Below are 72,089 nucleotides of genomic sequence, written 5' to 3' on the forward strand. Positions count from 1 at the left end.
CCTTGCAAAGAAATCTCCCCGACCAATTTCTGTAAGATTTCGATTGAAATAATCACAAATTAATCTTTGTTCTCATCTGGGCATGCTTAATTTCTGATTTTGATGTCTGTGGTATATACACAGGACACTGAGGTTCGACAAAGGAAACAAAATTGTTACTCAGACATTGAACTGTATGTTCGATCTCCCCCTTTTTAGTTCTTCAAAAAACGAAGCAATGATTTTTGTTTTTCTTTATCACAATTTTCGCCTCCGTTTGTCTATATTGATGTAGTATTCATAGTTTACCTAAACAATAAAGTACTAATCACTCTCAAATATGTTGAACTCTAAAGTCAATAGCCACTAAGTTGACCTTCAATTGCAGAATTTCGTTTCCTTTCTTTAACAGTTTTCAAACTAGATTTATTAATCAATTTATCATCATAAAACATGTATGCTTACTCTTCAATACTATTGATACTGATTTGTTGGTTTACTTTTGTGGGGTGGAAAGTGGATATTGGGGCAAGCAATGCAAATCTTCAATGGTAGCAAAGGAGAATTGTGCTTTAAAATGCCTGTCACCAGCTTGCTATGAGCTTATTTATGAGAGTGATCCGGTAAGAAACTACCATACTCTGTATATTTGTTACACATGACATGGCATGACAGGTTATACTGCATTTGACTGTAACTACTGTGTGGTCAGTGGTCCCACCCAAAAAGATGGGAAAGGGACGAAAAAGACGTGAATGCCCTCCTTATCGTCAAAATAAAAAATAGCCCTATAAAGTTTATCCGGTGTAACAATAGGAGCCTCATAATATATTTTGACTTGGATTGATATGCTTATTCATTTATTTTGTGGATGTTTTTATCAGCTGGAAGAAGGGGAGAAAGATTATGTGAGGAGCCAAGAGTACAAGTACTGTATGCACAGGTTAGTCTCTTGCTTGAAGACTTAATATATAGTATTGTACTTTGAAAAATATACCCAATTATAGCTATATTGAAACGAAAATAATTGGGTAGATTGAAAGTACATTGCTACATCTTATTTGATAGATAGAATCAAATGATTTCATAATTTGAATCTATTTGTTTTCAGATTGTCTTTGGGAGAGAGCTTGGATGGTGTTAGAGGTTCTTTTGATTAAACAAGGCATTGAAGACTAAAATGTGTTGTGCTTTAAACTAGTATTTAAGAAGGTTTGCTTTTTTGAAGGGTTAAAACTTTTTTTTTTTGTGTGTGTGTAAAGTACTTGTAATTATTGAAGTTGTTTGATTCCGGGAAATGGTCCTGTGCATTGTCATGCTGTACCTGTTGCTACAGCAATTGTACGTTTTAAGGTGATTCTTAAGAATGTTGTGCACCCATATAAAGGTGTACAAAGTAGTAGAAGATTTGGGTATAGTGTTTACAGGTAATCATAAGTTCTTATGCTCTGTTTTCAGAGTTTATAGAGTAAAGAAAAAAAAAGATAATGAGTTATTTTTAGACCTTAATATAAGTTGTATATAGTTGTAACTTGTAACACCCAAAAAGTAAAAGATGGACAGAAATTGAAAACCAATTAGGAAACTGAGGCTAAATGGTAAAAATAAATTAAAATTTCAAAAGAAGAGTGGTGAATGTCAAGTCTCTCAGAGTTTAGGGACCTGTTTTGAACATTACATTTTGCAACAGAAACAACTCTCTTTGAACGCACAAAACACTTCAAATTAAAGAAAATGGTTAATGTCATAAAATTGCCTTTATATCGATCTTTGTTCTTTTAATCACTCATCTTTAATTTGTATTTAATAGAGCAACAAACCATTTTTGGTATTGCTGTTAAACAGATTTCAATCTGGTAAATTGAGTTCGATTCCTACGTGGCAAGATTTGTACATTTTGTGTCCACATTGGATGCCATGTAGGATTGGATACCAGTTTGGATGTTTGAAATCTAGTTCGATAGCTTAATAGAAACACTACAAATATTTTGTTACCCTAATGAATGCAATTACAACATGAGTGATTAAAAGAACAAATTATAGTTATTAGAGACCGGTATATGACATTAACCCTTTCAAAAAAGTTTAGATCACTTGCTTTTCGATTGGTAAAATAATCAAAGTAAAAATGTGTTCAATTATTGAGTTGATCATAGTTGTAATTTGAATAGAAAATCGTAAATATCCGAATTTGAAATTGGGGCAAAATAGTTGATGAAATATGGGAGTTTTATGACATAATGTTAGAACCATGTATGCATATGCAATCACTCAATAATTTTTAAGTAGTTTGTGTTCATAATATATGTATATAAAGTATAAAGTATAAACAAACACCATGATGCTCACTTTGTGCGTGTATACACAAATATCTCATGAAAAGACACAATAGGGTCTTCGAAAGATAGAAGTTGTAACAATTTTGGTAACTTAAATATAGCATGATAATATTAGAGTGACATTGATTTATTATTATTATTATTATTATTATTATTATTATTTAAACAACTCCCTCTATTCTTTAATATATTGAATCCAATTGTGATGATAACAATTTTGTTTTAGAAGAAAGTTTAGAAAAATATTAAATTATGTTATTTGAAACAATATTTTTCAAATAATTATTAAATGCATGTTGTCTAAACAAATATACCTGCTCTACTAAATAGCACATAATAATCTATGAGTAGATTTTATTAGTGTGTTTATAAATGAATCAATTTATTTATAGCGGTTCAACCGTGCAAAGTTATAAGATTAACTAAAAGACATACAAAATATATTTCTAATATGTATATCTAAAATTATTTTATCTATAAAATTATATTATTGTTGTAATAACATAACCTTTGTAATCATATATAACACTACTAATACAAACCTACAAAAGATACAAATTTTTTCAAATATTCCAAACCATATAGAATTCATATGTTTAAACATAACCCGGTTCAATATGTTTTTCAATCTAGTTCATTTATTTTGTGGATTAATTGAGGTTGAAGGTTTAAATCTTACTTGACAGATATTGAAGTACGGTAGTGAGTACATGTGTAAGACTTACACACGTTCTAAAAATGTTGACTCCTAACCAATCATGAAACCCTATGCAAAATATGGAATGAGTCTATTTCAATTTGAAGATCATAAATATATTTTTGTTTCATAATCAATGAGAGACATGACCAAACCAAGCCACTGCTCTTGGTTGGACCCAACAAGGCCAAAGGTCGTACCTAACAACACATATGGTTGAATAAGCAAGGTCAAGCCAAGCAACGTAGAATCCATAAAGGTCGAGCTAAGCATGGGTAGATCCAAGCTAGGCCAAACCCGATAAGGCTTAGAAAAAACAAGGTTGACCTCAAGCTTGATCGGACCTAAGCTCATTCGGATCCAAGCTAGGCTAAACCAACCAAAGTCAAGCAAGTAAGGCCGAACCTAAGCCAAGTTAAACAAAACAAGGCTGATCCCAAGCTAGCTGGACCTAAAGTAATTCAAAACCATCAAGGTCGAGCAAAGCAAACACGAACCCAAGCTAGGTCAAACCCAACAAGGTTTAGCGAAACGAGGCTGACCCGAGCTATATAGCCCAAGCCCATCAAGGTTGATCAAAGTAAGGCCGAAGCTAGGTTACACCTAACAAGGCTTAAGCTAGGTTTAACGAAACAAGGTTGACCCTAAGCTGGACCGAACCTAAGTTAGGTCGGACCCAAGCTAGGCGAAACCTATATAAGATCGAGCAAAGCAAGGCTGAATCTAAGTTAGTATGAATGCAAAACTATACCAAAGCCAAAAAATGGATTGAAGCCCATGCTGGCATGTCGAACCCATTCCCCTTCCAAAATTCATTAGCGTCGATTCGCGTTGGTCGATCTTCATGTTTTAGAATCGTATTACAATACAAATGTACGTTTTGCCACACCCTTGTTTATAAATACATATGAGAAGATGTCAAACAAAGTTTTTTTGTTTGTTTTTTTTTTGAAAAAAACAAAAAATCTAATATACTCCTAAACTACTTTTAATTCTACATTTGTTTCGGACGATACTTGAACCCTCATTATACCTCTATGATTCTCAATTATTCTCCCTCACAAATATCGACTTTACCATCAAAGAGTATAATTTGGTTTATGACTGAAATACAACTAACCGGTTTGTTTTAGATGTGATCGATGCTAAGATCAAACTTCCCCCCATAATTTTAGATACATCTACAAAACTATCTATTCATCAATAATGAACCTAGTTTTAGACACATAAATTAATGAAAAGTTGAATCGTTTATGTTCTGTCTTGTAGATAGCATTTTGAGTTTTTGACCATTTTGATATTTATTAATAAGGTAATGTACACCAATTTTTGTTGTCACATGATTTTGTATAAATTTCTTTACTAATAGTTTTATAAGATAAATAAAAAATTATCTTTTAACTAATTTGTAGCTTACAAAAAATATATATTTAAGCCATTGTTTAAATAGTTATCTTATAATTTTATATTTTTTTTTTCAGATAAATTTTCTGTTACATTCATTGTTCATTTAATTATCATCGTACAATGAGTGAGATGGCAAACGGGCAACAAACCACCGCTAAGCCTTTTTGTATGGTAAAACTAATTCTTTTAAAGACTAAATCCGAAGATCTATGGGATATAACATTACTATGCATGATCCGTTGTACTTTATTAAGAAGCTCTACCGTATCCGGCGCGAGGAAACCAAACGTATCAAATGCAAATGGTATGAACACGTGTTGATTTTCCATGCACGATTTCTCATGTTAATTTGGTGACTTTGCCTGTAGCTGCTTTTAAAGCAGCCTGTCCCGCCGTGAAACCCCCAGCCCTCAAGCCCACGAGAGGGGATACCCCCTGTAAGGTCCACACATACGTGTTTCCCTCCGACTCATCCAAACATCAAAATGTCAGCCGGTCTGGGGGTAGACCTTCCGTCTGTCGGGCCAGTCAAGAAATTAACATGTGTCTCTTTCTTAGCGGAAACCCCAACACGCATGAATATGTCAAACAAAACATCCCTAACCATATCGTGCCTGTATTTGAACCCCGGGAGTTCTTTACAGCGAACTGCATGCTGTCCAAAAGAGTCCAAACATGCCTTGCGATACACCAGACATATCTCGTCAGCTGGGAATATGGGAATCATGAGTCAACATTTGAGGATAGTACGATACTCCACAGGAGACATATGTTGGTAAAGCCCATCTATAGGGATAGCTAGAAGAAAATCTTAAGCATGTGGTGCACGTAAGCACTGGAAAACCGCTTTCTGCCGAGCCGTCATATCGAGATGCACTTCCATATCTTGGACAATTTTATGAAAAAGGGCACTCGCCAGTAGTAAAACTGTTAAGATCAAAATCTGGAGGCAACAAAAGCATATGAGGTAGTTTGTTACAAAATCTGGAAGCTTGTTACAAAGAGATGCCAAAGCACAATCATAATCAGAATTCATACCATATATGCCGCTATCTCGTAAGATATGGTCTTGCAATACCCAAGATTGGACCCTTGAGGCAACAAAAACATATGAGGTAGCCTCTACTGCCGAGTATAAACCCAAACCTCCAAACCTAATGGGTAAGGAAGCAATTCGTCACTGTATGTCGTCAAAGAAAGGGCCACCACAAACCACAATGTCCTCAATCGCCCCGTGCAACCCATTGTCAAATAATATTGCCGCCTCTTCCATGTGAACGGGTTGGCACGTCCTCAGCCCAAAGAAAAGCTTAGCAATACCCATACAAGACCGAAGTAGAAGGAGCTCACTTTGGGGTCAGACAATTGTGAAAGAAGGCGAATCAAATTCACAGCGTTTTCGACTCTCTTTATGGCTAATCTGCGAATGAAACTAACATCTCTACTAACAGCTCCCCCAAGAAGTTTCACCCCCAAATGCGGCCTCCCGATGCCAACCGAGAATAGCCCCTCACGTAACTTCCTACCATCACACGAGGGCCAAAAGAACTCGGTTTTCTTGATATTCAGCTGAAGGCCCAATTTTGGTTATTAAAATAATGATTTTGATTATTAAGATTCCATTTATATGTTATATATATATATATATATATATATATATATATATATATATATATATATGGAAAAGTTCAATAGAGAACTATAATTATTGGTTCTTCAAGGAACCAAATCTTTTTTTCAATTTCTAGAGCTTATTCTTTATCGAAAAAAAAAATCTAAAAATATCTAAATTTATATATTAACATTGTGAATGTGAAAAATATTTTTCGGATTCACCGTGCGAATCCGGATTCACATTGTGAATTTTCAAAGATTCACATTGTGAATTTGACGTAAAAAAAAAAATCGAATTTGATATCATTGGAAAAAAGATAAAAAGTTATGAATTTCTGTATTTTTAGTTTTTTTTTTTGATAAAAAATAAGTTCTAAAAATTGAAAAGAAAGATTGGTTCCTTGGTTCGTTGGTCAATTATGGTTTTTATTGAACCTCACCACATATATATATATATATATATATATATATATATATATATATATATATAATTAAAAACATGTTTTTCATATATTCAGTAAAATTTATAAATGTACAGAAATAAAAAATTCTTCTGATTTTGTAATCCGTTTTTCCGAAGAATATATAAAGAAGCGGTCGATTGACAAACAAAACACACACGGTAAAACCTTTGTCTTTCCGACTCCGGCAAGCTCAAAACCCTCCATTGGATTAATTATAGAGGGACAAGAGAGATTTGTAGAATCTAGAAAGCTTTCATTTGGAGATGCATGAAGTGGAATTAGAGCCACGGGTGAAACCCCTAACTTACAAAGTAAAGGGCATTTCCAGAGAATCGCCGTCGCAGAAAGCTTCTCATGTTCTTGACATTGACCTCCGTAATCATTGGTCCACAGCTACCAATACTAAAGAATGGATTTTGCTTGAACTCGATGTACAGTTTCTCTGCTTTATTTCTTCTTTTATTCTAATTGTTTGAGCTGCTTATGGGTTCAATTTAAGGTTTTGTTTTGTTGCGCGCCACTTAATGATAGGGCACTGTTATATTCGCATGGTTTAGGGTATGAGGAAGTGCAATCGTGAAATTTGATGATCTTTTAAGTAGACATATGCTGTTGTTCCCCAATTACATTCGAGTTTTGACTCTTGTTATTGTTAATAAGTGTGCTACTGCAATCCTGCTTTATTAAAATGGAAACTGGGAGATCCATGGCGAATTGTAGTGCCAAAGTTGAGGGGGACCTGTCTATATTTGGAACAAACAGAAAGGAAACAACATCTGTTCTTACTTAGGCTGTAGTTATGTAGTAAAAGTAAATACTAAATAGAATATCATATGACTTTTCTTGTGAGTTTGACCTGTGGTGATATGTTAAATCCATATTGGTTAGAAGGATTATTGATAGTGTAACCATAATTGTAATCCACCTCTCATAGGTTTTAAAGACACTGTTTTAGTGATTATTGAATTTCTTAATAAGGTTCATTAATTATTAATTTACTTAATAAACCTAATACAATTGAATTCACATAACGTGTTGAAGAAACTTAAAAGTTAGCTTGCTTATAAATTATAATACATGCTGTTTTATTGTGAAAACATTAAACTAAGCAAAAAGGAGCTTCTTTCTTGTTAATTTCATTGTCATCATCTTCAATAAACATCTGTTATAAGTTATAAGTTATAACCATACCATGTTTATAGATTATACTTTATTAAATCATGTTTTTTAAATGTAGGAGCCTTGCCTGTTGTCACACATAAGGATATACAATAAATCCGTATTGGAATGGGAAATTTCAGTTGGCTTGCGATATAAGGTAAGACTTTTTTTTTTTTTTTTTTTTTTCATTCTAGTTTAATTTCCTATTTTTCTTTTCTCTTTCACATTTTTTTTTTACAGCCAGAGACTTTTATAAAAGTTAGGCCACGGTGTGAAGCACCCCGCCGTGATATGATGTACCCCATGAACTACACTGCATGTAGATATGTGAGGATATCTTGTTTAAGGGGAAATCCCATAGCTATTTTCTTCATTCAGGTAATATTTTATTTTAAAAATGATTTAGAAACAAATTTTTTTTTTTTTTTTTTTTTTGTTAAACATCTTCTTTCTTTGCAGCTGATTGGTGTTCCTGTTACTGGTCTAGAACCCGAATTTCAACCAGTTATTAATCACCTATTGCCACAAATCATTTCTCATAAACAAGATGCAGAAGACATTCATCTTCAGGTGGAAATATAAATTGATTGTGTATCTATTTATCAGTATAATTTTTTTTAATCTAACTTTAATAATTTATAGCTGCTTCAAGATTTGACAAACCGGTTGGTGACATTTCTTCCCCAACTTGAGGTATGTTTTTTATAATTCATTTTGAAGTTTGTGTTTTATTTTTTAAAATACTTAGTTACTATTGTGTGCAGGCAGATCTTAACAGTTTTCCAGAGGCTCCAGAATCTACTCTAAGGTTTCTTGCTATGCTTGCGGGACCCTTTTACCCAATTCTTCATGTACTAAATGAGAGGTCAGTATAGGCTTGTAATTTTTATTGTTTCCAACTTTTTAATGGCCTCATTAAGTGGTTTAGTTTTAATGTATGGGAAGTAAGTGAATGTTACTATTTAAAAATGGTTGTAACGCTGTTCCACAATCAATAATTAAGGTGGGTTATGAACTTTCCATTAGAAGACAATTGTACATCAACAAATATAGAAGCATATGTAGCGATGTCTTTGCTATTAGAGGAAAGTTGTAGATGAATAGTAGGGACAATGCCACTAGATAGTAACCAAGTTTCACACTTGTTTCATACTCATTTATTTGGTATGTATTCATTAGCAAATTGTGTGAGTGTATATATATATATATATATATATATATATATATATATATATATATAATTGATAATGAAATTAACCTGAATCTCTAAATCTTTTTCCATTTAGTCTTGGAAAATGTTTTCATTTCTCTAAAAATTCAACATTTATAACTACAACTTGACTTAGAAGATAGAACTAGTTTTTTTTTTAAGCTATTGATCAATTTTTTAAATAAACAAAAATTAAAATTTGTATTGATTACAATCAAAATTTATTAACCTTAGTTAAGAATAAACAGATATACACTATAAGGTTTGAGAACTTACAACACGAAATTGTAATTTGTTAGACAATGCAAAATTAAAAAAATATTACTCTTTTTGTATAAATTAAAAACATATTATGTTCTTTTATAAATAAAAAAAAGTATTTTGATAAAAAAAAGTGCATTTGAGATTCGAAGAAAATGGATTTCACTTTCACACTGGATGTTTGGATGTATTAGGCGCATTAAATAACTTCAATCCAAAAATTTAATCCAGTTTATACAATGCCGTTGGGAGAAGACATTTATACTTATAATATAAAGAACATCAAACAATATCAACATTGCTACAATAAAATATATAAAATGTGATAATTTAAACTTCCATAGTAATAATTTTAATCCACATTCACATTCATTCTAACATTACAGGGAAACTGCCAAATCAGCAGGCAACAACACATTGGACACCGAAGCATCTAAAAACAGTCTTCCATCACCAGCTTTAACAGTTTCCTCTAATTTTGAGGTAGTTTCCCGAAATTGCCCCTACATGTAGAAACTAGAAACTAGAAACTAGAAAGTTCTCTCTTTCAGATGACTAATATTTTCAATGTTCCTTTTTTACCCTCAGCCAAGGAGATCACGTAACACAACATCCACTTCCCCTCACACTTCCACTTCCACAGTTTTCCGATCAGATGCAATCCTTTTATTGCTAAGAAAGGCTTACAAAGATTCTCATCTAGGAGCTGTTTGCAGAATGGTAATAAATTTATATATGGTAAAAATGACAAAAATACCCTTGGATCTTACTTATACAATGGTAATAAAAACATTCTTCTATATCTCAGGCTTCTAAAGTTTTACTGAAGCTTGAAGTGGAACATCCCACCACAATGCAACAAGTGTCTATCCCTTCATCTGATTCCGATGCCATGTCAGCAATTATTGAAAAAGCCACAAGCTCTGAATCACTTACTCAAACCACAGATTATTCAGACTTATTTGGAGAGGAGTTTCGGGTAGTAACTGATGATCACTGGGACTTTAAATATCTTCAACTGCTAGACATTAAGGCAGTTGAAGAAGGAATTCTACATGTTCTTTTCGCTTGTGCATCCCAAGTAAGTTACTTTTTTTTTTTTAGAAAATAAAAAATTTACTAAAACATATTATTATTACTATTTTTGATAAGTTTATTTATGTTACAGCCTCTCCTTTGCAGCAAATTGGCTGGAAACAGTTCTGAATTCTGGCCCACGTTGCCACTCATACAAGCTTTATTGCCAGGTTGTTACTAGAAATTTATCTGTAAATATTTCCAAATAACATTTTAATTTTCACTTATCATCTGATTTATTTATTTATTTTTATATTTTTAATATTTTCTTACTTGTTTCAGCACTTCGTCCTAATTTTAACAGTTGGGGTCAAGTTGATGACAGTTTCACTGCATGGAGACAACCCTTTGTGCAACATGCTCTCTCTCAGGTTTTCCTTTTTTTAATGATTTAAATCATGTCAAAATTGGAATATTTATTTCATTTAATTTAATTGCAGATTGTGGTGACATCAACTTCTCCAATGTATCGTCCACTGCTTCACGGATGTGCTGGCTACTTGTCATCCTTTTCACCATCACATGTCTGTTTTTTTTTATATAATTATTTATTTATTTTTGTTTTCACTTACTTTACCATATCACTTTATATTGTATAATTTGTATTATTATATTATCCTAACCTATGGTTTGCAGGCCAAGGCTGCATGTGTCCTCATTGACCTCTGTACTGGTGTACTTGGACCATGGTTAGGTCAAGTAACCGCAAAGGTCATGCAAGATAAAATATCAAGTTACCTCATATTCATATTACATTATTTTTAAATTTATTTCAACTAGAAAGCTCACGTCCTTTTCATGAAAAAAATTCCAGGTGGATTTAGCTGTGGAGCTTGTTGAGGACCTTTTAGGTGTAATCCATGTAAGTCTACTGCATATAGTGGATTTTTCTCTCTGGAGGCCCGTGGTTTTTCTCCGGTTTTGGAGTTTTCCACGTATATTTAATTTTCTTTGTTGGGAATCCTTTGAGGCCATTTTCCAAACACATGATCTGAAATATCTGATTGGTTTTTAGGGTGGTCGTCATGCAATAGGCGACTCACGTGCTGCTCTCAAGTACATTGTTTTGACATTATCTGGGCATATGGACAGTGTAATGGCAAAATATAAGGTATGTTATATCTAGTTTGTGTAGATTTTCAACTTACTTTTAATTATATATACAATTTGTTCTTTTTCAGGATGTTAAGCATCAGATTCTCTTTCTTTTGGAAATTCTAGAGCCTTTCCTTGATCCAGCTCTAACCCCAGTAAAGACCACAATACCCTTTGGAGATGTATCTCCAGTTTTTCATGATAATCAAGAACAGAATTGCAATGTGGCATTAAATGTGATCCGTACAGCTGTCACAAAATCAGCCATTCTCCCATCATTGGAATCCGAATGGAGGCGAGGTTCAGTTGCTCCTATGTAAGATCCAATCCAATCCAATCCAATCCAATCCACCTTTTATTTGTTAATTATCATACTCACAAAATCATCATCTTTCATTATTTCTCTTGCAGTGTACTTCTCTCAATTTTGGAACCTCACATGCAATTACCACCCAACATTGACCTCGGAAAATCTCCCACATCTCTAACCATGGACCCTCAACCACCAGATGTTTCCTCTCAAGATGATGTTGATGGAAAGACAGACACTTCTGATACAGCTAAGCAGGATACTTTTGATGATGTCAGCGTTCTTTTTGCTCCACCTGAACTCAAGGACATGGTGCTTACACATGTTTCTGATGCCAATTCAGAAGAGAAACATTTGATCGATAAAAAAATAACCATGAAAAAGGATGAAAGTTTTAGTGCTATTGAGTACTCTAAATTGCATACAGAGTGTCTACATCTTATGAGTTACAGTGATTGTGAGTTATGGGCCTCTGAATTTAAACGTGTGGCTTTTGATTTACATTCACAGAGTGAGATTACTTCTGAAAGCCATAATGCTTCTATAGATGCTCTGTTATTGGCTGCAGAGTGCTATGTAAATCCCTTCTTTTTGATGTCTTTCAAAGACAACATCATAAAGACTCATCATAACTATAACTTCACAGAAATCAGAAGAATTTTGGAGAAAAATGAAAGTAATTTGGAAGCTATAGCGCGTATTGAAAAAAAGCGTGACAAAATCGTTCTTGAAGTTCTTCTAGAAGCTGCTGAATTAGATCACAAGTATCAGAAAATAATCTCTGATGAAAACGATGATGTCATGCAGTTTTCTCTAACAGATACATCATCCATGGATGCCATCACTTTGGTTCGACAAAATCAAGAATTATTATGCAAGTTTTTGATAAATTCTTTGCTTAAAGAACAACACTCGATGCGTGAAATTCTTTTACAAAGTTTGGTGTTTCTTTTACACTCAGCAACTAAACTTTATTGTCCCCCTGAACGTATCATTGAAATCATATTAAAATCTTGTGAGTATTTAAATGATCTTCTTGTATCTTATTGTCATCAAGGCACATTAGAATTGGAATTGAATAAGGTACATGAGGTAGAACGCCACTGGATGCTTCTTCAAAGATTGGTTGTAGCTTCAAGTGGAGGTGATGAAGGGGGGCGATTTAGTAATTTGGTTCCTTCTTCAACTTGGGTGAACAAAATATCTTCCTTCTCTTCTTCTTCATCTCCTTTAGTTCGATTTATCGGATGGATGGCTGTTTCACGTAATGCAAAACAATATCAAAAGGAAAGACTCGTTCTTGCTTCTGAGTTGACTCAGTTAACAACTTTGTTGTCTATTTTCACCGATGAACTTGCGGTTATCGATGATGTTTCTGGTCAACAAATTGACCAGTCTTTTCGTGTTATCTACCCTGAAATTAGTCAATTTTTTCCAAATTTGAAGAAACAATTTAAAGCGTTTGGGGAGATTATATTGGAGGCTGTTGGATTTCAACTGAGGGTTCTTCCTTCTAGTGTTGTACCAGATTTGTTGTGTTGGTTTTCTGAGTTATGTTCATGGCCTTTACTGAAAGAAGATGATGACATCATACCTTCTAGAAGATTTAAGGGGTTCCTTGCAAAAAATGCAAAAGCAATCATTTTGTATGTTCTTGAAGCCATTGTAAGTGAACACATGGAAGCAATGGTTCCTGAAATACCTAGAGTTGTACAAGTGCTTCAGTCCTTGTGTAAAACCTCGTATGCTGATGTGGCGTTTCTTGATTCGGTTTTGTGTTTGTTAAAGCCAATCATCTCTTATTCCTTAAAGAAGGCATCGAAGGAGGAAGGTGGTTCATGTGTTGAGTTTGAATCTTTGTGCTTTGATGAGCTTTTTAGTAACATAAGAAATCAAGTTACTCCTGATGAACAATATAGCAGGGCTCCAACAATTCTTGTTTTGGCCTCTGTTTTTCTTGATTTATCAGTAAAAAGGAAACAGGAGATATTACAATCGCTTGTGTTTTGGGCTGATTTTGCTACATTTGAGTCGACAAATTCTTTCCATGACTATCTTTCTGCATTTCAAACAGTTATGGAAAGCTGCAAAAGTTTGCTAGTTAAGAGACTACAAGTATTAGGTGTCATTCCTCTCAAAATGAATGGTGAATCATGTGATGATAAGGATAAATCTGAATCACATTCAAGTTTCCTGTTAGACGCATACAAAGTGTTTGATGAAATGCCAAGTGACATTAATCAGTTGTCTGTTGAAGAAACAACAGAATTCTCCAAAACCCTAGAAACTCTTCTCTCCAAACTTAATCCCACCATCGAGCTATGCTGGAAACTCCATCATCAACCTGCTAAAAAACTCTCTGCCACGTCAGCAGAATGCTTTGTGTACTCAAAATGTCTATCATCCATGTTAGAAAAAGATTCAACCTTTTCATGGAACAACAGTCTTGAAAAACTTGCTGAAATGATTCTTGTGCTACAAAAAAACAGTTGTTGGGAGATTGCATCTGAAATTCTTGATTGCATACTTGAGACACCTTGTTTTTATGATTCAGATAAAGTAATTTCTCTTATTTGTTCAGCAATAAAGATGTTTTCATGCAATGCACCAAAAGTTTCATGGAGGTTACAAACAGATAAATGGTTGTCATCATTACTTTCTAGTGGGGCCCACAATCTTCACTCCAGTGAAGCTTCTTTAATTGATCTGTTTTCTTCAATGATGAGTCACGTTGAACCAGAACAACGTTTCATAGCACTGAAACACTTGGGAAGTCTGGTGGGCCAGGAATCCGAGAGTGAAATGACGATACTGCCCTCTGATGAGTCAGTTTTATCTTCTATTGTTTCAAGTACATGGGATGGAATTGTTGTTCTAGCTTCATCTGATGTGTCACCTGTTTTGAGGACACGTGCGATGGCTATTTTGGTAAAATGTGTTCCGTGTGCTGAGAGACTACAGTTACAATCTGTTCTTGGTGCAGCTGATAGTTTTCTCCCGTGTTTGGTCAACCTTGGTCAACAGACATGTGAAGGACCTTTTATGCAACTTTCATTAGCTCTTATTGGGAACATCTGTCTCTATTCTCCTGTTGAAGATGTTCATCTGATTCCTCAAAGTATTTGGAGAAATATTGAAACTTTGGGTCTTTCAGAAGCTGGTATATTTTTATTTTCTTTATTGGAAAGATATAAATAATTATCTATAAATATCATTGATTTTTCTATAAGTGTTTATGTAGGAAAGCGTGAAGATATTGTTCGAATTGCTTGTGAAGCTTTGTGTAAGCTTAAAAGTGAAGGGGATGAAGCCAAAGGGGTAAGTGTTTCCAAGATTATATATACCAAAAAAAAATCTTTTTGTTATATTTTTAATTAAAAAAAGTGCATTTGTATATTAATGCCTTATTCTAACATGTAAAATTTTGCATATCAAGATTCTCAAGGGAGTTCTGACTTCAGATTTTTCAAAAAAAGGAGACTCTGATTTTGAAAGTACGCGTGAGACACTTCTTCAGGTAAGCAACACCTTTTCATTGACTATAATACCCTTTGAAAAACGCATATCAAGATTAACTATATTTGATCTATAATTTATGTGACAGGTCCTTGCAAATTTGACTTCTGTACAATCATACTTTGATTTCTTTTCGAAAAAAACCGATGAAAAACTTATGGTAAGTTCTAACATTACAATATTTGCATCGTTTTAGAAAAAAAAATAAAAAATAATAAGAGGTATTGAATGACGTGTGGCAGGAAATTGAAGAGGCTGAAATTGAAATGGATCTAATACAGAAAGAGCAGTCTGTTGAGGAGTCATCTAATGATGTCACAGATTGGAGAAAGCTTCCTTTTCTAGCCAGTAACATTCTTTTTTTTTTTTTTTTTTTTGAATTTATGAATTTATAATTAATCTCCATGTGATGATATTTCTCATGCCACTTTGTTTAAATCCAGATTATGAGAAGGAAGATAAACGTCTTCAAAAAATTAAGGATCACATTCAGTCTCTGTATGCACTCTTCTCTAAAACTATTATTTTCTTTTCTATTTCATTTTTCTCTTTAATCCTAATCAATAATCTTCCACATCACTATAAATCTTCGAGGAGATAATTTATTTATTTATTTATTTATTAATATTGAATAGGGAAAAGGCTAAGCTTAAAGAAGAAATTGTAGCACGCAGACAGAAGAAATTGGTGATAAGACGTGCACGCCAAAAGTACTTAGAGGAGACAGCTTTCCATGAAGCAGAGCTCCTTCAGGAACTTGATAGGTTTCATCTCTTCTTCATTTTTCATTATAGCATCCTACTTTCATCTCTTCTTATCATATATGAATATGATAAACAAATGGATGAAAGTAGGTTGCTATTTCTCCCATTTAGCCCATTTCATTTATGAAGAATCTTAAATTTGTGATAGGGAAAAGGCAGCCGAAACAGAAAAGGAGATTGAGAGACAAAAGTTGCTTGCAATTGAACGTGCAAAAACTAGGGAACTTCAACACAATCTTGATATGGAGAAAGAAAAGAAAACACAAGTAACATCATATCAATATATTTCCACAAACCACCCCTGGGTTATTGTAGTTTAACACGTTTACCCCTTGTTATCTTGTAGAGAGAACTCCAACGGGAGCTAGAACAGGCAGAATCCCGATCACAATCACGAAGGGAATATTCCTCTGGTCCTAGTAGGTATGTAATATGTTATTATGTATTTTATATTTTGTTTTTTTTATTTTTTAAATATGTATTTATATAATATTAATTCTATAAATAAAAACATTAATCAGTTTCTAATTGATCCTATATGCAGTCGGCCTCGAGAGAGATATCGTGAAAGGGATAATGGAAGATCAACAAATGAAGGCAACTTGAGAACAAGTGGCGGAAGCGGTGGTAGTGGTGGTGGTTTGCCGCCTGATTTCACGAATCCGACCATTGTCCTGTCAGGGGGGCGGCAATTTTCGGGCCAACCGCCGACTTTGCTACAACTGCGTGACCGCCAAGATGATGGTGGCAGTAGCTATGAAGAAAACTTTGATGGGAGCAGGGATTCGGGAGATACAGGGAGTGTTGGTGAAGCGGATGTAATGATGGCATTGGAGGGGCAATCTGGTAATTTTGGGTCTGGTCAACGGAATGCTTCAAGGGGAAACAAGTCAAGGCAGGTGATGGAGCGGAGAGAACGAGACGGTAGGCGTGAAGGGAAATGGGAGAGAAGACATTAGCATTAGCATATTTAATATTTAGTGGTTAGGGGCATAATAGTCTTTTTCTTCTTTTCTTTTGCTATTGTTATTGTAAGTTTTTTTATTTCTATAATTTGTAAGGCCTCTTAATGTACTTACTAATGCAACTTTTTTTTTTTTTTTTTTTTTTTTTTTTTTTTTTAATATTTAATTCAGAAATAACAATTTAATAAAGTCTGGAAAGCCAAGTTTTCTTTTTAAGTTCCGATTTTTTACATTTTTTATCATTTTTTTTAAATGATAAAAAAAGAAAAAAAATTTGGCTTGTTAATCGATTCAAATATTGCAAAATGTACTTGTCATTTTACAAAATTGTCCCTGTCTTTTAAAAAAGTATGTGAATAAAACCAACCAATAATTAATAGGATTTCAACAAACATGGAAAACTCTCCGTTTCAAATGGTTGTCCACAAACAAAAAACATACAGGTAGCATTATTTATCATTAACTTTATATAATAAAATGATAGCTTTGTTCTTATTTGCATTTAATATTCCATTAAATGCTTAGTTGATTAAGTAATAATGAGAGGATATTTTAGTAAAAATGTTATTTATTTTTAGAAGTGGATTATTATTTTAGGACAAATCAAAAAAGAAAGATGGACTATAATTTTGGGACGGAAGGAGTATTATAAAAAATATATTTGTTTTTATATAATAAGATTATGGATATACATGGATTTTTGTGCATTTACTCCCAAAAAGCAATTTTGAATTCAATTGTGCCGGTTGTAATAAATGAAAATAATATTTTATAAATTATATTTTCAATTAATTTTTTATTTTTAATGCAATATTACAATGTACAATGAATACTTTTCAAATAAATTCGAGAAATTCAACTATAAATACCCATTTGCATTTTAAGATAGGCAACATAGTTCTAAAGTCATGAGATTGGTTGTTCAACAATTTAAATATTACATAAAGACTTTCTTTGGTCGATTGTCAAAATTGGTTGAATTTGCAAACATCATGGTCGGGGTAGGGATCAACAAGCAAGAGCTAGACTGCATGATGCTTCTGCTTTTGTTATTTGTGATGACATCTTTAATGCTATTATGTATTTACAAGTTTGCGTTGCAGATATTGATATCACTGATGATGATAACTGTTGTTGTGATATGGGTTGAAGACGTTATGGTGCATCCACTAGTCTTACTTCTGTTGATAATTGTTAGTGTGATATGTCATATTTTGATAATGTCGTCCAAAACACAAAAAGTGAAAAAGATGACATATTCCAAAATTAAGATTAATTATTCATGAATATAATTTAGAGTGTTTTCTTTGAGTCATGAACGATCTATATCAAAGTTTATTTCCCTTTTGGTAAAATATATAGAAAAAATCAAATAGTTGAAAATATATAATTCTCTATGTTTATGTCCTTTTATGGTTGTTAATGTGGTTTACCCAAAATTGATAACTTTAATTAGGTTTAATTTTACATAATAGTCAACAACTTTTGTTAAGGAAAACAAGTATTTTAAAATAAAATTGTTCTACTGATTTGAACCTTCAATCTAGAGGGAGGCGTCTCATCATACCGTTAGAACGGTTCTACTTTGTGTAAATTCACCGTCCTTGTATAATAATTCGACCTACCAATGTCCGAGTGTCACAAACTTTGTATTTAGGATAAATCCAAACTAATGACATTTCAAATTTGTGCAAAAATGACAAATCCTTCGAACTAGAAATGTGTATGGAGAACTCAAAGACTAAGAAGAACAAAAAATAGGTATATAATTATTATATATATAATAACAATACCAAAAAAAACCAAACAAAGATAACGAGATAATGGTTTTTATAAGTTAAGAACAATTATTAGTCATCAAGAATCAACAATTCTAAATTCATCAAGGGGCCCTCCAGGATGTGCCTCGCTTATTAGAAACTGGGTATGAAACATTGTTGGTTCGATTATTAATATAATCTATGGATTTATTAAGGATCTGTAAAGTATAATTATTTATGGATACTTTTTGATTAATGAGTTGTGTACGAACGTCATGAACATAGCGGATTTGGCAGATAAGGAGTAATTTCTTGAAAAAATTGTCGTTCTGGAAAAACTGCTCACAATTTTTTTTAGGTTTCAAGGTGATGCCTCTTAACCTATGTCACTTTTCGTGTTTGGGATCAAACTCACCTTATACAAGGGTCCATTATGCACTACCTAGCTTGCACTAGGTTATAGTTTTAGTCCATTTCGGTACTTGAATAACTAGTATTAAATCATAATCTCATTTGACATTAGTATAAATTCCATTTACATTAAGAGTTCATGTGACAATAAAATCACAAACACCACCTTTTGATATTTTTATAAGGTTCCCCAACTTCACGAGTTCAAAAATTAAATAAATGCCCATATATGACGTTTAGAAGTTCAAAAGGTAACCAAACTTTTGAAATTGAGAAATTTAGGATCTGGGAGAGTACTCGGTACTTTGAAATTGAGCAATTTAGGATTTGGTACCATCGACACCGGTGCACATATCGAAAATCGGTACAATACCCGGTATTGTTACCTGTAAAGTTAATTTGGTTTGGTACTTTGTATCATTTTTTCACCTATTTTGGTACTCGATATTATTGGGTCAGTACCAGTTATGTACCACGCTCATCCCTACTTATAGTCCAAAGATCTACTTAGGTTATGGGGTCCCCTAAGCTTGCAATGAATGTTGCCCACTGATCCCTACCATTCGACATGTTCGGAACAAGTGTACACACAGTACCACATGACTTGTATCATATTATAGGCCAGATTCCCTTTAAAACTAGTATAAATTTCAATAACGTAAAATGACCCGATGACATTAAAATCACCAACAATGAACATAATGATATGGTTAACAAGGTGGATTAGCATTTTATATTTTAGGATTATCATTTTGTCTAATTATATTATTATCTTTTTAAAAACAAGGTGTTTGACTTGAGATACTATTTATTATGAGTATTTATTATCTAACGGTTTCTGTGTACCTAATTCAACAATTTATTATAGAGCAGTAACGACAAAGATAACAAAGAAATAATGAGGGCCGATATACAATTAATAAAAATAAAAATAATAATAATTTGATGTGGTTGCTATTATTGATGGGTTTTCTAGATTACAAAACAAAAAATTTCGTAGCAAAATAAAATTATTTTTGGGTACATGCAACCTAGAGATCTATGACATTTTCTCATTATAGCAGCATACTATGAAACTAAAGATCTAATTGTCACACCCCCAAACCGGAACGGCGGAAACGTCTGAGGGCGGATGGAGTGACTTCATGTGCAATATCATAACAATTGAATATAAATGAAACATAGCAACACAAACATCATACATTGAGATTACAAGTTTACATTGTTTACAAACCGTGTTTGCTCAAAAGTTAAGTACAAATAACTGAATTGTAGAAAACATGATGCAGCGATGCCGACCCTCAAAATGTTTTGGATACCTGTTTACTGATTTCCTGAGAATACAAGTGATTTTGAAAAGTGTCAACAATTAAGTTGGTGAGTTCATAAACATTTATGTATGAAAAGGATTTGTAACTGTTTCGTGTAAAATGACTTTGTATACTTCCAGAAAGTCCGATATTTTCTTTAAAAACAAGTTGTAAGTCTTATACCCAAGACTAAAATGTATGTATTTCCTTGTAAAATGATAACGCATGTTTCCAGAAAATCCAATATTTTCTTAAATGTGATCTGTAGTCTTAAAACTCCAAGACAAAAATGTAAGTAATGCTGTACTGAAAAATAGTATATAGTTTTTATCTTTTTGTGAAACTGATGAAGTGTAAGTTACCCCGTAAACCAAACGGTTTGTTAATCCCTATGTGAGTTATTATAACCATACTAATACGCCGAGTAGCCTGTACGACGTTCTTCAGGCGTCGGAGCTGGTATACATTTGTCACCTTAGACTTGCCGGTCTAACTGTAGTGAACAACTGAAGTGCGGGGTTGTCAATCCCATATAGATCTATACACAACAATCTCGCTCTCCCTCAAGGAGACTCTGGTTATAATACAAGACTTAAGGTGTACACTAGGTAGGTACGGTGAAGCAAAATGTCTCACAAGAGCATCAAAGGATTTACGCGAACTATGACTCATTTTTCTTGTAAAATAAAATAATTATACCTTTGAATAATGATATGTTCCTTCTGAAATGATCGTATGGTTTTGTGACTTCCAAACTATACCAATTATAGTTTATCTTGTTCGTTTGTTGAGACTGTTTATATAATCTTTTATATAAATATAAAGTTGTTATCTTGTCTAGTATCAAAATATGTAATCAAAACATGATATCTTCGGGTTGTAACCCACCAAAATAGTAAATAACTATGATGTAACCATTTTTGTTTAGAAAGACTATCTTTTAGTAAAAGTTTCCAAAACCTTGTAGTTTTACAATCATACTTTTCCTTATGATTTTATAACACCTAATAAGTTTTCTTTTGTATATCAAAACTAATATATCACAAATATTTGTATAAAACTAGTGAAAATCATATCTTGAATAAACAATTGCTTATACTTCAACATAAAGAAGAACATGCAAGTATTTATGTAATAAACCAAATTTGGACTTGTATTCTCCCCCCTAAAACATGAAAAATCTCGAAAAGATTGGGGTATGAACCCACCTTGGGTGAATTTGTGGGTTGTTTGAGGAGATGTTGAGAAGATTCCAAGCCTAAACACTTGGATGGAATTGATGAACTTCTTGGAGTTGTTGTTATCCTAAGGGTTTAACACATAATAATATGTGTGTAAATCTAATGAAACTAACATAAAAATGTATAAATCCACTAGACTTGAAGGAATACTTACCAAAAATCTAAGGATAATTGCTTGGGGCTTTGAAACTTGGATGATTGTTTGGTCTTGACTCTTGAGAGAAAAGAAAGTTAATGGAAAGTAGAATGGAAAATGGTGGGATTTGTGGATGCTTCCTGCCGTGTTTAAAGGGGGATATGAGGTGATGTTGAAACATCCCAAAAATACAGTCCAAAAATTTCGTTTTAAACCATTAAATAAACCGCAAATATTCTTTGATGAATAAAATCATAAGTTGTGATCATCTCAAAACATCATATCAAAACCAACATCAATGTATCTAAAATCACATAAAAAAAATATCAGAGTGGAAATCCCAGGCTAAAAGCTGAGGTGTGTGCCATGCGATCATCCCGAGCCCTTCCCTTTGCTCATGGAAGTACCTGAAACCAAAACTGAAAACCGTAAGCACGAAGCTTAGTGAGCTCCCCAAACTACCACATACCATACACATAACATATAACATAACTTTGGGACTCCGCCCAGCTACATTGGGACGAACCCGACATCGGCTTAACCGGCATCGGGCCTCGTCCGACATCAGACCGTGTCTGGCATCGGGTCTCGCTCGGCATCGGGCTTGCCCTGACATCGGACCGAAATCCGACATACATACAACATATCAACAAGCATATAGCATAAACACATAACATAAGCAAATAACATAAGCATATAATCATTACTCGGGCTTGCCCCAGCATCGGACCGGAGTCCGGAACATATAACGCATAACATATAAGCTAACATACATCGGGCTTGCCCCGACATCAGACCGAAGCCCGGAACACAAAACATATAGGCTAACATACATCGGGCTTGCTGTCTCACCCCCAAATCGGAACGGCGGAAATGTTCAAGGGCGGAGGACGTCATGTTTAGTATCACAACACATGCATCATAGTAATCAAAGTAACAAACAACCATTGCATTTATATTAAAGTGTTTACAAAGTATGTTATTCACAAAATATTGACTCCAAAATTAAATAACAAAACAAGACATGAAGGTACTATGCTCCATCTTCTGAATCCCTGTGCGCGTACCTGTCTACTAGTTTCCCGAGAATACAAGTTATTTTGAAAGAGTAGATCAACATTTAAGCTGGTGAGTTCATAAGTATTTTAGTGTCAAGAGTTTGCATTAGTTTAAAGAAAAGTAAACTGTAAGTTCTTTTTAGAAAAGTTCGCCTGTTCCTCCAGAAAATCCTATATTTTCTGGTGTGATGAATGAAAGTAAAAATGACTCTATAATTCCTTCTATGAGTACTAAATGGATACAAGTTATATACAATTTAGAGTAAACAGACAATCGATTGTATGGATCTGCCCTAAGCCCACAACCAAACAAGGAACATGGAATGAGGCGGAAATCACACATCCCATTGCTTGTTAGATCTTTACTGTATATGACCATGGCGTATTCATTTGGTACTTACGGAGTTAACTGTAATAGTTCTTTATATTTGATAAAAACATTCTTTAAGAAAATCATATATTTCCTTTAGTAAAATAGTAACCACAATAGTTCCTTCTATAATCACTTAGTTTATACTAGCTATATATAATCTAATATCGAACGGACAGTTAAATGTATGAATCTGCCCTAAGTCCACAACCAAACAAGGAACAGGAAATGAGGCGGAAAACACACATCTAATTGCCTGTCGGATATTAATTATATATAACCCTGATGTATAAACTAAGGTATTATAGAATTAACTACTAAAGGTCCTTTAAGTTATGCTGATTTAATAAGAAGTATTAAACCCCTTTTATAAATAAGTTTCTAGTTTCACTAACTCAATTGTGAAACGTTGTTTTTGGTAAAACGCTATTATTTTCAGAAAGTACAATCAAAACTGTTTACCTTAAAAAGAATGATGTTTACCATAGAAAATCCTATATTTTCTATAAAAACCGACTGGATGTCCATGTTGTTCTAAGTTTGAAAAGCACAAGTATACTCCCTATACTTACTACAATGATGTATAGTTTTGTTGATATGTTAAACTGAATAAAGACTTGGTTGTTCTGAATACCTGATATGACGATACTACCCTACTATGATTACCTAATACATACAAGTTGCATATAACCGAGATCGAATAGACAGTTGAATGGGTGAATCTGCCCTAAGCCCACAACTAAACAAGGAACAGGAAATGAGGCGGAAAACACACATTCCACTGTCTGTCGGACTTCAGTTCTATCTAACTCTAAAGTATACATTGGGTAATCACATAGCTAGTGTCCTTTGAGATTTGTTCATGAAAAGTTTATTACTACTTAAATATATCGTTGTTATCTATTTGTGAGTTTTACGACCATACTAATTGGACCGGATAAACACGACGTATGGTAGACGTCGAAAAGAATATGACATTTGTCACCCGCAGACCTGCCGGTCCGACTGTAGCTAACAGTGAGGTGCGGGATTGTCAATTCCGTATAGATCTATACACAAACTCACGCTCTCCCTCCAGGAGACTCTGGTCGTAAAGGTAGACTTTCGCTGGTACTTATAGGAGTACTAGAAGACGTGTCTCACAAGTTAAATTAACGACCTTTCAAGTAATAATGTAGAAAACCCTTTTTATCATTAACAGATAAGTTCATAAAAAGATCCTTTTGTTCCTTAAGTTAAGCTTATTAAAGTTTATAAGCTTATATCATTGTTCTATTAAAAGTTTCGTGTTCTAAATACAGTTCATTGGTACAAAGACATAATAAGCAATTTATATTTTATAACACAACAATTCTTGTGTTATACTTGTATTCCCCCCCCCCCCTTAAAAGCATTTAAAATCATTTAAAAGTAGATTATAGGGGTATGAACTCACCTTATGTGGGTGATTCAATTGAAGATTCGAGTAAGGATGAGAAGTTCCACGAATGAAGTCCCGAGACACAAATGAGTCCTAATTGTCATATATTGATACATATATGTATATAATTAGTGTTTAAAACAACTAACATGAAGGGAAACAACCTTAGGGACTAGGAAACACTTGAAATGAAGTGTTAGAATCATATGTGATTGATCACAAGGAGTTTACGGCCACACTTGAGATGTTTATGGCCATAGGAAGAGTTTACGGCCGTAAACTCTTGATGATTATGTACTAGTTGTTTGTTTTATGGCTAGGAATCAAGTGTTTCTTCTAGATAACTAGATGATAGAAGAGATACTCACACTTTGGAGGTCTTTAGGGTGTTCACGGCCCAAGAACAAGTAGGTGTTCTTGGTGTTCTTGGTGACAAGGATGAAGATTTGAAGATCTAAACCAAAAGTGATGAATTCATGGATGAAATCATAGGGTTTCATAAGATGAAGAATGATATCAAGAAACAAATGGAAGAATCACTTACAATATTGAAGAAAATGGAAGTGTTCTTGATGATACTTGAGAGAGAATCGAGTTTCAGCCTTGAAGATGTGAGAAATGATGTAGAAATGAAGGAACTTCATACTTAAGGGAAGGGGTTCACGAACAACATGGAGTTTACGGACGTAAACTCTAGTTTGCGGCCGTGAACTCTTTGTGATGTAGTTTCCGACTCGATTGCAACACAACGAACTTAAGTTAACACATCCGTAGACACAATCCCTGAATGTACTAGGCTTAGAACTCATTAAAATGACCCTTGACAAGGCTAAAAGGTAACAGAAACATGTCTGACTTTTGATTACTTGGATTGACTTTACAAGGCAGAAATTTTTGGGTTGTCACACTTGCCCCAACATTGGACCGAAGCCCGGAACACATAACACATAACATGCAAGAATCACAAAGACATCAAGCATACATAAATGTTCCTCGGGACCACCCCGACATCGGATCGTAATCCGGAACTACTAACATCTAAACAGACCGACATTATAGTCGTAGACTCGTTCCTACCGGAGAAAACTCACCTCAAATGCTAGCTGTGAAATCTCGTGTGAGGAATCTTTGACGGCTGCTCCAACAACTCCCCGGCTATTAATTTCACAATATCACTTAGTCAAAATCTTATAATCCTTCTTAGGGTAAAATGACCATTTTAACCTTGGTCAAAGTCAACATTCTAGTCAAAATCAAAGTCAAGGTCAACTCCCAGTCGACTCGACTCGTCAAGTTACCTCCCAACTCGACGAGTCCCTATACTTCTCAGACTAATGATAAATCGAGTCAACTCGTCGAGTCCCTATTCTGGACTCGCCGAGTCCCCTGTCTGTGTGGGCTATCTTAATGGATTAAGTCCTTATACTTCAGATCCAAGCTTCATACTTTCCTTAAACCCTAGAAATGCCTTTTTAAGGGACAAGTTTCCAACTTTACCTGTTAATACCTCATCTTAAAGGGTTTAACTCAAACCCTAATTCCTTGGGATCTAGAACTTGGTCCTCAAGCCATCCATGCACTAAACTAGCACTTACAATCCTCAGATCTAACCCCTGAAACTATTTGGACACGTAAATGTTGGATATAGTGTCTAAGTCCATAACTTTATTTGGTATGTACTTGACCCGACCCGGCATGGTCCATTTGGGTTGCATGGCATTGCAATACTTGGATAGACTAAATGAGAGAATAAGGCACTTATCATTATTAATATATTATAAGTTCTAATATATTAATAATAGTATTATTTAATTAGTATTGATCAAGTATTAATCTAGGATTAATTTGGTGATCAAAGTGAGACTAATTAAATATATAGGGTTGATTATGACAATCATCAATTCTTTTATGGTGGATTAATGATCCATAGTTTATGGGTTATGGATGTAACCAAATGGAGCTCCATGGATGGTCCATGGGAGTTACAAATCCATGGGTCATGGGAAATCAAGAGTCATGACAATTAAGGGCATTCATGTGTAAACCCTAATTGTGACAACACTATAAAAGGAACCCTATAGCTAGCAAAAAGTGGAGCTAGTGGACATAGTGTTACTAGAGAGGGCATAACCAATTTTGAGTGCTAGAAGTATTCTCTCAAGTTATTCCAAGTCTTGTGGTGTTGTGTGAAGCATTTGAGGCACAACATTTGGGGTGCTAGGCTCACAAAGTCTTGAAGGAATCCAAGCAACAACAAGGTATGTGTTTCTACTAGTTTTATGTTTTATGTAATCCCCATGCCATGCTAGTTAGGAAATAACCTTGAAAAAGTAATTTGCATGTATATAGAGAAAACATAGATTCAAGGTTATTAGGGTTGCATGTACACTTAGGAAGTGTTAGAATGCTCAAAACCCATCAGTGGTATCAGAGCCTAGGACTGTTTTCTGTATACTTGATGCAAAACTGCTTAAAAATCGAAAATTCTGCATTCTGACGACTAGACTCGCCGAGTCCATGGGGAGGACTCGCCAAGTCCATGAACAAATTCATCCTACTCGGCGAGTAGAATAATGCACTCGGCGAGTAGGAGCGTGCTGGGCAGTTTTTTCGAGTTTTGTTGCTGGAAATGGATTAAGATCATTATCCCAATCTGTTTTGGACTTGTAAAATCTGTTTTTCAAAATGATAATGATTATGTTAACCCATTTTACATGGCTTTTATCAATTTTCAAGTATTGTATATAGTTATATGATTTCTTGAAATTGCTTAATATGAATTTGTGTTCTTATGAGTTTTTAGAAGATCATAGGAATTATGTGTAACCACCATGTGTGTTTAATTCATGATCTTAATGGCTATGATGGTGTCCATAACTTGTCCTCAAGTTATGGATAACCAAAAGTCACTTCTTTTAATTATGATTAAAGAACTAAAGAGGTTTCATAAAATGAAGAGTCTTCATTTTTATGAACCATTAAAACTCATAAGTTACAAATTGAAGAGACTTGGAATAGTTTCAAATCTTGCCCTCAAGTTTTGGAATTTGAAAAGTCTTATACTTTAATACTTTAATTCCAAATTAAACCTTAGATTTTTAAAAAGGTTTAAAAATCAACACTTATACTATTATTATAATTTTATTATATAGATATGTATAAGAATATGTCATTCTTACCGTTAGTAGGCCTCATTCACGAAGCCGGTCTATAAGGGGGGTATAAGGTTGTTGCCTATAAAATGGTGACTTAATGGGTGTCCACTCTCACCCACCGCTTCCTTGATCGGTGGAGGGTCGTTAGCCGAACGGGTAGGATACGACTTTAAATACTTGTTAAAAGTATAATGAATTATAAAGTAACTATACATTATAAATTCCCAATCTTAGTTACTTTAGGAAAATGTGAAATTGGTGCTAGCCCATAAAATTACACTTTGTACCTTACCAAGTCGTTAGTGGAGCGTGTGTGGTTAACCGGCACACTAACATGGACTAGTAAGAGTGGTAAAGGGTAACTTGACTTTATTATAGATCGGTGGAGCGTGTGTGGTTAACCGGCACATCGATTAGGTAATATTGTTGAGGGTACCAAGTCAGTTTGTATGGTTATTCACACCTTGTTTGTGATCCTCGGCATCCCAGTCACAAACTTGAGAGGGCACAATCGAGATTCAAACATGCCATTGAAAAGTTCAATGTATCTCAAAAGATCTAGGAGTTTCAAAACCAATAAAACCTAATAATAAAATATTTCGTTCTTATGGTGGAAATTGGTAAATCGTCATTTACCTACCTTCAAATATTTTATAGTATGGATTACGGCATCCCTCTTCCAACTATAAATAGTTTGTTGGATCCTAGCCTTAATATTTCATTTGGGTGAATTATTAAGGATTCCTAATCTAATGAAACTTGTCTTTCTTTCCTTTCAGATGTCTTCCAACAATGCTTCTGGCTCAAACCCAACAGGCTCCTTTTCCCTTATGAACTTGTGTGGTAAGGTCATCTTTGATGGATCCAATTTCAATGAGTGGATCAGAAACATCAGAATGATTACCCGCTACGAGGACAAAGAATATGTCCTCGATAGGGAGCTTAAGGTTGTGAATGAAGCCACTGCTACTCCTGAAGAGTTTGCGGAGTTTGTTGCACATGAAAAGGATGCTACTAAAGTAGCATGCATCATGATGGCCACCATGACTCCTGAACTTCAAAAATCCTATGAAGATTTCTACCCCTATGAGATGCACCTGGATCTGATGGAAAGGTACCATCAGAGCGCGCGTCAGGAGAGGTATGAAATCATCTCCTCCATGATAACCGCAAGGATGAAGGATGGTGAACCCATCACCGGTCACTTGCAGAAGATGCAAAGGTTCGTTGACCGGTTGCTGAAGCTAAATGTTGACTTTCCTGAGGAAATGGCGATTGACATCATTCTCCATTCCTTACCTCCAAGTTATGATCAGTTTCGTATGACTTATCATATAAACAAGGAGGAAGTCACACTTAGCAAACTTCAAGGACTCTTAAGGACAGCTGAAAATGGCCTTAAGGGTAAAGCGGTTGCTACTTCTACTCCTTCAACAGCCCCTGTTCTGGCTATTGGGCAGGGAAAGGGTAAGAAAAGGAAAAACCCTTCGAAGGGTACCAAGGGTAAGACTCTTGATGGTTCCTCTTCAAGTGGGACAAAGAAAGGTCCCATTACTCCTTCTTCAAACCCAAAGGAAGCACAATGCTTCTATTGCCAGGATAAGGGACACTTCAAGCGAAGCTGCCCCAAATATCTGCAAGATCTAAAGGATGGGAAGGTTAAACCCACCCATGCAGGTATTTACACAATATTGTCTAACAACTCATCTAATGCTAATTCTTGGGTGCTTGATACAGGGTGTGGTATTCACATTTGTACTGATTTGCAGGCACTAAGAAGAAGTGAGCAAGTGGAGCACAGGAAGATAAACTTAGTCATGGGCAACAGGAAAGCATCACCTGTTACCAAGATAGGAGTTTATTCTTTATTGCTTAATAATGGGTTAATGTTAGATTTGAATAAGTGTTGTTACTCGCCCGAAATGGCGAGAAATATTATTTCCTTTCATGGCTTGTACAAAAAAGGTTTTACATTTTCATTTGATAATAAAAATGGTGCTATTAATGTTTATTACAATGATGTATTTTACTTTAAAGCATTACCTTGTGATGGTGTATATGAAGCCGTGAATGTTGTAGACAATCTAGGAAATAATGTGTTGTATATTGATTCTTCAGATAGCTTGGATAAAGCATCCTTGTGGCATTGTCGTCTTGGACATGTTAACAAGAAGCGCATAGGCCAACTCCAAAAGGTTGGAGTCTTGGAATCATTTGACCTCAAGTCAGATGATAGTTGCGAGTCTTGTTTACTTGGAAAAATGACAAAGTCACCCTTCACAGGTACTTGTGATAGGGGTGAAGGTTTGTTGGACCTTGTACACACGGATGTGTGTGGGCCCTTCAGAGTTTCTACAAGGGATGCTAATCGCTATTATGTGACTTTTACTGATGATTACAGTAGATATGGATATATTTACTTAATCAAGCATAAGTCAGAAACCTTTGAAAAGTTCAAAGAGTTTAAGCAGGAAGTTGAGAATCAATTGGGCAGGAACATCAAGATGCTCCGATCCGATCGAGGAGGAGAGTATCTTAGCATTGAGTTCCTTGACTATCTTAAGGAATGTGGGATTGTCTCACAATTGACACCTCCCAGAACACCACAGTTGAATGGTGTAGCTGAGAGGCGCAATCGAACCTTGTTGGATATGGTTCGTTCCATGATGAGTCGAGCTTCATTACCAATCTCTTTCTGGGGGTATGCCTTAGAGACTGCCGCCCATATCCTTAATCTAGTCCCTACTAAAAAGGTTGCCAAAACACCTCACGAGATGTGGACTGGGAAAGTTCCCAATTTGGACCACATCAAGATTTGGGGTTGTGAAGCTTTCGTGAGGCGTGAGACTCATGATAAGCTTGAACCTCGAAGTGAGAGGTGTTTTTTCATCGGCTACCCACAGAGATCCTTTGGTTACCTCTTCTACAGACCTAGTGATAATGTGGTTTTTGTAGCAAGAAGAGGAGTCTTTCGTGAGAGAGAATTCATAAGCCAAGGGGACAGTGGGAGGCAAATTGACCTTGAAGAGCTTCAAGAGTCAAGTGGTGAAGGAACCTCTAATGCTATCGACCAACCTGAGGAAGAAACTCCTGTTGATCCGATAGATGAGTCTGTACCTCCAAGACGTTCCACTAGGGTGAGGAACACACCTGATTTTTATTATGGTTATCACATCACCACTAAAGGTGATACATTTATTAGTGATAGTACACTAATAGATTTGGATGAACCTAATAATTACAGGGAAGCCATGGCAGGCCCTGAGTCTGCTAAATGGAAGGAGGCTATGGACAGCGAGATTCAGTCCATGTATGACAATCAAGTTTGGAACTTGGTTAACAATGTACCAGGTCGTAAGACAGTTGGGTGCAAATGGATCTTCAAGAAGAAGACCGACATGGATGGGAAGGTACACACTTATAAAGCGCGACTGGTTGCGAAGGGCTTTACTCAAACTCCGGGAGTTGACTATGATGAGACCTTCTCACCAGTAGCTAAAATTAAGTCTATTAGAGTATTGTTAGCCATAGCTGCATTTCATGATTATGAAATATGGCAAATGGATGTCAAAACCGCTTTCCTTAATGGAAAGTTGGCTGAGGATGTTTACATGGCTCAACCAGAGGGTTTTGTCGATACAAGATACCCTAATAGAGTGTGTAAGCTTGATAAATCCATTTATGGATTGAAACAAGCATCTCGCAGATGGAATCTTTGCTTTGATGAGAAAGTCAAAGAGTTTGGCTTTTCTAAGAGTGAGGATGAGTCTTGTGTGTATGTCAGGGCTAGTGGGAGCATAGTTAGCTTCTTGGTGTTGTATGTGGATGACATACTTCTCATAGGAAACGACGTCCCAACCTTGCAGGAGGTTAAGTCCTGGCTTGGGAAGTGTTTCGCTATGAAGGACCTTGGGGAAGCTGCCTATATCCTAGGGATAAGGATATTGAGAGATAGGAGTAAGAGACTAATTGGACTTAGTCAAAGTACTTATGTGGATAAGGTACTGAAGAGGTTCAGTATGCAAGATTCCAAGAAAGGAGAATTACCAATCCAGAGTAATGCCAAGCTGAGTAAGACTCAGAGTCCGAGTACAGAGGCTGAGATAGCTGAAATGAGTCATATACCATATGCTTCCGCTGTGGGCTCGATCATGTATGCTATGACTTGTACTCGCCCTGATGTGGCCTTTGCTTTGAGCATGGTCAGTAGATATCAAGGGAACCCTGGCAAGGCACACTGGACAGCGGTAAAGAACATTCTCAAGTATCTGCGGAGGACTAAGGATTGGGTCCTTACCCTCGGGGGCAGTGATGACTTGAGAGTGGAAGGATATAGCGATGCTAGCTTTCAGACTGATAGGGATAATTTCCGCTCTCAGTCAGGCTGGGTCTTTATCCTAAATGGAGGGGCAATTACTTGGAAAAGTTCCAAGCAGGAGACAGTAGCTGATTCTACTTGTGAATCAGAGTACATAGCAGCAAGTGAAGCAGCTAAGGAGGCGATATGGCTAAAGAACTTCATCGGAGACCTTGGAGTTGTACCAGCTATAAAAGAGCCAATGGAAATTTTCTGTGACAGCGAAAGTGCGGTTGCTTTGGCTAAGGAACCAAGAGATCACGGGAGATCTAGGCACATTGACAGAAAATACCATTTCATAAGACATCGAATAGAAGAAGGACTCCTCGTGGCTAAGAGGGTATCATCAGATGAGAACCCGGCAGATCCCCTCACGAAGGGACTGAGCAGGGTTAAGCATTTACAGCATGCGAGGCGCATTGGGCTGAAGGATGATATTAGTTTCAATAATTAGATTCCTGAAACTTGTAAAATGTAATTGACATTTGATGATAAATAAAAGTTGTTATTTATTTATGAGTAAGGTGTTACTATCTTATGTTGATTGTTTACTATGTTTCAATTTTGCATGTTTTTACTTCCAGAATAATTATGTTATTATTCAAACCATCCACAGTCAGTCAAACTTTGGAAGTAAGTATTGATTTAAGACTGTCATGAATTTGGCTTGTATGATTTGTCTAAAAGTGCTTTGGACAATGCAATGGTTGCTACAACATTCATGAGTACTCATAAGGGCTGAGTATTGGATCCAACCCACGCTCACTTACATCACTTCATGGAATTTATCTCGAGTGATCGTGAGACGGTAATATCATATAAATCTTCAAACCTAGAGATATGAGTTGTTGACTATGAGTTGGTTATTCATTGATTGCACGAAAACGCATTGGTAACTCGATGTCATAAAACGTGCCTTTGTGAGTAATTCAACAAGTAGTTAGTACAAGCATATCAGTCGAAGTTTATCTGTTCCTTCTAGAAATAGAAGCGATATCTGGGCCCCTCGATGATTTGGTTTTGACCTATGTACCGGGCCCGGTCAGAACCTAATTGATGTGTTCAATTTAGTTCTATGTCGAAACAAATCAGAGATCGAGAAACAAATGATGGACAATAAGTAAGACCATGTTCCATGTGTTTGTCCGGCTGATATCATGAGAACAGAGGATTATATGATCACTTATCTTAAATGGCGTATCATCATCATCTCAGTTCCGAGAGACTTTGAAAGAGCTACGATTGCTAGTCGGATTTTGAAGTCATATTCGCAAATATAGTTATTAGACTTATCCAAGTGGGAGACTGTTGGATATAGTGTCTAAGTCCATAACTTTATTTGGTATGTACTTGACCCGACCCGGCATGGTCCATTTGGGTTGCATGGCATTGCAATACTTGGATAGACTAAATGAGAGAATAAGGCACTTATGATTATTAATATATTATAAGTTCTAATATATTAATAATAGTATTATTTAATTAGTATTGATCAAGTATTAATCTAGGATTAATTTGGTGATCAAAGTGAGACTAATTAAATATATAGGGTTGATTATGACAATCATCAATTCTTTTATGGTGGATTAATGATCCATAGTTTATGGGTTATGGATGTAACCAAATGGAGCTCCATGGATGGTCCATGGGAGTTACAAATCCATGGGTCATGGGAAATCAAGAGTCATGACAATTAAGGGCATTCATGTGTAAACCCTAATTGTGACAACACTATAAAAGGAACCCTATAGCTAGCAAAAAGTGGAGCTAGTGGACATAGTGTTACTAGAGAGGGCATAACCAATTTTGAGTGCTAGAAGTATTCTCTCAAGTTATTCCAAGTCTTGTGGTGTTGTGTGAAGCATTTGAGGCACAACATTTGGGGTGCTAGGCTCACAAAGTCTTGAAGGAATCCAAGCAACAACAAGGTATGTGTTTCTACTAGTTTTATGTTTTATGTAATCCCCATGCCATGCTAGTTAGGAAATAACCTTGAAAAAGTAATTTGCATGTATATAGAGAAAACATAGATTCAAGGTTATTAGGGTTGCATGTACACTTAGGAAGTGTTAGAATGCTCAAAACCCATCAGTAAAGTCTCCACCTTTCCCCACATGCATGGCCTTTTGGGGCTAAAAAGGCCATTAGGACACTCTATGGATTGCATGGGGGCTCTAATGGGATAAAGTTTGCACCTTTATGTCCTAACAACCCTTCAAAGCCCTAGATTTGAAAGAACATCCACCTAAGTCGATCATTCCCCAAAGGCTACCATTTTTGGACCAAAAACCACATAAAAAGGGGCATAATGCGATCTAAAGAACTAAGAGTCAAGATAGAAGCTTGATTACCATAAAATGTGGCAAATGGTGAGTAGTTTCTGGATCTACTCTTTCCTTCTTGAGCTCTTGATCTTCTTCTTCTTCTACAAGCTTCAAAAATGCACAAAATCACCCCCAAATAGCTCAAACTCTCAAATAAAGCTCTAGGGTTTCGTGGATTAGGGTTTGGGGCAAGGAGGCTGGAAATGAGGCCAATGGGTGGGGGTTAAAGAGCTTAAATAGGGTGCAAAACCCCGAAATTAGGGTTTCATTCTGGCCGATCTACTCGCCGAGTCGGGGGCTCCCGACTCGTCGAGTAGATAGCTTAAACCTCGTGTCCAAGACACTTTTCTACTCGACGAGTCTGGGGCTCCCAACTCGTCGAGTAGCTCTACAAAAATGAATAATTTAATAAGTTAAATGCATACTAGGAAACAAGCGTTACAATTCTACGCCACTTGTCTTAGACTTCGTCCTCGAAGTCTGCTGCATCTGAAAACAACTCTGGGTAATGCTCCCTCATCTCCTCCTCGGGCTCCCACGTCCACTCTGAACCCTTACGGTGTTGCCACTACACCTTTACTAACTGTACCACCTAGTTCCTCAAGGTATTCGCCTTCTGGTCTAAAATAGCAATGGGTCTCTCGATATAGTTCAGTCTGTCGTCAACCTGAATATCCTCTAAGGGCACAATCGCTGAATCACCCACTAAGAACTTCCACAACTGGGAAACATGGAAAGTGTTGTGGATCTGACTGAGCTCTGCTGGAAGATCCAATCGATATGCCACCTTGCCCACCCGGCTATAACCCTGAAAGGACCAACGTACCTGGGGCCTAGCTTGCCCCGCTTCCGGAACCGCATGACACCTTGCCGAGGTGACACCTTCAGGAGAACCATATCCCCCACCTGGAACTCCAGATCTGAACGACGCTTGTCAGCGTAGCTCTTCTGCCGACTCTGAGCAGTCTGGAGCCTGCTCTGGACCTGCTGGATCATCTCGGTGGTCTTGAGCACCACCTCCGTACTCCCCATGACCCTCTGACCGAGCTCGCCCCAACAGATTGGGTTCCTACATTTCCTCCAGTAGAGCATCTCAAAGGGAGGCCAGTCTATGCTAGCGTGGTAGTTGTTGTTATACGAAAATTCCGCTAACGGAAGATACGTATCCCAACTTCCACCGAAATCCAAAACACATGTGCGTAGCATGTCCTCGAGAGTCTGTATCATCCTCTCGCTCTGTCCGTCCGTCTGAGGGTGGAAAGCGGTGCTGAAATGGAGACGAGTACCCATCTCGTCATGAAACTGCTTCCAAAACCTGGAAGTAAAACGAACGTCTCGGTCCGACACAACCGAGACCGGCACACCTCATGACGCGCCACTACCTCTCGAACGTAGATATCGGCTAGCTTCTCAGCCGATATGCTCTCCTGGATCGGGATAAAATGAGCACCCTTGGTCAACCGATCCACTATGACCCAAATCGAATCTACTCCACGTGCGGTCCTGGGAAGCTTTGTGATGAAATCCATAGTGATATTTTCCCATTTCCACACGGAAATGTCCAACGGCTGCATCTTGCCATGGGGCCTCTGGTGCTCGGCCTTGACCCTCCTGCAGGTCAAGCACCGCTCTACATACCAAGCTATATCCTGCTTCATGTAGGGCCACCTGTAATCAGGGCGAAGATCTCGATACATCTTTGTCTTCCCGGGATGGATGGAGAACCTAGACTTATGGGCCTCCTCCATCAGTACCTGACATACTCCTCCCTAGTAGGGAACCCATGCCCTCCCATGCAGGGTCAACAACCCAAGGCTATCATAATCAAATGAGGCCACCTGGCCTATGATCCGCTCACACTTCCGACGCTCTTCCTTCATACCCTCAACCTGCGCCTCTCGGATCTACTCTAGCAGTGGAGTGATCATTGTCATCCTTATACATATATCTCGTATCGGAGCCGCCACCGCCTTGCGGCTCTGGGTGGTAAAGGATCTCACAATCATAATCCTTCACCACATCTAACCATTGACGCTGCATCATGTTCGGATTCGGCTGATCCATGAGGTACCTCAAACTCTTGTGGTCCGTGTAAATGGTACAACGAACCCCATAGAGGTAATGCCGCCAAATCTTGAGGGCGAAAACCACAGCCCCCAGCTCTAAATTATGCGTCGGATAGTTCGCCTCATGAGGCTTCAGCTGCCTCGAGGCGTAAGCTATCACGTGACCCCGCTGCATCAAAACCGCACCCATGCCCGTGATCGAAGCGTCACAGTAAACCACAAAATCATCTACACCCTCTGGCAGGGTGAGAATCGGTGCCTTGCACAATCTCTGTCTAAGTGTCTCGAAGGTTGCCTGTTGGTCAGGCCCCTAGCAGAATGTCACCGACTTCTTGGTCAGTCGGGTAAGTGGGACAACGATCTTGGAGAAATCCTGAATGAATCTCTGGTAGTAACCCTCTAAACCAAAAAAAATCCGAATCTCAGTTGGAGACCTCGGAACCTCCTACTGCATCACAGCCTCTATCTTGGTCGGATCAACCAAAATACCCTTCTGGTTGACAAGGTTCCCCAGAACTCGCACTTGGAGAACTTTGTGAAAAGTCTCTCCCTCCTCAGTGTCTCCAGCACCTCCCTCAGGTGCTCCTCGTGCTGCTCCTCAGTCTTGGAATAAACCAAGATCTCATCTATAAAGACTATCACAAACCAGTCCTGCACCGGTCTGCACACGTGGTTCATGAGATCCATGAACGGGGTTGGAGCATTGGTGAGCCCAAATGGCATCACCACATACTCATAATGACCATAGCGGGTCCTAAAGGCTGTCTTCTGCACATCGTCATCCCTGACTCGCATCTGGTGATACCCTGATCGTAGATCAATCTTGGAGAACCAAGATGCTCCCTGAAGTTGGTCAAACAAATCATCAATCTTCGGGAGTGGGTAACGGTTCTTCACCGTTACCTTGTTCAGCTCCCGGTAATCTATGCACATCCTATGCGACCCGTCCTTCTTCTTCACAAACAGGATCGGGGCTCCCCATGGCGAACTACTAGGCCTGATAAATCCCTTGTCTAGCAGCTCTTGCAGCTGCGTAGACAACTCCTGCATCTCGTGAGGAGCCAACCGATACGGTGCCTTGGCTATCGGAGCCGCACCAGGGACTAGGTCAATCATGAACTCAACCTTTCTCTCCGGAGGTATCCCAGGCAGATCCTTTGGGAATACATCCGGGTACTCTCGCACAACAAGCACATCATGCACTGTCGTCTTACCCTTATCTCGGGTATCCATGACCTAGGCGACATAGTCTGCGTAACCCTGCTGAAGATAGCACCTCGCTCTCGCTGCCGAACAAAGAGTCGGTCCACTGTGCGGCCTCTCGCCCTGAATCACTAACCCTCCTCCACTAGGAGTCTGAACCCTCACTAGCTCTTGCTCGCAGTCTATCACTGCTCCATTTGGACTCAACCGGTCCATGCCCACGATAACCTTATTCCCTCGCAGGGGAATCGGAACCAAGTCTACTGAAAACTGCTCATCGAACAACTGCAGTGTACAACCCCGATGGACCCTCGCAACCCTGACGGTCCTGTCATCCGCTATCTCAACATCCAGTGGACAATCCAACTTCCCTGGAGCTCTACTAAATCGCTTGCTAAGTGCGAGCGACACAAACGATCGAGTAGCCCCCGAATCAAACAATACGAGAGCAGAGATACCGTTCACAAGGAACGATCCTATAATGAAACACATAAAAGTAAGCAATAACCAATAAACATAAAGAGATAAGGAGAAGATACATACCCGTCACCACGTCAGGAGTTGCTCGTGCCTCCTCTGTAGCAAGCTGAAAAACCCTGCTCCGCGCCGTGGGCGCCTCAGCCCGACCCTATCGACAATCTGCAATCCTCAATGTAGCAGGAGAAGGCGTGCCACCTTTCTTGCCGCTGCTAAACTCGGGCACTGGGATCGCTTGTATCCCCTCTGATTGCACTGGAAGAAAATCAGATCTGATGTTTTCGTGGTGGTGGTGCTGGTAGCTGGGCAATCCCTGCTCAAATGACCAGTTTGGCCGCACTTATAGCAGCCCGAACTCCCCGCCTTGCACGCTCCCTCGTGCATCTTGCCGCATTTTCCACAACGGTTGTGGCCCTACTGGCTCTTAGGTCTCTGATCTGACACTTTGGGCTTCTTGCCCGCAGTCCATGACTGATCCCCCTCTGGCTTCCTCTTCTTTTCCATCTCCCTCTCTCGAGCCTGACAATCATGTCCTCCAGCGTCTTGCAGCTGGATCGACTCACAAACTGGCAGATATCACTCCGCAATATCTCATGATATCGGGCCTTTTTCATCTCCTCGTCCGCCACGTACTGCGGAACGAGAAGGGCCCTCTCCATGAACATAGCGGTGATCTCAGTCGTCTGCCGGAGATCCTGAAACTCCCTAGCAAGCTGCTGCACCTTAATCATAGGTGCAAACTCGGCTTGAACCTGTATGTAAAGTCACTCCAGGTCATCGCATCAATCACTGCGTCATCACCAATGGCTCTCCCGACCTCCTCCCACCAATCACGTGCCTTGTCCTTCAGAAGACAGGACGCAAGTCGGACCTTGTCCCCCTCGGGACATCTGCTGGTGCGGAATGTGTTGGTGACATCATCCAACCATCTAGTACTCGCAATGGGGTCCCGAGCCCCATGATAGTCGGGAGCTCGACATGCCCTGAACTCCCTGAAAGTGAGTGTGCGCGACCCCATCATGGCCGCCACCTCAGTGCGGAAAGCACTCAGTCTCTTATCCATAAGCTCCAGAATGCCCTCCTTGATCGTACCGAAGATCATAGGAGTCTGCTCAAGAATGTTGCACGTGATCTCAGAGGAGATGAACTCCCTCGTATGGTCATCTAGCTGCCCGGCTCCAGAGCCTGAGCCTGATCCCTCACCGGCGCCTGATCCGCCAACTGGTCTAGTGCGTAGTACCACCATTCTGAAAATACACCATAAAAATCATCAGAAACTCATCATACTTGTGGGATCTAACATACTACAAGTTCCCTGGATTCATCTCAGCCCTCCTTGATTTGAGTACGGATCCTCTGCTTTCAGTAGTATGGGCCCATACTACCTTCCACATCTATCCGTACTTTCCTCAAGAATTTCCTTGACTCCACCAAGTCCCTTCTACTACTACCGCTTCACGCGCTAATCTCTTCCTAGGCTTGCCCTAGGGTAACTCTGACCTACTCTCCGCCATTAGCTGCATAAGAAGACCCTGTTACTCAGACTAGATAATTTTTTGAATGAGAGGTCTCACACTACAACGGTTAGGACTCAAACAAGAGCTGCGCAATAGCATTAAAACCTAGCCTTCTCAAATTATTTAGTCCTTAAATTATGTAACTTAACGTATTCGTTTAGTAGTTAATTAAATATAACTAGGACTCCCATAAGCACAAAGCAAGCCACATTCGAGCATTGAGTAACCATAACTAAACATTACTCTATCAGGCTATCATATTACTGACTAATCAGTACTAGCATACAACTCAGCAAACATATTCAACTGACATACAAGGCATCCTTCTTAGATCCTTAGCCCTAATCTAGCATGCAATACTCATACACATAAAGCAGGCGTACAAGGCATCCTTCCTAGATCATTAGCCCTAATCTAGCATGCTGATCACATAATCATATCATATCAAAACAACTTGTATGGATAGTTTGGGAGACATACTTGAGTTCGGCTGATTGCAGGCACCACACCTTTTTTCTCTTTTCAAAACTCTTTTCTCTTTTCGAATTTCTTTTAAAAATTCTTTTTATAAGAATGATTTTCTTTTGAAAACTTCATACCAAGTCCTTAGTTTGAGTTCAGACACGCCCGAAAGTGTGCCCGAATCCCTCAAACCAGGGCTCTGATACCAACTTGAAAAATCCCAAAAATACAGTCCAAAAATTTCGTTTTAAACCATAAATACTCTTTGATGAATAAAATCATAAGTCGTGATAATCTCAAAACATCATATCAAAACTAGCATCAATGTATCTAAAATCACATAAAAAAATATCAGAGTGGAAATACCAGGCTAAAAGCTGAGGTGTGTGCCATGCGATCATCCCGAGCCCTTCCCTTTGCTAGTGGAATTACCTGAAACAAAAACTGAAAACCTTAAGCATGAAGCTTAGTGAGCTCCCCAAACTACCACATACCATACACATAACATATAACATAACTTTAGGACTCCGCCCAGCTACATCTGGACGAACCCGACATCGGCTTACCCGACATCGAGCCCCCTGGCATCAGACCGCGTCTGGTATCGGGCCTCGCCCGACATTGGGCTGGCCCCGACATCGGACCGAAATCCGGCATACATACAACATATCAACAAGCATATAACATAAGCTCATAACATAAGCATATAACATAAGCAAATAATCATTACTCGGGCTTGCCCCGACATCAGAACGGAGTCCGGAACATATAACACATAACATATAATCTAACATACATCGGGCTTGCCCCGACATCGGACTGAAGCCCGGAACACAAAACATATAGGCTAACATACATCAGGCTTGCCCCGACATCAGACCAAAGCCCGAAGCCCAGAACACATAACACATAACATGCAAGAATCACAAAGACATCAAGCATACATAAACGTTCCTCGGGACCGCCCCGACATCAGATCGTAATGCGGAACTACTAACATCTAAACGGGTCGGCATTGTGGCCGTAGACCCGTTCCTACTGGAGAAAACTCACCTCGAATGCTAGCTGTGAAATCTCATGTGAGGAATCTCTGACGGCTCCTCCAACGACTCCCCGGCTATTAATTTCACAATATCACTTAGTCAAAATCTTATAATCCTTCTTAGGGTAAAATGACCATTTTACCCCAGGTCAAAGTCAACATTCTGGTCAAATTCAAAGTCAAGGTCAACTCCAAGTCGACTCGACTCATCGAGTTACCTCCCAAATCGACGAGTCCCTATACTACTCAGACTCATGATAAACCGAGTCAACTCGTCGAGTCCCTTCACAAACTCGTCGAGTTCTACCAGATACAGAATCGGGACAAAACGACTCGACTCATCTAGTCCCCCTTCAGGACTCGCCAATTCCCCTGTCTGTTTGGGTTATCTTAATGGATTAAGCCCTTATATTTCAAATCCAAGCTTCATACTTTCCCTAAACCTTGGAAATGCCTTTTTAAGGGTAAAGTTTCCAACTTTACCCGTTAATACCTCATCTTACATGGTTTAGCTCAAACCCTAATTTCTTAGGACCTAGAACATGGTCCTCAAGCCATCCATGCACTAAAATAGCACTTACAATCCTCAGATCTAACCCCTAAAACTATTTGGATACGTAAGTCTCCACCTTTCCCCACATGCATGGCCTTTTGGGGCTAAAAAGGCCATTAAGACACTCTATGGCTTGCATGGGGGCTCTAAGGGCATAAAGTTTGCACCTTTATGTCCTAACAACCCTTCAAAGCCCTAGATCTGAAAGAACATCCACCTAAGTCAATCATTCCCTACAGGCTACCATTTTTGGACCAAAAACCACATAAAAAGGGTAATAGTGAGATCTAAAGAACTAAGAGTCAAGATAGAAGCTTGATTACCAGAGAATGTGGCAAATGGTGAGTAGTTTCTGGATCTACTCTTTCCTTCTTGAGATCTTGATCTTCTTCCTCTTCTACAAGCTTCAAAAGTGCACAAAATCACTCCAAATAGCTCTAACTCTCAAATAAAGCTCTAGGGTTTCGTGGATTAGGGTTTGGGACATGGAGGCTGGAAATGAGGCCAAGGGGTGGGGGTTAAAGAGCTTAAATAAAGTGCAAAACCTCGAAATTAGGGTTTCATTCTGGCCGATCTACTCGTCGAGTCGGGGGCTCCCGACTCGTCGAGTAGATAGCTTAAACCCCATGTCCAAGACACACTTCTACTCAACGAGTCTGGGGCTCCAAACTCGTCGAGTAGCTCTATAAAAATGAATAATTTAATAAGTTAAATGCATACCAGGAACCATGCGTTACAGGTGTTTACTTGGATATTTGTTGGGAAAAAACATGGATACATGGTGGATATTAGTTCACATGGGAAAAGATGGAAGCTTCAAATCACCAAGTCAACTATCCTTTTCTACCCTCTCCTGCCGAAATCACTTTGGGAGTGAAATTAAATTGGTAATTTCGGCCAAGCATGACCGAAATCACCTTGTATAACACCAAGGTCCATATGATTTCGGTCTTGGACTCTTCCTAGCTTGGGATTTCGGTCTTAGAAGTGTTGATCTTGGAGATTTCGGCCTAGGTGGACCTTTGGCATGCGTTTTCAGCCCTAGTGACATTCCTAGCTTGTGATTTCGGTCCTACCTCCTTCTCTCATGGTGATTTCGGTTTTGAATCACCCACTAAGGGGTGATTTCGGTCTTGATAAATTGAAATTACTAGGTTGGTGGGGCCCTAGGCCTAAGACTATAAAGCGAGGACTTAATTCATGAATTATGTTCCCACCATTTTCCTTGTCTTGCTATGCTATCACTTATGGATTTTTAAAGGTGTGTTACGAATATGATCCCTAAAGTATACACATTCCTATATGTATACTTATCCAAACCATGCCCTCTTGGTCTTCAAAATTTTATTGCAACAAAGTTACGTTGTGAATCCACTAGTACATGGTTACAATTTGGACCCTGTTTGATCTGAAATTTTCCAGTTGTCACACTAATCTACTAATTTTGTAATTCAACTAGACTAGAAACATATACCTTAAGCTATAATCAAATATAAGAACCTTGAATCTTCAAATCTTCCTTTGGAAAGCAAGCATCAATAGTATGGATACATATAATAGCTCACACCCAATACCCTAGAAACCCTAGGAATAAAATAGGAGAGAGGACGGAGAGATGGAATTCGTTTTTTGCTTGTGTATGCTTAGGGGTCGATTTTTGATAGGGTTATGGTCCCTATTTATAACTGATGGGTCTCTAAGATAAACCCTAATTTGACTAATTAAATAAGACAAAACTGCAAAAATCGTCCTTGTGGTATGCAAATTTGTGGGGTTTTAGTCCAAACCACGACTTTTTTGGATTGGTGGTCCTTTTAAGCTAGTTTCTTTGCGTTTTTGGTCCCTCGGTAAACTTAAAAGACTATTATGCCCTTCTGATATATTTTTTATGCTTTTTCTATTTAATTTAAATGAAAAATAAAATAATTACCTAATTTAGGGCCCACCTCTCTCTCTCTCAGTACAAAGATTGAGAAGGAGATCTAATCACCATCAACGCCTGAGCTGAGATCTGCAGAAACTTCAAGTGATCCTCAAGGTACGTTCAAACTCTACCTAGTGGAAGTTACTCCAGATAAAGAACTAACATACGAGCTCTTCCAAAACGAACAACTTCCCATTGTTTCCGAGGGAAAATCAGAAGGAATCACGAATTCCAAAGAGGAATGGATTGTCTAGTTCTCAAGACTCTTCAAGAGCCATGTGGGATTCGATACAGATCCATATTTAGATCTTCATGAACTCGGAATGGAGATTTACTCAGAAGCAATGGAAGATACAGTCACAACAGAAAGCTCCCAGAACCTTTTCGACATAGCTGGATCAAAATTTCAAGAAATATTCGCTTTAGCTTTGTTCAACCTAGGTAACGTCCACATGAACAAAGCAAGAAAATCGACTGTCATTATAGAAGATGATAACACTAGCAAATAATCAGTATCAGAACAAGTGCAAATCGGATTCGAATTCTCCCAAAAAGAATACGAAAAAGCAGGGAAAAGATACGAATAGTTAGCACAAGTCAAACCTGATTTCTACGAAGGACACCTGAGAGATATCTTCTGTTTGAATCTTGCATAATACCGGAATCAAATCGAACAACCAGTAGAGCATAGAAAATCTTTTTAACAACCGATTAATTTTGATGAATGTGCAGATTTTGCTCTTTTCTCTGATTATGACCTAATAAGCTTCGAAAAGGCAAGTAAAAAGGAGAATTTGATGCTTGCAATTGATGACGAGATGAAAGCCTTACTGAAACCTGTGTGATAAAACCCAATTCTAAGAAACACAACCTATTTGTTTCACTTTTGATTTTGGAATAACATACAGAGATCCGACTTCTTTGTACATACTTTATATAGGCAATCGACCTTCTTTATGGAGCTGAGGGATGATTCAGGAATGCAGGCTGGTGGGTTTTATGAGAGATAATCATGAACGAGGTGGTGGCGGAATAATGAGGTGGAAGAGAAGATAGATTGAGGTCTATGATTGAAGAAGAGGATTGTGGTCGATTTTGAGTTCTGGGTATTAAAACCTGATGAGAGAGAGAGAGAGAGAGAGAGAGAGAGAGAGAGAGAGAGAGAGAGAGAGAGAGAGAGAGAGAGAGAGAGAGAGAGAGAGAGAGAGAGAGAGAGAATCTTTATTTAATATATAAAAATACTTATAAAAAAAGAAAATGGAAAATAAATCTAATAAGGGCAGTTTAGTCATTTCAATTTTACGAGGGACCAAATCTACGTACAAACATGGCCAAAAGGACTACAAATCCAAAAAAGTCAGGGTTTGGACCAAAACCCCAAAAAATGCATACCACAGTGACCATTTTTGCAATTTTGTCATTAAATAATAAGATTTAACCTATTTAAAAGTAGTTATCCTTATCAACTATATGGAGGCTTCTAGAACCCTTTCGGAACTCCTTAAAACCGTCCACTATAGGGAGGTTCTAGAATTGCCTCTATTGCTCAACAATTAAACAATTGCAATTCAACTCTTGTACCTTTAATTAATTTTAATTAATTTCCAATTAACTATGATTAATTCTAAATTAATTCTAAACTATTTCTAACTAATTTATTAATCATATAATAAATAAACAAATCACTTCTTAACTCTCAAAAAGTCGTTCCTAGCTATTTCTAGTTATTGAGGGCAACCCAAAAAGGACTTTGCTTTTATTCCATAAAGTTATACCAATTTAGTTATAACCTTAGACACCTAATCCAACAGTCACCCACTTGGATAAGTCATCAACTACAATTACAAATATAGACTTTGAATAACCACCAAAGTGTGCTTTCCAAAGCCACTACCTAACTCTGAATTAAATCAGACGTTGGCCCTAAGATAAGTGATTAACTATTCATTCGCTCTAAAAGATATCGTATGAACACGAGACATGTATACAAATCAATCTCATAGTCCAAGATTTTGTTTCCAGATTTCTAATTTATGATGACCTTATTAGACTACAAATTGAACAGACCAATTTAGTCCAGGTTAGGCCCATCACTAAAATGTCAACATCAAATCACCGAGGAGACCAAGGATATAGATTTTCCTTTTAAAGGCAAAAGAAACGAATAAACTTTGATTACATAATTATAAACTTTACTCATCATACTATACATGGAACTACATTTTATAACATCCAGTTACAGATGCGTTAATGTAATACCAATGCAGAACAGAGTTGTAAACTATAACTTATGTATCTCTGCTCGAAGAATAGAGATATTATCGTCTTAGAATTACTCGTGATTGAATCCATAAAGTAATCTCTAAGCGGGATTTAACCAATACTTAACACTCTATTTAAGCACCCATGCGTATAGCAACAATCTCTATGCCATGTCCAATCACTATAAACAATCTACTAATACTCTACGACAATCTTTAATCAATACTTTACTCCCAAAATTATGACCGAATATGGCGTTTTGAATAGTTTAGTACACAAACTCATAAATAAATCTCTATTGTTTTATCACAAAAAAACAATTACTGAAACGTCCCATAAATTAAGACTAAAATTTTGATTTTAAATTTATGAAACCATTATCCAAAACAACATCAAATCAGAGTATATCAAATAACATCCAAGTACAATCAGGGTCATATAAAATGTGGAACAACGTGGTGTGTGCACTGCAATCATCCCGAGCTCTTCCCCTTCGAACCAGAAGTACCTGAAACATAAACTGAAAATCGTAAGCATAAAACGTACTGAGTTCCGCAAAATACCACATACTGTACATATCAAACATATAATGGGCCCCATAACAGAATCAGACCCCTCCTGGCATCGGGCTCCGCCCAGTATACATACAAACATATAAACACATGAAAGTATCACAAAAATAAATAACATACAATATAATCATCGGGCCCCGCCCGGTATACATATAAACATATAACACATGCAAAAGTCACGCATACAACTAGCATTTAATCATAACAAACCATGGGCCGACATTAGTGCCTTCGACCCGCCAAACACAATGAGGAAAGTCACCTCAAGCTGCAGAATCTATCAGATAAAATCTCGGTCTGTTGGTCCGCAAAATCCCCGCACTAACATCATCAAATAATATCCAATTAATAATTGGATCTCAACTCATAATCAAGAATCTAAAGTACTTGTCCAACATCTAGGGTAAAAGACCACTTTACCTTTTTCTTACCTGGCCCTAAACCAAGGCCCAACCCATTTACTCAAAAGGCCCAAATTCCTAAATGGCATCCCAAGGCCCAATACGGCCCAACTTCCAAATTGGGCCCAAAATCATCATGGACCTAATCCCAAGAAAGCCCAATAGCCCATCCATGGCCAAACAAGGCCCAAACCCTAAAAGCCCAAAATATGGCCGACACCCGTGAAAGTCAACCCAAAAGTCAACAGTTGAGTACGCTAGGCGTACTCAGACTACGAGATGTTAGGAACCGAAAAGGACCTATATAAAAGGCACAAGTGCACATTTGTACAAAGCTCTTTGGACCATATCCATAGGTGAAAAGGAAAATCCCCTTTAAGGAATATTTTTAGTTTTTCGGTGGATGCACCGTTCAACGATTTAAATGCTTCTTTGGCCTCCTTCGGTGTGAAAAATTTATATATAAACCTTAAGGTTTCCAGAGGGTATCCTTAGGCACCCATTACCATATTATGAGGTAGATCTGAGGTTGAACTATTATTTGACTATGGATTTTAGATCTAGATAAATCTATGCGTTTGCATTGTTTGCATTTAATAGTAAGTACTTTTATGAAACCATGTACATACGGTGTCTTTATATGTTATATGATTCAGTTGTAGATCCTATTGGATGATGTTACGTATTTCCTTCGGCTATTATTTTCATAAAGGAAAGTGATTTTATGAAACCACACCCTTCTTAAGGCTATGCGTCGTGTCTCGAGTTGAATGATTAGATGAGTTGACCCTAATCATATCTGTTTAATTTATGTATTGTGGCAACTTGGTACTTAAACAAATTAAAACCTTGTGCCCAAAGCTTATGTCTATGTTGGTTTTTACTAGCTCTAATCGTTTCTACTGGATAGTATTTAAATTCTGGACATATTCTAACAATATGGTGTAGTGTTTTCTTTCTCAGATCTTGGAACCTTGATATCTACACCGAAGTTGATAAAAATTCATTGCTGTAACAACAGCCTTTAATCTTGGCCATTGAATTTTCTGTTCCAATAAAACAAAAATAAAACTACAAGAGTTTGGAATGTGTGGTTGTGTTTGAGTGAATTTGCATATATGTTGGTTTTATGGCATTACAAAAAAGTGTTTGAAGAAATACAGTACAAGGCAAACCAAACCATTATTGACAATAAATAAACCTCAAAATCATTCAAAGACCAAACTAATAATAAAATGACAAGTGGCAACACCACAATAGTTGGATATTTTAATTTTAATCTTGAGGAGCTTCAAATCTTGTTGGGGTGTCGATACCCGCCATACAGCAGAGACCCGAAATCAAAATTATCAGTAAAACAAGCCCCTGAAGAAAAATCAAACACATCACAACATAACATTAATAACATATTTACCTTTTTAACCCGGTCCCAAGTATCATTATGTAAAAGAGGGATAAGTTTTTAGTTACCACAAAAAGTCCCTCCAACAATGATGACTTAATTTGGCAAACTCCATCACAAGTAGAGGAATTGTTTGATGATGCATTTCCAGATGACTCAGCAAGAAACCTGTCCACCTGGCGATATGAAGGGTAACGCAGGACATTGACCGGGTCAGACACATATAAAACCGAGTATTTTGCTCCTGTCTCCTCCACTGAACTCATCAGCTTAGACAAAACTTCCCCTGAAATAAATGCATTTTCAATTTTCAAATAATAATTTAATTAATAATTAATTACAAAATTTACAACAATTCCACATACCTTCAGAGTCATCTCCTTCATTGGTAAAGACAACCAGTGGTGTCTGCCCCTCAGGTTTCTTTTCCATACTTGAAGCTACATATTCCTGTTATTCCACATTCATATTTAATTATTTATAAAATATATTATGAAATTTATAAATCTTCCAAATATGTTATTACATGGACTGAGTTGATGTCAGTGAGTTTCTCAATGTTTAATCCTGCATCATTTCCACATGTTTCTGAAAACTCAGAAACTAATTTATCTTGCACAGCCTCATCCTCTTCAGATGCAGATATGTAAGGGTATGCTAAGGAAAATGTCGAGCTCATGAAGGAAGCCTGTTAACAATGGTGTGGTTATAAGGAAAACAGAATGAGGGGCAATTTGGTAAATGTTGAAAAACTTGAACTAAACGATCTTTAGTTGAAGAATTACCCTGAGCAAGTTAAAAAGTGGTTTGACTTCTTGTTTGCGTCCAGAAATATCCAGAGGCTGTTAAAAATCGGTAATGACATTAGAAGGAATCCGGAGGGTAGAAATGGAATTTTTGGATTTTTTTTTTTCTTTTTATAGTTTCGAATGATTCTTACCTCTTTTCCAACAAAAACAATTGCAAGATCAATGGATTGTTCAGGTTTCTGACTGGAGCACTGAGAAAATAAAAGCAGCATAAGGCTTCCAAACAATTGCATGAAATATAAAAAAATAAATAAATAAATGAAACTAAGTAAGAAAAAATTACCAGTAAGTTTGACCAGCCACCTTCTGACATGACAGATTTGGCCAAGTCCTTTGGAGAAAGGGTTTGATAACTCACACCTTCCTTCACTTTGCTTGTAGGAGATCTGTGGTTTCCATATCAGTAAAAGATTTAAAAAAGAAGAGCAATAATGGAACATAAAAGATATACTTAAGGAGATGATTAAATAAAAAAAAGTTTATCCCTTTCATGACTGCTTGTATCTTTAATATAAAACTTCAAATTAATCTCATAATAACTTTAACAAGCTCTCTTATTTATCTAGAGGATAAAGAGATCGTATGATTACCAACAATGACAAGCAAAATAGTATGATTAATTTTGAGTTCTAACAGAAACAAGAATTATTGAAACTTCTGTTATGAAATGTAGACATACTCTTCTTTGATGTTTGACCACAAAAATGCAGGGGATGTAGGTGAGAAGGTAAACCCAAGTGGCAGTTGAGATACCACAAGCAAGATTACCACAAAAACTGCTGCAATTGTCTTCATATCTCTCTTTTGGAGACAATATTGTCACCTGAAATGAGAGTGCACATGGATTAAAGTAAGTACACGTATGTATTTATGTAACACATATAGAAAAAACAAGACATGAACTAGTGATTATAAGAATTACATAGAACATTCTATATAAATGCATGTGGGGGTATATATGAGATTCATGCATGAGCATGTGTTTACAAGTTAGATAGAATCATAGAAGCTTGGTTGTAAGTTGTAACTTGTAAGGTTTTGAATGCAAAATAACATGATTTGAGTAGAATGGGAATAGAAAGGAAAATGAATGAGATCAGACAGTAAAGGATAGAAGATCAAGCAGTGTAGATGCCAATAGAAAGGAAAATGATGACGAAATGGAAAAAAATAATTCTGATATATCAAGCAATATATTATAAAAAACAAGAAATGGCCATAAGGTACATAATTCAGACCCAATCTAATGACCAGAAGTGATGGCAAGCAAGGAAAATAACAACATTCAAAAGAAATATGCAAGTGTACACCAATGGAGATGTTGCTAAAAGAACTTTCTGCTATTCAAATGTTAAGTTTATCTTAAAGATTGTTTACAGAATCACACCTGAGATAGGGAGTGATGTGTTATTGCCAAAAGGAACAAAATTATTAAACTTCAAATCTGAAGCAACAGACTACTAGGCAGTACAAAAGTAGACTGGCGATTAACAAATTCTTCATATTCTAGCACAAGAACCTGATATAACTCTAGAACTCAATCCACAGACCAATGAACTATCGGCCTACGGGTTATAAAATTATAATAAATTATCTTCTAATCTAGATTGCAATCAAACGTGTAGATCAACGGATATATTTTTTTCAATTAAAGCATTACAGGAACATTTCTTTTATATCAGATTGATTGGAAGGAGATCTAAATGGATAATTACCTCAAGGTGATTTGAGGAAGAGATATATAGGAGAAGCGGAAGTCGAAGAAACTTTGGAGGCGAGATCGCGGTGGTGATAGGCGGAGGTAGGTGGATCTTGCAAGATCAGAATACGATTTTCCGGTGAGTGCTAGGGCAGAAGGCAGATGATGAGATCGTTAATCGATTCTCAGAAACTCTCCGCCATTCAATAGATGTAATTAGGAACTTTGACAAAACGATTTTTGTACCCCGGTTCTTCAGTAAGACATATTTTCATTTAGGGTCCTTATTTTATAACAATACTCAAACTACCCCCTCTAAATAATAACGACGACAACAATAACAAAAATAAGATGAAAGTAAGATGGTGGACAGTCGCATCTGTTTTCAGAAAAGACCTTCGGCAAAGCAATAAATAAAAATAATAATAATAATAAGGACAAAATGTCTTCTCGTCGAACATAATTGAATAATAAAATAAAATGTCACTCCACCACTAAGAATTAAAAAAAATAATTGAATAATAAAATAAATTTAAGGGAAGGAAATGAAAGACTCATAGAAATACAAACTAAAGCAAATGTCACCCTAAAAGGGTGACAAATACAAACAATCTAGAATACATAGAGTAGACCATAGCCATGAAGTTGGATCAAATACTAGTAAATACAAAGTACAATAAAAAGGAGACAAAGGGCAAACAACCCTCCTCAAAGACCACACTTAGAACCAATGTTAAAAAAAATGTTAAACACAAAGGGCTATTCCTATGTTGTTTTGCTAATTCTCATTCTACAAATCCACATCCTCCTATGTGAAGTCATGTCACCATAAAAACGTGTCTCCTTAAAATCTAACATTATACTATCTATCTATTTTCTTCGCGAACGTCATCTCCTCCTCACACCATTCAAAATAATTGTCTCCACCTTTCCAAGTACATGAGGCTAATGTCTCCTACGAACATGTTCGAACCATCACAATCTTCTTATCCTTAATTTCTCATTAATTGACATCACTCCTAGTGAGTTTCTGGTTATGGAGTTTGGAACCTGATCCAACTAATATCTACCACACATCCATTATAGTGATGCATGTCCATAAGTTGTAATACTAAAATATGATGTAATTTATAGGAATTTGGGCATGCTAATGCCAAATTGATTATATCTATTGTTTTCATCATTTCATGTCACAAAATTATGGTTGTATAATTAAAATGTTATATATATATCCGTTATAGTGATGCATGTCCATAAGTTGTAATACTAAAATATGATGTAATTTATAGGAATTTGGGCATGCTAATGCCAAATTGATTATATCTATTGTTTTCATCATTTCATGTCACAAAATTATGGTTGTATAATTAAAATGTTATATATATATATATATATATATATATATATATATATATATATATATATTAAAGTTTATCTATTTACATCTCCATCTCTTTATAATTATTTCCAACATTTATTTTTTTGAGGTATAAGTATCGATGTAAAAAAGATGGGAACAATTTCAAAGGTATATTTTTTTGATGAAACATTGAAAAATATATATGTTGTAAAAAATGATAACAAGCCAAAAATGTGATTTTCATGTGAAACGTGTGACCAAAAATCCGTTAATCTCAACCAATAATGAGTCAATTCGTTATAAATAAAAGAGAAAATTAAATATCCTCCTACTTTTTCTTCCTACAAATCTTCCTACCCAATTAAATGATGACATGTGTCACATTTGATGCTCATTTAATGACATTTTAATATACTAAAATGAAATATGTCATCATTTAATTGGGTATGATGATTTGTAGGAACAAAAGTAGGAGGATATTTAAAACTACTTTAAACTTCAATTTTAACAATCAAAACGATTGGACTAAACTATATATGAAGAGATACTCCAAGGACTAAATTCATAATTTACTCTATTTAAAAACAATATCATCTCTCAACTCTAAAACCCTCTTTGTGAAATCACATGTGCTCTTCACGTCTTCAACATATGCTCATTTTCAAGAAATTGCTACAATCATTTGAATTTAGGGTTGATGCCATTAAATGAAAATAGTACGTTTTTTTGGTCATTTATCTTTTAGTTGTGTACTCAATGAGTCAATGAAACCTTTTCTGGGTTATCATACACAACTAGAGTTGATTTCAACCAGCATACAAAAGACAAAATCTGTCATATTTCATGTCATGTAGTTTATCCGGTTGAAATTCAATACAATGAACCCAACAAATTGTTTATTAGTCAATTGAGTTCATTAAAAGATAGCACCTATAGATAAAATTGCTCGTCATTTTATGATATTAACCCTATATATAGTCATACAGATTTTTGGATACCCATTCATCAGAATCATGATTCACATTACAAAATTTGAAGAAAAATGACATGGAAATAGCTTAATAGACAACAAACAATAATCCAAAAAGAAGATATAAACCATCAAAGAAGCAAAGACACTAACTAACTCTTGGGAATATTCTTTCCAACAATCTTGGCTGGAGTTATTCTGATGAGGTTTCCAGGTTTACCAGGAACAGCCCCTTTGATCATGACAACTCTAAGCTCAGTATCAATCTTGACAACTTTGAGTTTTCTGATCTTTGTTTTTGTCCCTCCCATTCTTCCAGGCATCTTCTTCCCTGGATACACACGCCCTGGTGTTGTTCCTGCTCCTATTGATCCAAGAGCCCTATGACTCTTTGATCCATGAGACATTGGACCTCTTTTGAAGTTATACCTCTTGATACCACCTATTCACATCATAACATTCATAAGAACACCAACAACATGAAAGGAATTTAACTTTTCTCAACTAGAAGATGAAAATTCCCATTGTTTGATGAGTAATTGTATCATTTAAATCAAGAAAATTGGCCAATTTATTGTATCGAGATAATCTGACACCAAATTCTTGATTTTCACATGTTTTATGTTTCGTAAATGGTTGCAATTTTGAAGTGGTTAGATTTTAATGGTAAAGGAAGGGAGAGATGAGAGAGAGAACCTTGAAACCCTTTGCCAATGGTGGTGCCAGAAACATCAACCAAATCACCTTCTTTGAACAATTCTTCCAACACCAATTTCTGATTGGGCTCGAACCCTTCAACGGATTGTAACCTAAATTCTTGAAGATGCCTCAATGGAATTATCCCTGATTTTTCCAGATGACCCATTTCGGGTTTTGTGAGTTTCTTATCTCGGACCCTTCTGTACCCGACTTGAACCGCATTGTACCCATCTGTATCCTCGGTTTTCACCTGAGTCACAAGGTTCCCTTCTCTGAAACCTATTACGGTGACCGGAACCACCTTGCCGGTGGATTCGAAGTACGTCATCATGCCCAGTTTGGTACCCATTAACCCCACTCCGGCCTCCATGCTCATTTGGATGGAGGATGGCCTGCGGCTGAGGGATTTGGTGGTTATGATAGGGGTTATACGGATAGGGTTGAAGAAGGAGGAGTTGGAGCAGCGGAGAGAGGCATGGTTAGTTCGGGTTTTGTGAAGGCGGAGGGGGAGGATTGCGGCAGGAGAGCAAGAGGAGTGAGATTGAGGTGTGATGGTGGTCGCAATTGAAGAAATCCGACCGGCGACGGACATGGCTTACGGGTTTAGCTTCTTAAAGTGTGAGAAAGAAAGAGGGGTTTCAGATGGAGAAGATTTGAGCAGATAACATAGAAGAAGAGGGAAGAAGAAAGAGAGCCTTTCTTATCCACCTGTTATACAAAAAAAAAAAAAAAAAAAAAAAAAAAGACAAAATTGCAAAAATTGTCGCTCTGGTTGGCAAACTTATGTGTTTTTGGTCCAAAATGAAATGTTGGTGCACCACTGGTCCAAAATTGGATATCTTGTGTCGTTTTGGTCCTTATGGTTATATTTTTTGTGGTTTTGGTCCATACCCTACCTAAAATGACGATTATGCCCTTAACTGTTTCTTTTTTTAATTTTTTTTAATTGAGTTCCTATTATTTTAATTAAAAAAACCAAAAAACCCACCCCACCCCTCTTAAGTAACACCCTACCCCCCCCCCCTCTCTCTCTCTCTAACTCTAATGTTGTTAAAGACCCATCACCGACCTTCAACCCACTGCCTCCATCATCGTCGACCATTGCTACCTCAAAAACTTCAATCAACCATCGTCACCACATCTTCCTTCTTCAATAGATTCGCATCCATAAAAATCCATATAATATCAGGTGTTTGTGGTGGGACACGATTGGGGCACAACTGTCGCTCGACATCTAGTCTTTTCCGGCCAGATAGATTCAACGGAATCATTTCTCTCGGTATTCCATTGTTTTCTAGATCCCCAAACATGTAGAGTGTAGTTTGATTTTTTGTGCATCTTATTGGTTTCACAACATAAACAATGAAAGATCAAACTCATTTCGTAATCAACGATAAAGGGAGTGGCAGAACGCCACCCTTGTTTATCTATTCTAGCCACCATAATCAGTCTCCATCTCCATAACCATTATCATAACACCACCACCTGTTGGATCTGCATCACAAAAAAAATCCCACCTACCCCACCCTAATTGTCGGAGAAGACAACCAGTCAACCTCTTCTCCCCAAATCAAACTGAAATTCGACACTAGACCATACCACACCAAATCAAGAACAAACCTGGAACCTGCAACAAATATCAAAACCTGAGAATCTTTTCAAGTCAAAAACTTGGCCCCCTCTAGATCCAAAAATCAAAAATAATCAGCCCCCATCGAGAAGGCGTGACAAACGCAGGTGGTTGGGGGAGATTGTCGACGATGGTTTTCTAGTTCACTGGTGTTGACAAACGTTGGAGCTTCTAGAGCTCTTTCTCAGCCGGTGATAGGAGGGAAGAGAGATAGCTCCAACGAGATATGGGTTTCAGGTCTGAGAAAGAGAGGCGTCTGGTGGGGGATAACGGTGGAGAAGATGGAGATGGTTGGCGAAGAATGGTAGTGGGGGCGAACGTTGATGGCAGGAGGAAGTCAGGTGGATGTGTTCTTGATGGTATGTGTTTGTGTGTGTTTTAAAGAAGTAGCAGCAGACGAAGGGGGAGAGAGAGTGAGCGAGAGAGAGAGCCCTTCTTTTAGAGTAAATTATCTTTTTTTTAATATAATAAATAATAAATGAAATAAAAGAAAAGGAAAACGAAATTTAGGAGGGGTATAATAGGTTTTTTAGATGTAAAGGGACCAAAATCACTAAAAATATTCAATTTTGGACCAGTAGTGCACCAACATTTCATTTTGGACCAAAAACATATAAATTTGCCAACCACAATGACCATTTTTGCAATTTTGTCAAAAAAAAAGCTATATATGTATAGAACCTTTTTTATATGATTTTAAAATATTGAACCTGAGAGAAAATTTAAAAAAAATGCTTTCAAAGGGCAATATTTTTTTATGTTTATGTTATTTTAGGTTGAGCAAATTATTTATATATATATATTTTTTAAATTCAATAAGAAATGTTTCTTATAACAAATTATTATATTGTAAAGATATTAAGAAATTTTCATTTATAGATCAATACATATCGATTGAAGGCAAACGGGCAACAAGCTGCGCCACTAGCCCTTTCTGGATGGCAAAACCAAAAATTATATTTTGGCTTAGATTTCATTTTATATTTAAGTTTTTGGTTATTCTAAATTTTATTATATACTAGTTTATAATCCGTGGAAACCACGGTCGGTATATTAAAATTTTTTATATAGATATAAAAAATAATAAATGTAAAAAAAAACCAAGATATTGTCGATTGTAAGTAATTATGAATTACTTTGTTAAGCAAAATAAACATAATAGTTTTATTAGGATATGATTTTGTATTTTTAAAATTTGAATTGAATATTATTTGCTAAAAAAAAAGGAAATAATAAAAATCATAGAAAAATGTCACGTGTCAAAGAGATATTCTAAAAAACTGACACATGTCATTTTTAACTTTCATTTATTAGAAGAGGTAGATTTGATCTGAACATTAAATATATTCAAGAATTCATTCCAAATTTAGATTAACTTATAAATTTATGTTTTTATAAACTATTTTAGAATTTTTTATATATTGTTTAAAAAAATAAAAATAGTTTGTAAATGTTTAAAAAATTTACAACTTTTTATATGTTATAATAAGAAGTTTTTAAACTTTTATTATAATTTTAATACAATGTTGTAAACTTGTTTTATATTTTTTTAAAAATCTTTTTACACTTTCATACGATTTATCTTTAATAAAAGTATTTTTAAATGTTATAAAAAGTATAAAAAAAAGAGTTAACAAAAATCTATGAAATGTTTTAAAAATGCTATAAAAAAGTTAGAAAATTTGTATGAAAAAATAAAAATAAAAATTTACAAAATAATTGGTTTAAAAGCAGTTATGTAAAATTATATGAAAGTTTAAAAAAAATTAAAAAATTATAACTAGGTTTAAAATCTTTTATATATATATATATATATATATATATATATATATATATATATATATATATATATATATATATATATAAATTAAGAAAAAAAATCTTTAAAAATATTATAAAAACTATAAAAAGTATTAAAAAATTTGGAGAGAAATAAATTTATAAATCAAACTACATTTGTAATAAAATTTAATGTTTAGACCAAATTCGTAATAAAAATTAAAATTTGGCTCAAATATGTAGAATTGAAAAGATAGGTAACTTGATAGATCTAAGATAGCATATAAACATTTAGAAAATATGAGTTTGTTACCCCTTAAAAAAATATGTTTGCTGGTAACTTATAAACAATATGAAAATTTTCTTTCTAAAATTCAGTAACAACCTTTTTTTAAAATAACAAAAAGTTATTATGATGCACAAAGTGTTTTTTTCTTGTCCTAGATAAGGCTGGTACCGTTGGTATGTTCGACTAGTTTAGAATGGTTGGGTTTATCATCTCTCTCAACACTCGCTACTTGTTTTTGAAAAAAAAATCATCATTTTATTTTCTATATAAACCACTCTCAACCATTTTAAAACCACACTAATATCCTACAACATTCAACTTTTGTACGATGCATGCCTACATATCTTCTTTGTATAACTAGTTTATATTAATTATCGTTTTTATGTTTTAAATCATCTTTTGTAATAGTATGTTTTTTAATGAAATGTTATTTTTATTTTTATTTATTTAAACTTATGTTAATAATTGTTTTAATTTTTAACCTACCAGATGCATTTCACTTTTCCTAATGTCAAATCATGTTAAATATCACACTTGATTGTGACATTTCTCGTTCACAAGTAAGAAAACTTGCATTCTTGGGTGTTTTAAATTTCATGTCTTACGACTCAAAAAACCGTAGTTATTACTATAAAGCTTCTATTGCCATTTTACTCTTGGTAATATACAAACCATCATTGCTCTTCACTTTGTTGTTCACGCTCCTCATCCCTTTGGCCCTTTGACAATTATTACCAAACCCACCGACAAAAAAATAAATAGGTTTGAGTTGAGATTTTTGACTCGCCAACCCTTTTGTTTCATAGGTCAGGTTCGGGTTATGTGTTTGTTTTGAGGGTCAACATGTCAATAAATATTATATTTAAAAAAAATCAAATTTATTTATGAGTTATAACTTGAAATATTGAATATATAACGTGTCCTATTATCAAAAACTCAATCATTGACTGATGACCGCTTATTGGTAGCCAGGTATGAAGATGGATCGTTTATTGGTAGCCAGGTATGAAGAAGGAGATAACAAAATTGTAGCTGAGCATGTGACTTGCTCTCTAGTCAAAGCTCTTGCTCTCCATAGTGGAAATGAGATAAGATTACCATGAATTTTGTCACTAAATTACCAAAGGTTACGATGATTTTGGATGATGAAACTTTTTGGCAACCAAGGAGAATGAAAAATTGAAGAACTTGGCAAAGTTATATGTTAAGTAGGTTGTCATCAAACATGGGGTACTAGAGATGGAGTACAGTTGTCTATTATCTCTGATCTTGATAGTCGTTTCACTTTGAGGTTTTGGCATAAGCTTCAAGAAGAGTTAAGTATGAGCATGCATTTGAACACAAACTTGGAACATTGTCGCTGGCTCCAAGGTTGTGTTGTTCTAATCTTACTCTTTGACACATTGTTTATACTTGTAATCTGTTTCCTTTAGTTCCTTGCTAGTAAGGTGTTTTATATAAAATTTAGTTGTTAAAAAAAGATTTTATTTTTTAGATTGTTTACTTTAATTAATCCTAAAATTCATATAACCATCAAGTACTCTTTTTAGCTCCTCCTTGCTAGGAGGGTGTTTTTTATATAAAACTTAATTGTAGAAAAAAAATTGTTTTTTAGACGTCTTACTTTAGTTAATCCTAAAATTCTTATAAACATCAAGTACTCATTTTAACATAATTTTTTTTTATCATTTCACTATGAATCTAAATTACTATTAGTAGAAATTCCCGTAATAATAATTTTGATTTGCATTTTTCCCGTTATAAGTATACATTTTATATCTAACTTTGTCATCTCATTTGACCAAAGTGTATTTTTTCTTTTTTTGAATATTTGCACGATTTTGAAAAGACTGTTAATAAGTACTAATCTAAAGTTATTAAATAAGGTGGTGCCTATCTTGATTTTTATTGATTTGTTTTTTTAACGAGGTAAGTTATAACACCTCGTTTATTAAATAAATAAATTAATGATTGTATAATAGCCCTAAAATCAATAATATTATAGCATGGTGTTGGATTTGAGGAGTTAATTGTCACAATTTTAGTGGTCAGGGGTTAAAAGTGTAAGTTCTGGATTCAGTTTATAAATATTTATGAAGACGGGGGCTCCATGGTAATTATTGGGACTAATTTGAAAAAGATTTAAAGGCTTAGGGGGGCTGATTGGTAATTTCGGGACCTATTATGAAGAGATTCTTGAAGTCAGGGGTTGTTTGGAATATGTTGGATTTAAATTGAAAGAGATTTCCAAGCCAGGGTTAAATGGGTAAATTATGGACTCATTTTGAGAGAAAAGAGGGAAAGAGGGGTCGATTATGTCATTATGGAAAGGAGTTTAGAGGGGCACCGGGTATATAACCCTTACAGGAACCCTAACCCTAACGGGAGAGTTCAGTCGCCATGTGTGGAGCCAGCCGCCCCCTCCCTTTGTTCACTGTTCCGATCAGTCGGAGTAGCCCGTCGTCCGCCGCTGCTTGCTAATGACCGCCACCGTCGTGCCTTACTGTCGGCGACAACAAGAACCATCAGCGAGGCTGTGAGCGCCGCTGCAATCTCTCCGTCGCCATTCTCTTCTTCTTCCCATTGCTGGTCGCCGTTCTCAGCCGTTGCCGGTACTGTTCCGACCATCCCTCGCTTTTGAGCTCGTCCCCCAGCAGCTAGCCGCCGTCACCGCTTGTCCAACCAACAAAGGAGGCTGTTCCATTGCCTTTCCCTCCGACTGCCATGAGCCACAGTGAAGTGGTTGTGATTGGGAGTGTTTCCCTTATTCACCTCGTGTTCGTGGGTGCGTTCATGCTCTTTGTTGACCGAAAAAGCGTGGGAACCACCATGACAGCCCACCATGGTGGCCATTACCTTGTCGCCGCCGTGTAACCTTCCTTCCGCCGCCTTCTGCCAGATCTTGACACCACCAGCCACCTCTACGAGTTTGTGTATGGGTGTGTATCCTAGTAGACAAGTTGTGTTCGATTTTCATAAGGTTGTGGTGGTTTGTTTGGCCGGAAAAGCCACCACTACCACAGTGAGGTGGTGGCTGCCACCCTATACCACCACCGGCCACCACTAAAGTGGCTGTGTGTGTGTTCATGTTAGTTAGTGCGTGGGTATGTAGTTTTGGATTAAAGCTTTGTAAATGCAATTAGGAAAAGAATAATGAAAAAGAACCAAACCACCACCGTGAGGTGGTGGCCGCCTCCGTAAGCCGCCATTGACCACCACTACCCGAAGTGGCAGTGGGTGGTGCCCGACTAGTGAAACCCTAATGGGCTTAAAGATTTAGTTTTGGGCCCATTAGGTTATGATTGGGTGAGAAACCCTAATTAGGGTTTAGAAAACCCTAATATTGGATTATGGGCCTTGGACTTATCGGGACCCACATTTTGGGCCATTGGAATTGGACTATGTATTAAGCCCGATTACACCATATGATTTATCTAGTAGAGTACTGGACTTAATGGATTAAGTCCTTAATGGGTTAAATAAGAAACATTTAACCCTAATTGTCATTTTATGTGAAACCCTAATTTCACTTGGTCCTTAAGTTGGGCCTTTATATTGGGCTTTGGTGATTGGTGTTGGATTAGGTGTCTAAGCCCATAACTATAATTGGTATGTACTTGAATTGATAGCAGCACAGTCCTTTTGGGTTGCCCTCAAACCTAGCAACTGGACAAGGAAATTATGAAAGGAGAGATATTAATTTATAAGATTAATAAATTAATATAAATGATTTATTAATATGTTAAAAGATTAATATATTAATTAGAAATCATTATGTTTAATTAATAGTTAGCCAGAAATTAATCAGAATTAATTTTGGGGTTAAAAGTATTAATTATAAAGTGCAGGGACTAGTTTGCAATTATCAGATAGTTGAGTGGAAGGCTCCAGAACCTCCTTGGAAGGAGGTGGACGAAATCTATAGGGGAAACCCTAAGGATTTCGTCCAAGGGGCTTTGGATAAGGCCTTTGGATTAGCTTAGGCCCCAAGCAAAGGAGTATTAGGGTTTTCCCTAAACCCTAGATCCCTCAGCTATATAAGGAGCCTCCCAGCTCCTAAATCCGACCACTCCTTCCTTGGTGAAACCCTAGGGCCGAAAATTGCGTACCCTCTCTCTCTCTCTCTCTCTCTCTCTCTCTCTCCTTCAAGTTTCCTTCTTGCTAGCTTTTGTGTGTGACTCCATTAGAGGCATTACATTTGTGGTGCTAGGCTTCCAAGAAGATCAATGTAACATCCCAATTTTCAAGTCCAAAAATTTCTTTTTAATTAACTGACTCATAAAAACATTCATAAGAAAATACTGTGAAAACACATCATCTCATAAAACAATGTATCATGTCTGAAAACCCAAGTCATAAGATAATAACATATCAGAGTACAATCCTAGAAAACTCCATACGGAAGTCATGTGTGTGTGTGTGATGCGCTGCTACACTGCCGGCTCCTTCCCCTTAGACGAAGAGGTACCTGAAACCAAAACTAAAACTGTAAGCACAAAGCTTAGCGAGTTCCCCCATCATACCACATACCATACGGACATATCGTATTCATACTGCCGAGCAATTCTGGGGTGCCCGACCTACCCAGTACGGCCATTCTGGGGTGCCGACCTACCCGTGTCAAACCATTCTGGGGTGCTGACCTACCCATGTCAAGCCATTCTGGGGTGCTGACCTACCCTTCGGTCCTATCAACCGAACCTCGGGGACTATTCCACCCCTACTGCTACTATCACATATATCATAACGTAAACATACTGTCAGACGTTTATGGGGTGTCCGACCTACCCTTCGGTCCTGACAACCGAACTTGAGGACTATTCCCTCCCTACTACCACTATCACATATAACATATCATGCCAGCATATAATCATATCATCACATACTGTCAGACATATCTGGGGTGTCTGACCTACCCTCCGGTCCTAACAACCGGACTCTACTACTGTCACATATACATATCATGCTAGCATATAATATATCAGGTAGTAGCAAACCTAGATGAATATCACAAAGACAATCATCCAACATACAACTCCTACTGGTGGGCAGACATTGTGGCCGTAGACCCACCGCTACTGGAAGGTAACTCACCTCGAACGAGTAGCTGCTGATAATCTGTGCGGGAAATCTCTGTCTGCTGCTGCTCCGGAAATCCTCTGGCTATAATCCCCACAAAACACTTAATCAGAGTCTGGAATCTATTCTTAGGGTAAAACGACCATTTTACCCCTGACCAAGTCCAAGTCAAAGTCAAAGTCAACTTCCAGTTGACCCGACTCGCCGAGTTGGGCCGCCAACTCGTCGAGTCCCTATCTCTTCAACTGTCCTCATCCATGACTCTACTCGTCGAGTTTAGCGACGACTCGACGAGTTCCTCTTCGATATGAACATCGAATGAACCTTCATCCGACTCGCCGAGTTGTATGAACAAATCGTCGAGTTCACCTTCATCTGATGAACAAGTTCTGACCTTGACTCGCCGAGTTGTATGAACAACTCGTCGAGTTCATCTTCAACCATAAGGAGATTGCCTTGGACTCGCCGAGTCTGTTCTAGCACTCGTCGAGTCCCATGAACTCCAGGTCTAAGGCTAAGTCCAATACATTGGGTCACTCCTTCGGACCTTCTACAACCTTTCTAACACCCAACTGAGTTCTTTTGACCCTCAACAGACATAGAACTTTATGCCTTGGACTCGTCGAGTCCCAAGAACGGACTCGCCGAGTCGATAACGTCCACACCCTAAATCCTCGATTTCTGATGTACAACCTTTGACCAAAAGATAGATCCAAGCCCCTAAGCTTGATCTAGCACGTAAAGTTTCGAACTTTACGTGCATGCATGGGACTTTTGAGCCTAAAAGGCTCTAAAATGGCTCTTATGTTGCATGGGGCCTTCCTTGAGTGCAAAAGCAACCCAAATTTGCCTTGTGACCCCTCCCAAGACTTAGATCCGAAGTCTTGACCCCCAACCATGTTTGCAATCATGGTTGGCTACCTCATATGGCTTAAAAAGCCCTAAATCTTCCCCAAAAAGGGATCTAACAAACAAGCAAGCAAGGTACAGACTTTATACCTTTCAAAGACTGCATATGATGAACCAAACTCGAATCCTTCAGTCTCCTCTTGATCCTTCTATGCTCTTCCTCCTTCTTTGAGGTCAAAACCCACAAAAATCACTCAAAAGCCTTAGATCTTGCACCAAAACACTTAGGGTTTGCTATGGAGGGTTTCTGGGAGCATAAATGGGCGATGGAGGCTGTATAAGGTTGTTTAAATAGGGTGCAAACCCTCAGATTAGGGTTTTGTCCAGTCAGAGCCTACTCGTCGAGTCCCGGACCCGACTCGACGAGTCCATCACTTAAATCCTGCGTCTCATCCCGCTTCTACTCGGCGAGTTGGGCCTTCAACTCGCCGAGTCCCAGGCCAAAAATGCAAAATTACTTAAATAAAATACATACCAGGAACCAGGTGCTACAAATCTCCCCCACTTATTTTAGACTTCGTCCTCGAAGTCTGCTGCTCGATTCTGGAATAGCTCTGGGTAATGCTCCATCATCTCATCCACCGGCTCCCAGGTCCATTCCTAGCCCTTCCGGTGCTGCCATTGCACCTTCACGAGCTCCACCCTCTTGTTCCTCAGATCCTTCGACTTACGGTCGAGAATCGCTACAGGCCGCTCAATGTAATTCAGGCTGTCATCGACCTGAATATCCTCTAAGGGTACCACTACCGAGTCGTCCACCAAACATTTTCGTAACTGGGAGACGTGAAAAGTGCTATGAATCTGACTGAGTTCGGCTGGCAGATCCAACCTATATGCCACCTTGCCCACCCGGGCTATAACCCTGAAGGGTCCAATATACCTGGGACCCAACTTGCCCCGTTTCCTGAATCGGATGACGCCCTTCCATGGCGACACCTTCAGGAGAACCATATTCCCGACCTAAAACTCCCGGTCCGATCGGCGCTTGTCGGCATAACTTTTCTGCCGACTCTGAGCAGTCTGAAGTCTGCTCCGAACCTGCTGAATCCTCTCTGTCGTCTTGAGCACCACTTCGGTGCTCCTCATGACCCTCTGGCCAACCTCACCCCAACATATCGGGGTTCTGCACTTCCTCCCGTATAACATCTCGAAGGGAGGACGGTCAATACTCGCATGATAGCTATTATTATACGAGAACTCCGCCAACGGAAGGTAGGTATCCCAGCTACCTCCGAAGTCTAAAACATATGCCCGCAACATATCCTCTAGCATCTGGATGGTCCGCTCGCTCTGACCATCCGTCTGCGGGTGAAAGGCGGTGCTAAAATGCAGTCGAGTACCCAGCTCATCATGAAACTTCTTCCAAAACCTGGAAGTGAACCGCACATCCCTATCGGAAATCACTGAAACTGGCACTCCGTGCCGAGCTACCACCTCTCGGATATAGATGTCGGCCAACTTCTCTGCGGAGATGCTCTCCTGGATCGGTATGAAATGGGCACTCTTGGTCAACCGATCCACGATTACCCAAATCGAATCCACTCCCCGTGCAGTCTTGGGAAGCTTGGTGATGAAATCCATGGTAATATCTTCCCATTTCCACATGGAAATATCTAACGGCTGCATCTTGCCGTGTGGCCTCTGGTGCTCGGCCTTGACCTTCCTGCAGGTCAAGCACCGCTCCACATACCATGCTACGTCCCGCTTCATGCAGGGCCACCAATAATCAAGACGAAGATCTCTATACATCTTCGTCGCTCCGGGATGGATAGAAAATCTGGATTTGTGTGCCTCCTCCATCAGGATCTGGCGCACGCCTCCATGATAAGGGACCCACACCCTATGGTGAAGAGTCAATAACCCTCGGCTATCATAGTCGAAGGAGGAAACCTGCCCCACAATCCGCTCGCTCTTCCGATGTTCCTCCTTCATGGCCTCCTGCTGGGCCTCCCGAATCTGCTCCAACAACGGAGTCACCACTGTCATCCTCAGACAGATATCCCTGATCGGCGCTGCCTTGCGGCTAAGCGCGTCGGCCACCACATTGGCCTTCCCCGGGTGGTAGAGGATCTCGCAATCATAATCCTTCACCACATCCAGCCACCGACGCTGCCTCATGTTCAGGTTCGGCTGATCCATGAGGTACCTCAAACTCTTGTGGTCTGTGTAAATGGTACAACGAACACCATAGAGGTAATGACGCCAAATCTTGAGGGCAAAAACAACAGCCCCCAGCTCCAAATCATGCGTCGGCTAATTCGCCTCATGAGGCTTCAGCTGCCTCGAAGCGTATGCAATAACATGCCCTCTCTGCATCAGTACCGCGCCCAAACCTGAGATGGACGCATCACAATATACCACAAAATCCCCCGTGCCCTCTGGCAGGGCTAAGATTGGCGCCTCGCATAATCTCTGTCTCAGTGTCTCGAATGCGGCCTGCTGCTCAGGCCCCCAGCGAAAGACCACGACTTTCCTCGTCATCCTGGTCAGGGGCACGACTATCTTGGAGAAGTCCTAAATGAATCTCCGATAGTAGCCTGCCAATCCCAGAAAGCTCCGAATCTCAGATGGAGACCTCGGGACTTCCCACCTCATCACGGCCTCAACCTTGGCCGGGTCCACCGATATCCCGTTCTGATTGACAAGGTGCCCGAGAAACTGCACCTCGCGCAACCAGAACTCACACTTGGAGAACTTAGCATACAAGCTCTCCCTTCTCAAAGTCTCCAGAACCTCTCGCAGATGCTCCTCATGCTGTTCTCGCGTCTTGGAGTAAACCAAGATATCATCAATAAACACTATCACAGACTGGTCTAACATCGGTCTACACACGTGGTTCATGAGGTCCATGAATGCGGCAAGAGCATTGGTGAGCCCGAAAGGCATCACCACAAACTCATAGTGGCCATAGCGCGTCCGGAACGCAGTCTTCTGTACATCCTCCTCTCTGACCCTCATCTGATGATACCCTGATCGCAAATCAATCTTGGAGAACCAAGATGCTCCCTGTAGCTGGTCAAAGAGGTCATCAATCCTCGGGAGTGGGTAACGGTTCTTCACCGTTACCTTATTCAACTCCCTATAATCTATACACATCTGATGCGACCCGTCTTTCTTCTTCACAAACAGAATCGGGGCTCCCCAGGGTGAACTGCTCGGTCTAATGAACCCCTTGTCTAGCAGCTCCTGCAGCTGTGTAGACAACTCCTGCATCTCAGGAGGAGCCAACCGATACGGTGCCTTGGCTATCGGAGCCGCACCAGGGACTAGTTCAATCCTGAACTCTACCTGCCTCTCCGGAGGTATCCCAGGCAACTCCTCGGGGAATACGTCCGCAAACTCTCGTACCACGGGCACATCGCTCACCGTTGCCTTACCCATCTCCCGGGTATCCATCACATAGGCAACAAATCCTGCGCAACCCTGCTAAAGGTAACGCCTAGCTCTCGCTGCTGAACATAAAGCTGGTCCTTGCTGTGGCCTCTCGCCCTGAATCACCAGCTCTCCCCGACTTGGGGTCCTGATCCACACCAACTGCTGCGCACAGTCAATCACTGCCCCATTGGGGCTTAGCCAATCCATACCGATAATAACCTTGTTCCCCCGCAAAGGTATGGGAACCAGATCTACCAGATAACGCTCCTCAAACAGTCGCAGGACGCAATCTCGGTAGACCTCTGATGCTCGCACTGACCGGTCGTCCGCAATCTCGACCTCTAGAGGGCAATCCAACGTGCCCGACGACTCCGGAAACTTCTTGCTAAGCGCAAGAGAGACAAATGATCGGGTAGCACGAATCAAACAATACCTGAACTGGAATACCGTTCACATGGAACGATCCTAAACAGAGCACATACATAACACATCAAAATCACAACAGCATATCATAAAAGCATAAACAAGAAGTCATACCCGTCACTACATCGGGTGCAGCGCGTGCCTCCTCGGCTGTCAACTGAAATGCCCGGCTCCGCACCACTGGAGCCTCTGTCTTGGCCTTCCGGCCATCTGCAACCCGCGTTGTCGCTGAAACCGGCGCCGCTGCTGGCACTGCTGCTGACGCTGCTGTCAATCTCGGGCAATTGGCCTTTTTGTGGCCCCTCTGATTGCAATGGAAGCAAATCAGGTCTGTCATCTGTACTGTGGGGGCGGGGGCAGTACAATCCCTGCCAAAGTGCCCCGTCTTGCCGCACTTGTAGCAGCCTGACGATCCTGCTCTACAAGCTCCCTCATGCGGCCTGCCCCACTTCCTGCAGCGGCTCTGGCCCGGCTGGCCCTTCGACCTAACGTCGGATCCCTTGGGTTTCTTCCCCGAAACCCCTGTAACCTGCTCAGACTCAGCTTTCCTTTTCCTCACATGCTCCAAATCGAGTTCCCTCTCCCGCGCCCTGGCAATCATGGACTCCAGGGTCGGGCAGGCAGAGTAGCTGACATGCTCCCGAATATCAGCCCTCAACATATCATGGTAGCTGGTCTTCCGCATCTCCTCATCCCCCGCATACTGGGGTACCAACAATGCTCTCTCCCGGAACTTGGCGGTGATCTCCGCCTCAGTCTCCGTAGTCTGCCTCATATCCAAAAACTCTCTGGCCAGCTGCTGAAGCTCTACAGCCGGCGCAAACTCAGCTCTGAATCTGGTCACGAAATCTGACCACGTCATAGCCTCGACGGCTGGGGCTCCCAATGAGTCACCAATCGACTCCCACCAGTCTCTAGCTCTATCCCTCAAACATCCCGCAGCAAAGCGGACCTTCGACCCTTCCGAGCAGAAGCTCGTCAACTGCGCAGACTCAATGTCTGCGATCCATCTCCTGGCAGCGATGGGGTCTTTCACCCCGTGATAATCCGGCGCACCACTCCTACGAAAGTCCTTAAAGGATAGTGTGCGCGTACTCGTCTGGCTAGACGCCATATCACTCCTGAATGCCCGGAGGCGATCCTCCATCATCTCAACAATCCCTTCCTTGATCGACCCGAAAATGACCGGGGTCGACTCAAGAATGCCTCTCGTGATATCAGACGTGATGAACTCGCGCAGCCCGTCATCAACCTGCTCGGATCCTGCACCCGAGCCTGATCCTAATCCTGATCTGGAACCTCCTGCTCCATGTCGCGTGGTCACCATGCTGAAAATACACACATAAACGTCAGGATCATACCTACTCTCGAGAGGTCTAACACACTCTCCAAGGTTCCCCGTTCTGTCTCAACCTTCCTTGATTCGATTATGGATCCTCTGCTTCCAGTAGTACGGGCCCATACTACCTTCCACATCTATCCGTACTTTCCTCAAGGACTGTCTCGACTTCACCAGGTCCCTTAACCAATATCCCTTTCCATCTAGTCTCATCCCAGGCTTTCCTGGGGCACTCTCTGACCTACTCTCCGCCATCAGCTGCACTAGGAGTCCCTACTTCCCTTCCCTAACTAGCTTGCGAGTACTGATAAATATCCGCTCACTAGTTAGTTAAAGTTAGTTAGGACCCCTTAAGCACAAAGCAAGCAGCATTCGTGCATCGAGTAACCGCATCAGGCATAACCTAATCAGGATATCCTACTGCTGACTAAACAGTCCTCGCATACAGCTCGTACAACAGGCATATAAGGAATCCTTCCTAGATCCTTGGCCCTACTCTAGCATGCAGTTCTCAGAATCATATACATCAGGCATACAAGGCATCCTCCTAGATCCTTAGCCCTAATCTAGCATGCAGTTCTCAGAATCATATATCATATAACTTATTATAACAAGTATGGGTATCTTGGGGAAAACTTACTTGAGCTTGGCTGGTCGCACGCATCACACACCTTGTTCTTTCTCAAAACCCTTTGACTCAGATTTCAGAAACCATTTTCTTTGTAAAAATCTTTTAAATCCCTCGGTTTGAGTCCAGACACTCCCGAGGGTGTGTCTGAATCCCTCAAACCAGGGCTCTGATACCAACTTGTAACATCGCAATTTTCAAGTCCAAAAATTTCTTTTTAATTAACTGACTCATAAAAACATTCATAAGAAAATACTGTGAAAACACATCATCTCATAAAACAATGTATCATGTCTGAAAACCCAAGTCATAAGATAATAACATATCAGAGTACAATCCCAGAAAACTCCATGCGGAAGTCATGTGTGTGTGTGTGATGCGCTGCTACACTGCCGGCTCCTTCCCCTTAGACGAAGAGGTACCTGAAACCAAAACTAAAACTGTAAGCACAAAGCTTAGCGAGTTCCCCCATCATACCACATACCATACGGACATATCACATTCATACTGCCGAGCAATTCTGGGGTGCCCGACCTACCCAGTACGGCCATTCTGGGGTGCCGACCTACCCGTGTCAAGCCATTCTGGGGTGCTGACCTACCCATGTCAAGCCATTCTGGGGTGCTGACCTACCCTTCGGTCCTATCAACCGAACCTCGGGGACTATTCCACCCCTACTGCTACTATCACATATATCATAACGTAAACATACTGTCAGACGTTTCTGGGGTGTCCGACCTACCCTTCGGTCCTGGCAACCGAACTTGAGGACTATTCCCTCCATACTACCACTATCACATATAACATATCATGCCAGCATATAATCATATCATCACATACTGTCAGACATATCTGGGGTGTCTGACCTACCCTCCGGTCCTAACAACCGGACTCTACTACTGTCACATATACATATCATGCTAGCATATAACATATCAGGTAGTAGCAAACCTAGATGAATATCACAAAGACAATCATCCAACATACAACTCCTACTGGTGGGCAGACATTGTGGCCGTAGACCCACCGCTACTGGAAGGTAACTCACCTCGAACGAGTAGCTGCTGATAATCTGTGCGGGAAATCTCTGTCTGCTGCTGCTCCGGAAATCCTCTGGCTATAATCCCCACAAAACACTTAATCAGAGTCTGGAATCTATTCTTAGGGTAAAACGACCATTTTACCCCTGACCAAGTCCAAGTCAAAGTCAAAGTCAACTTCCAGTTGACCCGACTCGCCGAGTTGGGCCGCCAACTCGTCGAGTCCCTATCTCTTCAACTGTCCTCATCCATGACTCTACTCGTCGAGTTTAGCGACGACTCGACGAGTTCCTCTTCGATATGAACATCGAATGAACCTTCATCCGACTCGCCGAGTTGTATGAACAAATCGTCGAGTTCACCTTCATCTGATGAACAAGTTCTGACCTTGACTCGCCGAGTTGTATGAACAACTCGTCGAGTTCATCTTCAACCATAAGGAGATTGCCTTGGACTCGCCGAGTCTGTTCTAGCACTCGTCGAGTCCCATGAACTCCAGGTCTAAGGCTAAGTCCAATACATTGGGTCACTCCTTCGGACCTTCTACAACCTTTCTAACACCCAACTGAGTTCTTTTGACCCTCAACAGACATAGAACTTTATGCCTTGGACTCGTCGAGTCCCAAGAACGGACTCGCCGAGTCGATAACGTCCACACCCTAAATCCTCGATTTCTGATGTACAACCTTTGACCAAAAGATAGATCCAAGCCCCTAAGCTTGATCTAGCACGTAAAGTTTCGAACTTTACGTGCATGCATGGGACTTTTGAGCCTAAAAGGCTCTAAAATGGCTCTTATGTTGCATGGGGCCTTCCTTGAGTGCAAAAGCAACCCAAATTTGCCTTGTGACCCCTCCCAAGACTTAGATCCGAAGTCTTGACCCCCAACCATGTTTGCAATCATGGTTGGCTACCTCATATGGCTTAAAAAGCCCTAAATCTTCCCCAAAAAGGGATCTAACAAACAAGCAAGCAAGGTACAGACTTTATACCTTTCAAAGACTGCATATGATGAACCAAACTCGAATCCTTCAGTCTCCTCTTGATCCTTCTATGATCTTCCTCCTTCTTTGAGGTCAAAACCCACAAAAATCACTCAAAAGCCTTAGATCTTGCACCAAAACACTTAGGGCTTGCTATGGAGGGTTTCTGGGAGCATAAATGGGCGATGGAGGCTGTATAAGGTTGTTTAAATAGGGTGCAAACCCTCAGATTAGGGTTTTGTCCAGTCAGAGCCTACTCGTCGAGTCCCGGACCCGACTCGACGAGTCCATCACTTAAATCCCGCGTCTCATCCCGCTTCTACTCGGCGAGTTGGGCCTTCAACTCGCCGAGTCCCAGGCCAAAAATGCAAAATTACTTAAATAAAATACATACCAGGAACCAGGTGCTACAAATCTCCCCCACTTATTTTAGACTTCGTCCTCGAAGTCTGCTGCTCGATTCTGGAATAGCTCTGGGTAATGCTCCATCATCTCATCCACCGGCTCCCAGGTCCATTCCTAGCCCTTCCGGTGCTGCCATTGCACCTTCACGAGCTCCACCCTCTTGTTCCTCAGATCCTTCGACTTCCGGTCGAGAATCTCTACAGGCCGCTCAATGTAATTCAGGCTGTCATCGACCTGAATATCCTCTAAGGGTACCACTACCGAGTCGTCCACCAAACATTTTCGTAACTGGGAGACGTGAAAAGTGCTATGAATCTGACTGAGTTCGGCTGGCAGATCCACCGCTTCCTTGATTAGTGGAGGGTCGTTAGCAGAACGGGTTTGATAGGAC

At 38.5% G+C, this 72,089-nt stretch overlaps 4 protein-coding genes and 1 long non-coding RNA gene across 8 annotated transcripts in view; 2 read left to right on the plus strand and 3 right to left on the minus strand.

Annotated features, from left to right (window-relative positions):
* The window catches only part of LOC145105692 (uncharacterized), a 1,594-nt gene extending 210 nt beyond the window's left edge, over window positions 1–1,384 (plus strand). The window contains exons 1-5 of the mRNA XM_079042773.1: window positions 1–31; window positions 124–173; window positions 497–602; window positions 864–922; window positions 1,091–1,384. The exon at window positions 1–31 is cut by the window's left edge and continues 210 nt beyond it. Coding sequence (XP_078898899.1) covers window positions 1–31; window positions 124–173; window positions 497–602; window positions 864–922; window positions 1,091–1,139 — 295 coding nt within the window. The 3' untranslated portion in view covers window positions 1,140–1,384. The remainder of the gene's footprint in view (window positions 32–123; window positions 174–496; window positions 603–863; window positions 923–1,090) is intronic.
* Window positions 1,385–6,652: 5,268 nt separating this feature from the next.
* On the plus strand, window positions 6,653–16,996 carry LOC145105694 (uncharacterized). 3 transcript variants are annotated; one of them, XM_079042776.1, is made up of 26 exons: window positions 6,653–6,931; window positions 7,738–7,818; window positions 7,902–8,039; window positions 8,121–8,231; window positions 8,304–8,354; window positions 8,426–8,526; window positions 9,519–9,615; window positions 9,721–9,852; window positions 9,941–10,213; window positions 10,301–10,379; window positions 10,492–10,580; window positions 10,650–10,733; window positions 10,846–10,920; window positions 11,024–11,071; window positions 11,225–11,320; window positions 11,391–11,620; window positions 11,716–14,774; window positions 14,856–14,932; window positions 15,051–15,131; window positions 15,219–15,290; window positions 15,373–15,478; window positions 15,574–15,628; window positions 15,766–15,894; window positions 16,043–16,160; window positions 16,241–16,317; window positions 16,439–16,996. In XM_079042776.1, exons 1-26 carry the CDS (start codon window positions 6,764–6,766, stop codon window positions 16,851–16,853), a joined length of 6,042 nt encoding a protein of 2,013 aa, XP_078898902.1. In that variant the 5' UTR covers window positions 6,653–6,763; the 3' UTR covers window positions 16,854–16,996. The 3 variants fall into 3 exon arrangements, with proteins under 3 accessions (XP_078898902.1, XP_078898903.1, XP_078898904.1); XM_079042777.1 differs by lacking the exons at window positions 6,653–6,931; window positions 7,738–7,818; window positions 7,902–8,039 and having other exon boundaries at window positions 8,146–8,231; window positions 8,430–8,526; XM_079042778.1 differs by lacking the exons at window positions 6,653–6,931; window positions 7,738–7,818; window positions 7,902–8,039; ... (3 more) ...; window positions 9,519–9,615; window positions 9,721–9,852 and having other exon boundaries at window positions 10,062–10,213; window positions 10,315–10,379.
* Window positions 16,997–21,488: 4,492 nt separating this feature from the next.
* On the minus strand, window positions 21,489–44,720 carry LOC145105699 (uncharacterized). 2 transcript variants are annotated; one of them, XR_013707399.1, is made up of 5 exons: window positions 44,249–44,720; window positions 43,652–44,082; window positions 40,493–40,558; window positions 21,736–22,124; window positions 21,489–21,645 (listed from the first exon to the last, which is right to left on the minus strand). It is a non-coding gene; the product is annotated as an uncharacterized LOC145105699 (long non-coding RNA). The 2 variants fall into 2 exon arrangements; XR_013707398.1 differs by lacking the exon at window positions 43,652–44,082.
* A 3,254-nt stretch (window positions 44,721–47,974) lies between these two features.
* On the minus strand, window positions 47,975–51,002 carry LOC145105700 (uncharacterized). The gene is made up of 9 exons (XM_079042784.1): window positions 50,807–51,002; window positions 49,771–49,914; window positions 49,375–49,477; window positions 49,223–49,282; window positions 49,068–49,124; window positions 48,809–48,970; window positions 48,648–48,732; window positions 48,351–48,568; window positions 47,975–48,245 (listed from the first exon to the last, which is right to left on the minus strand). Exons 2-9 carry the CDS (start codon window positions 49,884–49,886, stop codon window positions 48,156–48,158), a joined length of 891 nt encoding a protein of 296 aa, XP_078898910.1. The 5' UTR covers window positions 49,887–49,914; window positions 50,807–51,002; the 3' UTR covers window positions 47,975–48,155.
* Window positions 51,003–53,125: 2,123 nt separating this feature from the next.
* On the minus strand, window positions 53,126–54,508 carry LOC145105701 (Ribosomal protein L3 family protein). The gene is made up of 2 exons (XM_079042785.1): window positions 53,817–54,508; window positions 53,126–53,562 (listed from the first exon to the last, which is right to left on the minus strand). Exons 1-2 carry the CDS (start codon window positions 54,409–54,411, stop codon window positions 53,273–53,275), a joined length of 885 nt encoding a protein of 294 aa, XP_078898911.1. The 5' UTR covers window positions 54,412–54,508; the 3' UTR covers window positions 53,126–53,272.
* Window positions 54,509–72,089: the final 17,581 nt, after the last annotated feature.

This window comes from Lactuca virosa, chromosome 4, assembly GCF_052849685.1.
Source record: "Lactuca virosa cultivar CGN04683 chromosome 4, Lactuca_virosa_CGN04683_v6, whole genome shotgun sequence".
Taxonomy (NCBI): Eukaryota; Viridiplantae; Streptophyta; class Magnoliopsida; order Asterales; family Asteraceae; genus Lactuca; species Lactuca virosa.

What these genes read in the sequence shown, in the direction of transcription:
- LOC145105694 (XM_079042776.1), top strand. Translation starts at nt 6,764, where the DNA reads ATGCATGAAGTGGAATTAGAGCCACGGGTGAAACCCCTAACTTACAAA. An exon ending in CTTCATGTACTAAATGAGAG is followed by an intron (nt 8,527 to 9,518) that starts GTCAGTATAGGC and finishes CTAACATTACAG; the next exon opens with GGAAACTGCCAAATCAGCAG. An exon ending in TTTTCGCTTGTGCATCCCAA is followed by an intron (nt 10,214 to 10,300) that starts GTAAGTTACTTT and finishes TTTATGTTACAG; the next exon opens with CCTCTCCTTTGCAGCAAATT.
- LOC145105700 (XM_079042784.1), bottom strand. Translation starts at nt 49,886, where the DNA reads ATGAAGACAATTGCAGCAGTTTTTGTGGTAATCTTGCTTGTGGTATCT. An exon ending in GTGGCTGGTCAAACTTACTG is followed by an intron (nt 49,283 to 49,374) that starts GTAATTTTTTCT and finishes TTATTTTCTCAG; the next exon opens with TGCTCCAGTCAGAAACCTGA. An exon ending in CTGACATCAACTCAGTCCAT is followed by an intron (nt 48,733 to 48,808) that starts GTAATAACATAT and finishes GTGGAATAACAG; the next exon opens with GAATATGTAGCTTCAAGTAT.
- LOC145105701 (XM_079042785.1), bottom strand. Translation starts at nt 54,411, where the DNA reads ATGTCCGTCGCCGGTCGGATTTCTTCAATTGCGACCACCATCACACCT. An exon ending in CATTGGCAAAGGGTTTCAAG is followed by an intron (nt 53,563 to 53,816) that starts GTTCTCTCTCTC and finishes TGATGTGAATAG; the next exon opens with GTGGTATCAAGAGGTATAAC.